At 35.8% G+C, this 72,089-nt stretch overlaps 2 protein-coding genes, 1 non-coding gene and 1 pseudogene across 3 annotated transcripts; 2 read left to right on the top strand and 2 right to left on the bottom strand.

The window, feature by feature from the left end:
• Positions 1 to 7,798: 7,798 nt before the first annotated feature.
• On the bottom strand, positions 7,799 to 10,046 carry LOC112782826 (U-box domain-containing protein 45). Its single transcript, XM_025825437.3, has 2 exons — positions 9,148 to 10,046; positions 7,799 to 8,910 (listed from the first exon to the last, which is right to left on the bottom strand). The coding sequence occupies exons 1-2, from the start codon at positions 9,723 to 9,725 to the stop codon at positions 7,965 to 7,967; spliced, it is 1,524 nt and encodes a 507-aa protein (XP_025681222.1). The 5' UTR covers positions 9,726 to 10,046; the 3' UTR covers positions 7,799 to 7,964.
• A 20,423-nt stretch (positions 10,047 to 30,469) lies between these two features.
• On the bottom strand, positions 30,470 to 36,232 carry LOC112782450 (chaperone protein ClpB4, mitochondrial). Its single transcript, XM_025824834.3, has 10 exons — positions 35,742 to 36,232; positions 35,177 to 35,395; positions 34,867 to 35,104; positions 34,504 to 34,699; positions 34,239 to 34,293; positions 33,571 to 33,721; positions 32,826 to 33,134; positions 32,303 to 32,568; positions 31,294 to 32,223; positions 30,470 to 31,152 (listed from the first exon to the last, which is right to left on the bottom strand). The coding sequence occupies exons 1-10, from the start codon at positions 36,000 to 36,002 to the stop codon at positions 30,841 to 30,843; spliced, it is 2,937 nt and encodes a 978-aa protein (XP_025680619.1). The 5' UTR covers positions 36,003 to 36,232; the 3' UTR covers positions 30,470 to 30,840.
• Positions 36,233 to 62,156: 25,924 nt separating this feature from the next.
• LOC112787207 (small nucleolar RNA R71) lies at positions 62,157 to 62,247 on the top strand (annotated as a pseudogene).
• A 4,191-nt stretch (positions 62,248 to 66,438) lies between these two features.
• Positions 66,439 to 66,545, top strand: LOC112788159 (small nucleolar RNA R71). Its single transcript, XR_003195536.1, has one exon. It is a non-coding gene; the product is annotated as a small nucleolar RNA R71 (small nucleolar RNA).
• Positions 66,546 to 72,089: the final 5,544 nt, after the last annotated feature.

The raw sequence follows: 72,089 nt of genomic DNA, 5'->3' as shown, positions 1-72,089 counted from the left end.
CCACCCCGCCCTGCCGGAAGCCCGCTCTCTGGCGAGCTGGCCCGCCCCGCCCCGCCTATTCAGGCGGTCCCAAAATCCTAGCACGCCCCGCCTAATGGTAGGCTGGCGGGCTGGCGGGCTAAGCCCGCCTAATTAATTGTTTTTTTATAAGGTCTTCATGTTCCAACTAGAGAGTTTGGCTTGCATCTTGTCAATGATATGTTGAAAATGCTGTTTACTACACTTCTCGTGGATTAGCGGAACACCTAAGTATTTTCCCAAATTGCTAGTGAGGGGAATCCCTAGTTCTTGGCTAAGCTCTTCTCTAATATTGTGGTTCACATTTTTAGAAAAGAAAACGCACGACTTATTGAGGCTGACTTTTTGTCCTGAAGATTCACAGAAGATTTTTAGTGCCTCCTTGACAACACCAACTTAGTCCCAATTAGCTTGCGCAAAAAGGACTATGTCGTCTGCAGAGCAAAGATGAGAAAGATTAGGGCCATTCCTAGACAACTTTATAGGTTTCCATTTTTTATTTTCAATAAAAGAAAGGATAAGATGTGATAGTCTTTCAACACAAAGTACAAAGAGATAGAGTGAGAGGGGATCTCCCTGTCTTATTCCTCTGGATGGTGTGAAGGCCTCAGAAGGAGATCCATTCTAAAGAAGGCTCATGCTAGTAGGCGAAATACAGAGATTAATGAGTGTGACGATTTTCTCCGGTATTCCAATATCCCTAAGCGTGTCAATAATAAACAGCTAGTTTAATCTATCATACACTTTCTCCAAATCTATCTTTATGGCCATAAGTAATGTGCCTCCATTCCTGGTCCTTATAGTATGAACAACTTTCTGCGCAACTAAAATATTATCCACACTAACTCTGCCTGGGACAAAGCTAGCTTGGGTATTAGCAATCAAACTGTTCAAGTGAGGTTTCAATCTGTCAGCAATAATTTTAGTAACAATTTTATAACACACATTATAAAAACTAATAGGCCTAAAATGAGTAAAATTTTCAGGGGAATGGGTCTTAGGAATAATAGAGATAAGAGTCCGGTTGACGTGAGCTATATTCTCTGGCTCTCTAAAAATCAACTTTATCCACTCAGTAAGGGACTCAGCCACAATGTTCCAAGAATGTTGAAAAAACTTGGCAGGTAGCCCATCGCTTCCTGGAGCTTTCCAACTTTCCATACTAAAAACTGTCATCTTTATTTCCTCTATTGTGATTTCTCTTAGGAGTTGTTGCTTTCCTTCCTCTGAGATAGTAGGGAACCAACCTGCAATAGAAAACATAGGCAAATCAGGATTATATTGATCAGGTGAATATAAAGATTTGAAAAAAAAGGCTCCCATAGTATTAAGAGTATTCACATCTTCAATCCAACTTCCCTCATCATTCTTTAGAGTAAGAATTTTGTTTTTTCGTCTTCTTCCGTTAGCTTTCTGATGGAAGTACTTAGAGTTCTTATCGCCAAAATTTATCACATTACATCTAGACATTTATTGCCAATAGCTTTTCTCCTGAATAGTAATAATCTCATACTCCTTCCAAAGATCCTTCTATAGCTTTTCTAAGAAAGGATTCGTATTGAAGGAGAGGCTGCAATTAATACCATCCAACCTTTTGAAAAGCCTACGCTTCTTTTAAAAAATATGGCCAAAAGTGTGAATATTCCAATATTTGGCATTTCTCACAAAAACTGAAATATTATCTAAAAGGTTTCCTTGTTTGTCCCAACTCTGTTTCACCAGATTGTTGTAATCTTCATGAATTAACCAAGGTGCCAGCAAGCGGAAAGGTCTCTCCCCTCCTTGGACAGTGGCGATGTTGAAATCGAGGATAAGTGGTAAGTGGTCAGACTTGAGCTTTGAAAGGTGTCTAACCCCCTGCTGTCGAAAACAAACTACAAAAATCATAATTACAAATGAATCTGTCCAATCTTCTCTTGACCTTTCCTCTCTGCCAAGTGTATGGTGGGCCAGAGAAGTCTAAAGAATTTAAATTGCAATTTCTCATGCAACTAATGAATCTATTGGTATCTTGTGAGAGGTTAGAGTTTCCCCCGGTATCATCCAAAGTGGCAACCGAGTTAAAATCCCCTCCAAGACACCAAGGGCCATTAATTCCCATAGCTAACTCTTCTAACTTATTCTAAAGGCTGCTTCTATTTCTTACATGAGGGCTACCATAAATAGCAGTAAACCACCATGGTTCTCCTTGTTCATATCTAACTTTCAAGTGCACAAACTGTTTCTCAGTGACCTCAGGTTCGATATTCCAAAGAGACTTGTTCCAAAGGCACCAAATGCCTCCTGCAAAATCATCAGCGTCACTAATACACCAGGAATCGAACCCTAGCTTCTTGATAGTAGCTTCCGCTTTATGCCCTGGAATATGAGTTTCCAGTAGAAAAATTAAGTTAGCATGATATCTATAAACAAGGTCTTTAATGATAAAAGAGAACCCCTTAGAGGCAGTTCCTCTGCAATTCCAAGAAATAATATTCATGATAACAAAGGGATAATGATAAGAAAAATCCTCCTAAAGAAACCAAGAATTTAAGCCTCCATAGGCCTGTGGTCAGGAGAAACAAGCTCCTTCTTTCTCTCGAGAGTTAAAGCAACTCTTTCTTGGGATTGGACATCCATCATGCTTTCATCCAGGTATAATTCTACCGGGTCTGGTGGCTCCTGTAGTTCACCAGCACTCTACTGTCCATAGGCTCCTCCGCCCATGAATTTTGATATAAGGGCAGTGGTGTGGGGGTCAGAGAGGTCAGTGATGTTCAGATGGGACTCTTGTTTGCTTCTAGCAATTTCTTTGCTTAATCTGAAAAACTGTCTCCAGTAATCTTGATGTTTGCCTTCCTTCTCTTTTGAAAAATTTTTATGCTCATTTTGAAGTTCTAACTTATTTGGTTTCAAACCTGGTTCAGCCTTCTGTTTCTCCTTTGTTTGATGATTTTGATTTGGTTTATTTTGTATTTTCTTGCTTATGTCAGCGCCCTTCTCCTTAATGATGGTGATGGCTTGTTTCTGTTTCTGTGCAGATCTTGCATTATTTGGTTGATTATTCTGTTTGATATGGACCTGCGTGTAATTTCTTTTCTTTTCCATATTTGGTTGGCTAGTTTTTCCTCCGTTGTGGGCCTGCTGACCCTCTTTTCCTTGATATTCCTCTGGCAAAATCTGAAATCTGGATGCACTTCCACCTTCCTTTTTTTTCTTTTGGAGTATCCTCCATTTTCGGCTTATTCCTTCTTTGACTTCTCTTAACTAACATCCATGGACCAAACAAATTTTCTGCTTGATTTTCCTCTCCAGCAGCAACGGTCTCATTATTTAAAGCAGATTCTTCTCCTTTTTTGGAAATGTTCTTTGGGATTTCAATGTCTGGATTCTGATTCAGTGTGACTAATTGCTCTTTCCTATTTTGTAGATTCTTGCTATTAATGGTTTCCTGATTTTGCTCCTTTTCCTTTTCAGCATTTTCCGCTAATCCTCTATCTCCACTAACCGCCACCGCTGCCACCGTGGGGCTGTCACCTGGTGATTCCTGACATTGATCAAGCTTGCGACCGTATCTCCCGCACTTGAAACAGATTTGATGAAGGCCGTCGTATTCGATGTGGAATTCTTTTCCTAAAGCTGAGAAAGAGGGAACTAACTTGTTCCTTAGATCAATCTCAATGCAAATACGAGCAAATTTTTCTCTAGAGTGGATGGAGGTTAATTCGTTAACTTTAAGCATTGTACCCAAAGATTTTTCAATCTTTCAGAGGAAATATTTGTTGTACAACTCTGCTGGTAAATTAGGAATTCGTACCCACACAACAATTTTCTGCACTTGTGTCTCCATTGACATAAAGAGGGGTCTCCATCTTTGCACAAGGTAGTGGTCCGCTATCATCCATGGCCCTTCAAACAAGGCATGTCCATAGTCTTCTTGACTTCCGAAGCTCACGAGAAAGAAGTTTTTCACTAGATCCATGACCCAGATAGAGCCTTTCTTAGCCCACCTTCGCTGCACCCGTTGGTCTATAGCCTGGAGATTAACCAGTTTTCCAAAAGGCTTGACAATTAAAGAGAACTTCCATGGTCGACACCATTCTTCATATTCTTCTAGAGACACCTCAATATTAGGCTTTGGATTGAAGGGAGCCTGATTCTCTATATTCATATCCATGGAGTCGGATTCAGCGATATAGTCCTCTGCCACAAGTTCAACAATTTCATCAGGATTTAGGTTTTCAAATCCATCGTTGACTACCACATCACGATATGATTTGATTGGCTGTTGATCAATTTCTGGGACAATGGTGTCCCTAATATGCTGATCGGTTGTAGGAGTTTCATCTGATTCCATCTCTATTTCTGTAGACTTGTCTTCAATGCCTTCTATGGGGTCGTCATACTGATTAGCCCCGTCCATTTTTACTTTTTTTGTGCTCCTGGTTCCTGGTGATGAGGTCTTCTTCTTTCGGCGATCTCTTGTCGACTTCAAAAGGTTGGTTTTCGGTGCTCATAGGAAGGTTTCTGATTAAATACTTATTAAACTATTCCGACGAGCGATTTTTAATACATTGATCGTTGATATGTGTAGTTAACTGTAAATATAGCAATGTAGGATTGAATATTTGAATGAATGCTTAAAACTTCAAAGCATGAAAATTAAATTCATTTTAATTTGGTTACTTCGGTTGTTGAAATCCCAAGACACAACGTTTCCCCTAATCAATGAAGAAACCACCATGATGAAATAGGTGCATAACATTTATATGATTTAGCTGTATAGTACAGGACTAACCAACCAAACCCCCTGGTAATATTAATTAGAAAAACAACTCAAAATTTGCAGAATTATTTTTAATATGGAAGTAGAGATAGTGTTTTATTTGAATATTGATATTTGAAGTGTATTATATTATTGTGAAAATATTTAACACGCTCTCTATGTGTTTCAACACGTTTTCTGCGTATTGACTGGAATGTTGCCACGTATTCAACACGCCTCCACATGTTCAACACGCCCTTCACGTGTTGTAACATGCTTCTTACATATTGATTTTTCACCTACAAAATTTATTCATATGTAATTACACCCAATAATCCAATTTTTAATAAAAACACTAATATTTTTTCTATATAAAAAGAATTAATCCAAAATTTGAGACCACTTAGCCCAATTAACAGTTTTCTCGGTGGTCCAAACTAAAAATATCATATACAATACATAAAAAATAACCAAACTCGTTGTTTCCTTTTAATGATATAAGTACATTTTCTAACTTCTTTGGGTTTGACGAAATGAAATTACAATAAAATAGAGGCAAAGCTTTTACCATCCAATCGATGGTTGTTGGAATTAGCTTCATTCTACATGCTAACATAGCATCTGAGTTCTGTTTATGCAGGATATGTTATGCAATGTTATGTACGACAATCATTAGGGTTTGTTTGGAAGAATTTTTAAAAAAATATTTTTTCGAGTTATTTTCTTTAATTTTATAAAAAAGTAAAAATAATTTTATGTTTGGATATTTTATCTAAAAAATTTTTTTATCTATTAATTATATTTAAATATAATAATATAAAAGTATTTTTTGTTTATTTATTATCTGAAAATATCTTTTTTTATAGAATTTTTTTTAAAAATATGTAAATTGTAATTTTTTAAAAAAGATATTTTTTTACATTTTTTTAAGTGCTTTTAATTTTACTATTAGAAATTTATCAAATACGCTAAAAATTAAAAAAAATATTTAAAAAATATCTTTTTTTATTAATTTAATGGCATTCAAACAAATACAATATTATATAAGATAAAATACTGTTTTAATTTTTAAACATTTTCGCTAAGTTCTAATTTTGCTTTTAATGTTTAAAACGTTTTATTTTTATTCTATTTCGTGCTATTTTTATTTTCTGAAAAAATTAAATGAATCATTGTATCCATTTACGTTCAATTCACCATCAAATGAAGCTTTAACCTAATCTAATTAAATGCATAACCTTAATTAGTAACTGAAATTGCATCAGCCACCACAATGTGATGACAATATGACATTGGTTTCAATGTCGCATGCTACAACAATACTAGATATATATTTAAAGGAAAAGTATGGTTGATAATGAAAATATTAAATAATGTGAATAATGAATATATTGAATATTCAATTTATTAGGTGTATGGATGGTTATTTTAATATTAAAATTTATATAGGTAATTTGGGATATATTGTATTTTTACTTTATTGGATCAATTTTAAAGTTCATTGTTCACATTGTTCACAAAAGTTATTGTCTACCTTGCAAAGTTTAAAACACACTAGCTAGAAATGGGTCCACAGTGAGCAATTCATCAGTGCTCATGAGGTTGTCATTAATAGTAATAATGCATAATCAATGAAGGACTTTTGTAATCATTATCAGTATAGGTCTGCAATAAAAATACCTGCCGTGCCCATACTGGTAGAGCCAACAAGAAGCCACGTTCCCAAAATGCATAAGCACAAACTGTACACAATTTAATACTAAGATGTGTTCAGTGTAAGAACATGCTTCAAACTGAAAGAAATCTAGTATATATGCAAATTTGGATGAAGGGTTAAGAATAGAGCATAAATTGTTATTCATGAAAAATTACCTTTCTCATTTGTCAATTGTTAACTTGTCAATTGTCGGTTTATACTTTAGCACATCCAAGTGTACGGTACGGAGCTTCTTGAAACTTGGCGTCTCTATGATTATAATAAGAGGGAAAAAACAGGAAGAAAACTCGAATGATTGTTTGACCTTTTCATGTTGAAAAACTTGTCTAAATATTAACACACAATTAGTTATTAGACACGGTTTTGTTTTGTATGAATTTTATAGCCAGAAAAGTTAATGGTAGCAATTAGTGGTCACATCATTGTCTGTGATGCAATTACAAATTCTCAACTTTACTCTGCCATCCAACTAGGAAAAACAATGTATCTCAAATAATTGAAGCCCGCTTTTGGAACCACGGGCACAGGGTATGTAACCAAATTCAAAGATAGTGAAAACCAACCCTGCATGTGATAGAAAAAGTAGCATAACAAATTCTTTTAAATCTAATAATCTACTAATATATTACGTTGATATTCACACCACAAGTCAACAAAATTTAAGCCCCCAGCAGAGGATAAAAATACAATACAAAGGACTATAGAGAATAGTGTACAGACCCCACAATAAACGTAATCTAACGTGTAATGTAGTGCGGAGAAAATGGCATTGATACATGTTTGAGACGAACAGCTCATTATTTCATTCAACCAGATCCAATATTAGATTATAGATCTATGGTCCGTCTGTGTAAAGGAAACGAGTTCGGCAACCTAGGTCATGTGGCTATAATAAAAAAAAAATCTAAGGTAATTAATGAATGAGTTCTTTATCTGACAAAATTAACAGGTAACAATCTCACTGCAAATACATAATTACATTCAACTATCTTAATACTAAGATTCCTGAAAAATCAAGTGTCAACACATGGGATAGATTCTCAAACGGCAGTGAACAGTTCCTGTTTATATGGAAGATGAAATATGACCGACACCTTTCCAATACCAACTACAATTTAGAAATAAATAATAAAACAAATAATCGAGCCAACAGGAAGACAAAAATGTGTTATGGTTGGAAAGTGATTCCTTGATCCTTCATTGTATGGATGCTTGTAGTTGTAGCAGTTGTATGAGTGAAGCAACCTCAAAAATTTCCAGTTTTCAAGCCAAAATAGAATCTATTGTTAGCGTTTAGCACATGCTCCTAAGAAACAAAAGAACAGAAAAGTATTTCAACTATTATTATTATTATTATTATTATTATTATTATTATTATTATTTATTATTATTATTATTTAGACAAACAATCTACAAAACCAAAAAGCTCAAAAAAAGACTACAATGAGAAGGCTATCTTTCATGGTTCTCAGCATCTATAGTTGGTTAAAATGGCAGGCTCTTAGAAGTTGAACTTGAAGTAAGTGAAGCCAAATGCTGGGATGGAACAAAATCTTGACGCAAGTTGGCCCTCTTGACAATTTTCCTCATGTTGTTTTGCAAACTCTGTTGGACTAATTGCTTCACTGCTTTCTTCTCCTCACTCATCGTATCTTCCTCCTCCTCCTCTTCCTCCAAATAGCCTTTACCTCCTCCACCCGAAGCCTTCGTAAAAGACGGCGACGCGCTGAAAATAGGCGCAGAGATATCGGCCCCCAAGCTTCCTCGACCATAGCTTCTAGAAACTTGTTTCCCTTTGTCCGTCCTCAAACATTCCAAGATCCTTGAGGCCCTTTTCTGTGCCAATGTAGAACCAAGAAGGGTCAATTCAAGCAGTGATGATCCAATCCCAGCCTCAATCATGACCTGCCTGTCGCTGTAGGATTTGTGTGCCATAATCATCAAAATGTATGACGCCTTCTCTTGGCACTCCGGCGAATCCGTCCAATTCAACACATCCACCAGAATGAAGATCGAATCCTTTACAGCACTGATAGCTTTCCTGCCCTCTGGAGTTGGAACCAGATTGCTTAGAATCACAAGCACTCTCTCACTCACTTCCATGTCTCCAATTGAACTAACCAAAAAGGGGACCAACTCAGTTTCCAAAATGAATGAACTGTTGGTTGGAAAGATTGATAGATTGTACAGAGCTCGAAGAGCATCTTGCTTGGCTTGGTGGCTACATTCGTAATCCAAATCTTGAAGGGTTCTAACTAGGAATGGAATTGCACCAGAGGATCCAATTATTGGTTTATTTGAATCCAAAGCACTCAATCCAAGGAAATTAGCAACAATTGCTTCAGAAACTGATGAATTAGTAGCATCCGGTGATTCAATTAACTTCAACATCTTGTGAACAGCACCAACTTTAACGATGGCTGCTTTGTTTCTGTTACAAGCCACCCAAACGAACATCAAATTTCACATTCATTGTCCATTAAAATCAAATCACATCAACTATTGACTAAGAATTGTTGTGTAAGCCAAAAAAATAAAATAAAACGAGTAATGTATGTTAACAGAAAATGACATTAAACAATTGAAAGAAAATGAATATACTCGTGATAGAAATAATTAGGGATTGAAAAAAAAAGATAATAAAATAGAACTTAAGGAGAAAACTCACGCATCGTTGCCGATCCCGAGATTGAGCAACGCATAGAGCGAAGCAATCTGAGAATGAACGTCTTCGGAATCGAGCATTCCGACGAGCGGAGGAATAGCTCCAAGCATAGCGAGCGTTCCCCTAACTTCCGATCGTTCCTTCGCAAGCGACCTCACCGTCGTCGCCGCCATGCGGCGCTTCGCCAAGTCCTCTCCCTGCTGCAGGTCCTTCACCACTTGCTTCAGCTCCACCAGCGCCTCTTCCTTCTTCTTCGCCTCCGCCTCATTCTCGCACCCCGTTAAGTTCAGCAGATCCGCGAGCTTCTCTGTTTTCTGATCTGGCCGGTTCTCCCTGCGGCTGCCGGAGGCCAGACTCGCTGTAGAAGTTGCGGCGGAGCTGGATCCTTCATCGTCGTCGTCGTGGCGCTGATGGTAACCGTAGCGTGAGGTGCCGCAGCTGACGGCGTCGAGAACGATCCGGCGGATGGAGGAGGCGGAGATGGAGTTCCAGCGGAAGTGGCCGGCGGTGGCAGCATTCTTGGCAGGGTGGCGGTGGTCGAGTACGACGGATCCGACGTTGTTCCGGTGACACTTTGCCATTCTCCGGCAGACCTACATTGCAGACAACAACACCGCAGAGATAAAAAAAAGGGTTTATTATTTAAGAAATAAATAAACTAATGTATTTTTTTATTTTTATTTTTTTGTTTCCAGTGTAGTGAAGCAGCTTCTCGTTATTGTTCTCTGCTCCTCCTTTTTCTTTCTTTTATTGAGAGTGCTGAATTAGTATTAGTGAGTGAGAGAATCGTTGAGTCCACGTTTGATTGTTACACTTTATATAGCTGTGACGTGTGTATCTGTGAGAGTGCATGCAGGGAGCGAAAATAGATTCTGCTACGAAAAATAATTTGACATCTTTGTAACGCAAAATAAATATAACAAGGGTTTTTTATATTAGACCAACTACGCATACAAACTTTTTTGCTAAATATATTTAAATAAATTAGTTTAAGTCTAACAAAAATCAACTTTAGATTAGAATGTATGTAAACATATCTTTTTTTTTTCTCTCTCTTAAATAGTGCTAATGTTATTATGAAAAACAATTCTTTTCTTAGAATCAAAATCGCAATATTTAAAATTCAAACTAAATTAAAAATCTCTTAAAATCGTTGCGAAAAGTTAAGAAATTTTCAAAGTTAAATTCGAGATCATCACCAAGAAACATAGAAAGAAAACACAAAAGATTCATCACCAAGATATTATTCACAAATAGTCCAATTTTCTCACTTTTTTTTGTTCTCATTTCGATCGCAAAACACTACATAGTCATAATTCTATTTATTTCGTACAATCATTTTTCATGTTCTTGCCTTGAAGTACGTATTACTGTTCTCATTATATGCTTCATTTGGTGATAACTATGTTAGATCGGTGTAAAAATATTACGTAGTGTTTGTCGTATAGTTTAACCTGTATTTACATGTGTTTGAGGGATTTGAATATGTTTTTGTGCATGTTTGAGTTTCGAACTGAGTTTGTCGATAGTAATTATTAACAACTTTCAGTTTGTATTTCGGTGTATTTCATTTGTGTTTCGGTGCATTTGGCTTGTTTTTCAGTATATTTTGTTTGTCTTTCAGTATATTTCATGAGAATTGAGCTTTGTGCTGTTATCCTCTTTATGCTGTAACTAGATAACAGAATATTGTTTTTGTACAAAATATGTACAAAATAACTCAAATATGTATAAAATAACATAAATGAACAATATTCTGTATATATTCATTTATGATCACATAAATGAACAATATGTACAAATATATACAAGATTCATTTATGATAATTTTTAAAACATGAGTGAGGTCAAAAAAATCATTGTTCAAGAGTTGGAATTTGGTGGTTTGATGCATATCTCTGCCATGAATGTGTCACATAAGCTATTGAACACAATTGACATATTCATTTGATCTGTCTCGTAACAGACTGGACACACAGTATGATGTAATCAACATCATCTAAGAAAATATAGCAGCTGTCCTTGACTTGAGTGCATATGGTAAAAATTTATTTTCTAATATATTCTGTAAATCCAATTTCAGTGTATTATCAAATTATTTCTGTGTTATTAAAATATTTTTGCTGCTTTTGCAGGGCCCCGCAAAAAAAAGATTGAAGAAAAAAAATTCATAAGGAGAATAAAGAAGTTGTTAGAAGCTTACAAGGCAAGACTTTATCGCAATTATCAATCTCTATAATGGTGATGAGTGTTGATGGGGAGGAGAATCAAATGAAATTAAAGAGGACATTCATCCTCTACATTCAGATGTCCTTCTTGTTGGTGACAATGGTAAACAAACTTTTTCCGATTTATATGCTGCCCATTCTTCACATGGAAGCAATATGTAAATGGAATTGGGGTGGTTGTGTGTTCAACTTCCTCATAAAAGGCATTAGAGAGCACACATTGAAAAAGAAATATGCTGTTAATGGCTACCTCTTTGCTCTAATGATGGTATATTTTCATGAATCAACACACAAAAATAGGCCGATGGATGCAATTTCTGGACAACCGTGAGTCCAACATTAGACCAGGTAATTACTGGTTGAAAGAATAAAAGCTGAGATCAAAGATGACATGGTAACTCAACTGAATTCCTTCCTTATTTTTGGTGTATTTGTTATAAATATATTGTGTAAACAAATATTTGTTCTGTTTTAAGAAATCGTAAAAACAGCACAGCTGAGAAAACAACTAAAAGAGAAAAAGAAGGAAAAAAGGAATGAAGAAAAGAAGGAAAAGAAGAAGAAGACAATTTCTTCTAAAAGTGAAAGTGTTGCTGAATCCGAGTCTGATTCTGAAAATGATTCAAAGGAGATACTTAAAAGAAGAAAACAACCTAAAAGAATGGCAAAGAAGTAAGTATTTTTTTTTGGTATATTTTTTACCATTTTATTGTATATTTGCCTGATGATTATTTACTTTTTCAGGATAGAATTCAAGAAAAGAAAGTACGTTACTAAGGATTCATCTTCCTAAAAGAAAGTGAATCTGATGATGAGTAAGATTCAAAAACTATCATTGAAATATTGTGTTTTGTTGTTTCGTCAAAATTTATTTATTAACAGGATTTTTTGAATGTATTGTCAGAAGTGAACAAAGTGAGGAAATAAGAAAAAAAAAAGATAGAAGAAAAAAAAATTCACAAGTCTATAAGGAGTAAATATTATTTTTCAGTGTATTTGGTTTGTCTTTCGGTATATTTCATGAGAATTAAGGTGCACTTAGTGCTCTTGTTACCTTTTTTATTTTATCAATTTTATTGTGTTTATTTACTGGATGATTATTATCTTTTCCAGAATAGAATCCAATAAAAGGAAGCATGTTATTGTGGATTCATCTTTCGAAAAAAAAAAAGTAAATCTGATGATGAGTAAGATTCAATAACTATCATTGTAATGCTATGTTTTTCATTTTCGTCAAAATTTTATTTATTGACAGAATTTTTTGCATGTATTGGCAGAAGTGAAGAAAGCGAGGAAATAAGAAAAAGAAGATTAAAGAAAAAATAAAAAACCTGCAAAAAAGTAATTATTTATTTTCGGTGTATTTTGTCAATTTTATCATGTTCATTTGTTTGAAGATTATTTACTTTTCTAGGATTGAATCCAAAAAAAGAAAACATGTTATTAAGGACTCATCCTCCCAAAAAGAAACTAAATCACATAATGAGTAAGATTCAGAAACTATCTTTGTATGTGATGTTTTTCAGTGTATTTTTCAAAATTTTTTTTGTCTGATGATTGTTTGCTTTTTTGGAATACAGGAAAAAACTACCGATGTTCCACAAACTGGGCTCCACTCCACGGAAGCTCACTATGATTCTTCACAAATGTAAGATTCAATGTCTGAAATTCTTTCTTTGCTAAAATTTTTTAAAAACTGATGTATTTACTCTAATTTTACTGAATAATATTTATTTTATCTTTAGAATGCCACATGTAAATTTGAAAAGTAAAAATGATGCTGTGTTTTAAACACAATCAAGCTATTAGAGCAGTGTAAATCAACCAAGTGATAACATGTAATTTTTGTGTTCTCTTACCATTTTTTTAATTTTGTGCTACCATATTCTGCTTCTGAATTCACACACACACACACACACATATATATATATATATATATATATATATATATATATATATATATATATATATATTTAAATTTCTTTAAGATTTTATGCAAGAAAAAAAAGTCAAGAAAAAAGAAAAAATTGCAACTATATAAGTTCTCACACAATAGAAGTTGTGTTTTTATTGAATGCTTGAGGTGTAGATGTGAGATAATTTTGGTGTATTTTAGGTTCAAGGAACAAGAAGAATTATTGAATGAACTAGCTCCTGTTTAGGAAGGAATAATAGAATCCTAAAGGACAAATGACTATTCTTTGAAAATAGACTCATTCTCAATCAAAATCACTGGACATGTGAGTTTTCCAATTCACTTTCAATGTTCTATTCATTGAGTTAATCATTTGCACTTGAATGTTTACTCCATATTAACTTTTTTATTTTTGTTTTCCTTAGAGTTCCACTTTAAGTATGTGCTCTTCCTTCGGAAACACCTGCCTCAAGAACTCCCCAAACTTAACAAATTACTGAAAAGTCTTTTGGAGAGAAAAATATAGAAGAAGAAACTATTAATGCATAAGTATTACTTAAATTCCTATTCTAATATTTTTGGTATATTTAGTTTCTCTTTTGGTGTATTGCTTCTGTTTTGAGGTGCACTTGGTGTTCTTATCCTCTTTTTGTTGTAACTAGGCAACAGAACATTGATTTTGTCTATTTTGAGGGACTTTGTTGATGTATTTATTGTAACTAGCCGATAAATATTTGTTGTAGTGCTTCTGTTGTCATTTTGTGAATGTTTTATTGAGTTTCATGTCTTTTTAAATAGCAGTGTATTTGGTTCATATTTCAGTGTATTTCATGTAATTGAGGTGCACTTGATTTGCTTGTATTAATTAAATTTCTTTTCTGTAATCCTGCAGTCCTCCATGACCTCAACAAGAATCTCATGAGAAATTAGCTCCTACTCATGTGCAAATTCTACTTAATAAAGTTCTTTTTCAATATTTTCTGTGTATTCTTAAACTATTTTATGTGTCACCATGCAGTCGTCCACCTACTCAAGCCGTGAATGATGGTATAATGTTGATTGCCAATGCTGCATTAAAGAATGACTTTTCTACACCATCAATCAAGTGAGAAAGCTACACTTACTCAAGAGGGTGAACCACCAGCAGACAAGGAAAAATCTCAAGACAACCCAATATTGGTGGAAGAGTTGAAAGAGTTAGTTAAGATTATGAATATTGGGGTTGCAACAACATTAAATTATGCTAAGCAAAAAAGTCCCTCACCAGAAAAGGTGAAGCCTACATTGAGTTTCCTTGACAAGTTCAAAACTCCCGTGAGGCAAAAGGAAATAACAGACGATCTTAAGGAGAAATGCTTTCATTGGGTCACAAATATCAAGACTAATGATGATGGATGCTCTAATGAGTGGGAGACGATTTTTAAGCTAAAGCATAAATCTCACCTGAAAATAACCAGAATGCACTTTAATTCTTTAAAAGTCAAATCAGATATAAAAAACCTGGTAATACTAGAATAACATTAATGATTTTGTTATGAGTTGTTTCATATATGTATTAAGTTTGGTTTTTTGTTTTCGTAGGTTGTCTCGGTAATGTGTTAAATTCTGAACAACAAAAAATTGAAAGATTTGGAAAACTTATATATTGTCTCCCCCTGATATTGTGGTAAGCTGTAGTACATTAAAATTTCGGTGTATTTTTAAAATATATTATTTGTTGTAACTGTTTCTTTCAGTGTATTATACAAATTTTATAGAATTCCGCATTGGTGAGTCATGAGGGCAAGTTCATTCATCCAAAGACTAACAAGTGCTTCCAGATTAAAGACTATCAAGACTACATTCCATTTCTAGACAAGAAAAAACTTGCATCTCCATCCATTTGTAAGCTTTCTTTTATAAAGCTTCTTGAATAATTCTTATATTAGGTACCAATTAAATTAAAAAAATTTTCTTTCAGACCAAACTTCAGATATTTCCCCAATTTGTTATGCGCAGCATTAGTGAATATGGAGGCGGATGCTGAAAAGAAAAAATTTCATGTTCTTGACACATTAAACAAAAACTCTCCTTCGAAAGACAGAATAGAAATTAATAAATTTGTTATAAATTTTTTATTTGATACAAATTTTTGGTTCTCTATAAATTCTCTTGTTTCTATCTGTTTGAAATAAGGTGCACTGGTAGTTCTTGGAAAAAGAAAAGTAAATTCTATAATACACCGAATTACTTCTGAAATACACCGAAATCTATTTAAATAAACATCAAATTCTATAGTTTGAAATTATTCATTTTGGTGTAATTTAGTGTTAAATATAGAATTTCTTATACTTGGCTTATTTTGGTTTTTAGAGCTTTATAATTTCACAAATGAGGGTGTTTGCCGGAGAAGAACCTTCGGTAGACAAGGATGTGAGTGTCGAAACACCATACATCAACATCAATGGGCAGCGAACACAGTATGTAATCTTTCTATTTAATAAAATTTACTGTATTTTTTGTTATTGTCCTATTTTAATGTGTTATTTTATTTTTTGTTGAGTTTAGCAAACAATAATAACATTTTGTGATGACAAAAATAGAATTAATTGGGTTAATAGTTCAAAGGTGTTTTGATGAAGTTGTTTAGTGTTACAGGTCCAAATTGTTAGTAAGCAGCCTAAACAATGAATCCAAGAATTTGAACCAAACTATAAGTCCAGCCCATTGTTTTCATGAAGGAAAAAGCAACCTCCAGCTGGTGTTGATGTAGTGCTTCGGGCAAAGTTCAAAAGGAAGAGAAGAGCTCACTTTTTCACCAAATATCAAAGAAGAAAAAGGTGCTTTACCTTTCATTAGGTATAAAATCAGAAGAAAGAAAACCTAATCTTGGAAGCCAATGTCTAATCGAAACACAATCAGAGGTTAAAGGTAATTTATTTTCATTTACATATAAGTCAATTTCTTGCTATTTTCTCCTTCCCTCTGCACCACCATTTCAAGCAATATAAGAAAAATAGTGGCTACTTTAATCTGATGTGGATCAATGGTCAAAATTATTGCTTGGAGCCAACGCACAAGATTAAGGGCTTTGATTTGGAAAATTCATTGAGAAATCCAAGATCTATGAAGCTGCCGTTACTCATCCTTCACTGCATTGCTTATTTCTGAATCCAAATCCCTAATTTTTGGGAATAATTGAAGAAAAAGGAGGTAAGATTTTAACTGGTTCAAGATTCAAGGAGTTGACTTGTGAAGCAAACCCTAGTTGAGAAAACAGAGCTAACACAAAAAGAAAAATCATCTTCATTTCTGCTCAACAAGAGAGAACCCGAGAAAAGAAAGGAGAGAAACCTCACAAATCTAAAGTTTGAAGTCTTGGAAGCATTAAACCTACACAAAAGGCAGCATTCCGCCACGATTGAAAGCCATATTTGAGAGTTCAGAATCTGGGTTCAGCATATAAAGTTTGAGCTGTTAAACATCATCTCTTTCATGGTTTATCATTAAGTATTTTGTTTGTATATTGTATCTTTCTTTGATTATATTCAGTGGTAAGAGGCATATAAGTGAGGCATTAAGAAAAAGTCATTGAGAGAAAAGGCATAGAGAGAAACTTGGAGAGAAAAGCCAAGATTTATTTCTTGTCTCTTTTGATTGTATTTCTATTTTACATCTTGTATCTGAAGTATCCCTTGCTAAGTTGGATAAGCACTTAGTCTGTTGAAAGTCTAGGAAGTCGCCTAGCCAAGTCAAGTTTAGGTTGAAGCTTGATTTGTCCTAGATAGGATTAGGTTGAATCCCAGTGAATTGGTGTATGTAATATTTGAAATGATAGTAAAAATTTCACCACTGTTGTGGTAGAGATTGGATGTAGGTTGCATTGCACGAGACAACTGAACTAGGATACATGGCTGTGTCATCTTCTTCATCTATGCTCTAATTCCGTTTCTCACGATTTATAAGACAAAATAAAATTATCTCATGTATAATCCATCTCACAGATTGAATAGAAGCTAAGTTTTATTTTCTAGTTCGAGGCAGAATTAATCAAGTTTAAAAGAAGGCTATAGATTCAACCCCCTTCTCTAGACCATCAAGAACTTTCAATTGGTATCAAGAGTTAGGTCTCAAGAATCAAGCTTCACACCTTGGAGGAAAGGTCTAATGGCTAACAACTTGGGTGAAAACGCTGTGGCCTAGACTTTAACAGAGAGTCAGTCAAACAACAAGACTCTGTTCTTTAATGGGAAGAACTATGCTTACTAGAAGGAAGGGATGATGATCTTTATTCAATCAATTGACTACAACATATGAAAAATCGTTATGAATGGTCCTAAAATTTCAACCAAGACAAGTGCTGATGGAGTGGTGACTCCAAAGGAAGAAGCCGAATAGAATGATGAACACAAGAAGAAAATCGAGTTAAATGCCAAAGTCATCAATTTGATGCTCTGTGCTATCCATTTTGAGGAATATAGGAATGTATCTAAATGCGAGACGACAAAGGAGATTTGGGATAAACTCCAAGTCACACATGAAGGTACCAAACAAGTCAAAGAAACAAGGATTGATTTGCTGCGAAAAGAGTGTGAAACGTTTTTTATGCAGGATAGAGAAAATATTGATGAGATGTTTAAGAAGTTCTCAATCATCATAAGCATCTTGGATGCTATAGGCATGACTCACACTGAACAAACTCTTGTGAAAAAAATCCTTAGAAGCCTTACAAAAGAATGAAAAACAAAAGCTACTGTCCTAGTTGAGAGCAACAGCCTAAGTCCTTTAACCTATGACGTGTTGAGAGGCAAGCTTCTAGCATATGAAACCACACACACCAGCCAAGACACAAAAAAGAAAGGAGTGTCCCTAAAATCAAAAGTTAAATCATTAGATGATGACTCCAATAATAGTTTCTAAGATGATGAAATTGTCTTTTTTGCTAGGAGATTGAGAAGGTTAATGAGGAGTAAAGTCAAGTACAAAGGATCAAGTTCAAAGGAGAAAAAGAAGGACCTAAGCAAAGTCATCTGTCACCAATGCAAGGAGGCAGCACACTTCAAGTACAACTGTCCAAAACTCAAGAAAGAAGACAAGTCGAAGAAAGAAAAGAAGAAAGTGCTCATGACTTCATGGGATAATCTAGAGAATGATTCAGATGAGGATGAAGACTCTGAATATGAAGCACAAATTTTTTTTATAGCTGGTCATAATCAATTAGATGAGGTAAATTACTTTGACTTGTCTATTGAAGATTTACATGTTATTATTGATGATCTCATCCACCATTCTAAAAAATTGTTGAATAAATATAATAAATGTAAGTCTAAAAATGAAACTTTGAAAGCAGAAAATGACTATTTGAAAGAAAAAGTGAAGGAAACTGAACGTACTATTGATTTTATTAAAGAAAACAAATTTTATCTGAAATTGAAAAATTTAAAGGAAAGCATGTGGTTAATCCTTTTCAAGAACTCATTGTTGAAAACAAAAGATTAAATGAAATGATTAAAGGGTTGAACAATAATTTAGCAAAATTTACACAAAGTTTCAGTAACTTGGACAAATTACTTACTAATCAAAGACCATTGTTTGAAAAATCTGATTTGGGTTATGTGACAAAAGATGATGCAGTTGTTTCAAAATCATTCATTAAAATCGAAGCATCAACCTCAAGAAATAAACCCTCATTTCTACTAAAAGACCTCTTGAATTGCTACATATTGACCTCTTTGGTCCAACTAGAACTCAAAGTCTAGGTGGTAAACACAATGGCTTAGTGATTGTGGATGAGTATACAAGATTTAGTTGGATTCTATTTCTTGCACATAAAAATGATGCATTTTCAGTCTTTGAAGTGTTTAGCAAAAGAATTTAAAATGAAAAGGATTTAAAAATAGCTTCTATTAGAAGTGATCATGGTAAAGAGTTTGAAAATTAATTTTTTGAATCTTTTTGTGATAAACTTGGAATTTCACATCATTTCTCTTGTCCAAGAATGCCCCAACAAAATGGTGTTGTGGAAAGAAGACATAGAAGTATTCAAGAAATGGCTAGGGCCATGTTATGTGAAAGTGAAGTCCCTAAGTTTCTTTGAGTTGAAGCCGTGAGTCCATGATGCTATTTCTACTCAAAGAGAGAGAACCCGAGAAAAGAAAGGAGAGAAACCTCACAAATCTAAAGTTTGAAGTCTTAGAAGTATTGCACCTACACAAAAAGGAGCATTCCGCCAAGATGAAAAGTCACATTTGAGAGTTCAGAATCTGGGTTCAGCATATAGAGTTTGAGCTGTTAAATATCATCTCTTTCATGGTTTATCATTGAGTATTCTGTTTGTATGTTGTATCTTTCTTTGTTTATATTCAGTGGTAAAAGGTATATAAGTGAGGCATTAAGAAAAAGCCATTGAGAGAAAATGCATAGAGAGAAACTTGGAGAGAAAAGCTAAGATTTATTTCTTGTCTCTTTTGATTGTATTTCTGTTTTGCATGTTGTATCTGAAGTATCCATTGCTAAGTTGGGTAAGTACTTTGTGTGTTGAGAGTCTAGAATGTTATCTAGCCAAGTCAAGTTTAGGTTGAAGCTTGATTTGTCCCAGATAGGACTAGGTTGAATCTTAGGAAATTGGTGTATGTAATATTTGAAATGATAGTAAAAATTCCACCGTTGTTGTGGTGGAGACTGGATATAGGTTGCATTGCACGAGGCAACTGAACCATGATACATGGCTATGTCATCTTCTTCATCCCTATTCTGATTCTGTTTCTCACTATTTATGAGACAAAATAAAGTTGTCTCCTGCATAATTCATCTCATAGACAAAATAGAAGCTAAGTTTTATTTTTTGGTTTGAGGCAGAATTAATCAAGTTTAAAAGAAGGTCATAGATTTAATCCCTCTTCTCTAAGCCATCAAAAACCTTCATTTTTGTTTTTAGATATGATTGTGTAATATATGTGATGAAATAGCTGGAGATTCATTGATCCGAAAAAGATCAAAAAGAGAAAATATTCATGGATGAATTGGAAATAGGTAACTATCTTTAAAAATAAAAAACTCTCAATTACTAAATTAACGGAGTTTAATAAAGAAATTTCTTTAAACTGCAGGAACAAGTTGGTCATTTCAGAGTCAAATATGATTCACTCATTCTATTTGACAAAATGAATTAACTCAGAGATAAAGCCATTCAAGAATGTGAAGCCATCAAACTATCCAAGCCATTTGTTGTATTATTAAGTCCTTACTTTATATTGAAATCAGGAGATATTGATAGTACTTAGTTTGAATATTGTAAATTGTTAAGAATTTCTATACTAGTTGTGTATTGAATTATTTATGCATTGTATAGTTCAATTTAAGCTTTTCATAAATTTTCTTTGTAAAATTAAACTTCTATGAGCCTGTCTGTACTGTATTGAAATGCTGTTAATCTGAATGAATCCAAGTTCAAAAAAATAGAGTAAAAGAAGAATAAATTCTATAATACACTGAATTGCTTCAAAAATACACCAAAAATTATTCAAATAAACACTGAATTCTGTGTAGTGTATATTTAAAACAAATAAATATCATCAAATAATTGAAGAAATTAATTTCAAAACATTGTGAAATATAACAAAACAAGAAAATATAAACACTAAACCTCATTTCCATAAAAGATAGAACATTACATATATTATACCGAAATTGTGTCAAATAACAATGAAATAGATTTGTAAACACCCCGAAAATCTATCTTATTCTCTTGAATCTCTGAACTGATAATTCATAATATGTCTATGATAATGGCTAAAATTTGACTACACCACTGAACCACCATAAAAAAGGTTCAACTGCAAAATGTAAATCATATATTAGCAAAACTATTAACATGCACAAACTCAATTTTTGCTGTTTAAAGAACATAAGTTTTACCTCATTTAGAGCTTTCTTTTTCTTTTTCTTTGCAGCATGTGCAATCTGTTTTTCAATTTTCGATCCCAATCTATTTTTCGGACGTCCTCTTGTTCTCACATGCAGAGGGCTTTGAAGCTCGTTAATATTTTCCAACAAAGCATCATCGTGAGATAACAAACATTTCTCTTTTCTTTTGGCTTTGTGTTCTTACATCTCAACCATAGCATGATCATAAGCGCGGTGCATAGTCTCAGTCAACTCCTCAGATTTTGATGGAAATTCATAAATATTTTGTGACCCAAACACCAAATCGTCAAATCTCCTACTTCTTGGCTCCAATAGAGGCTCGTCGTGGCTACTCTTGATATGTGTGTGCCTCCTTTTTACGTTCTTACTCTATCGTTCCAATATATATCTTGGTGATATTTTATTTACTCGTTCAAAGCTTAATGCGCTTAGAGAGTGATGGCACAATATCCCTTTTGACTTGAATAATAAGCATTGACATTTAACTTGAGATGATATCGCATCATATGTAACTGCAAACTTGTTGAATGTTGAGTTAGAAACCTGTTTTACAACTTCATATACCATATAGCCTAGAGCAGACTGCGTTGATCTTGTGATGCAATTCACCTTTTCTTTAAATTGTGCTTGGAATTTTCTGAACTTCTCATGGGTATATATATGCTGAAATTGAGCTTCTATTGAGGATTTTATTGCACAAGGGATGACAGTATAAAAATCTGCAACATTTGATTCTCTCTCTCTCTCTCTCTCTCTCTAGAAAATTATCGTAGTGTTTGATGAACTGGATAAGTGAGTTGTTGCGCGTAATAAACTTGTTAAAAAAAAGCATCATGCTCTCGCTCCTTTGTGTGCTTTTCATCCCGGTCCAGAAGTGGTGATCGAGATAAACTGTAATCCATAAATGACGATCTTCGAAAAGCTCTAAAAAAATCAGAAAAATACCTAAATCAAAACTAAAATACACCGAAAGACGTAAAGTTTGACACCTCTACTACACAAGCAAAATACATAAATATTCACACACTAAAAGTAATAACATCACTTAATCCTAATAAAGACGCCATTACCAAAAAGCCACTTGTTGTCCCCAACACCATATTTCTTTAGAAAATTATTCCAATTCCTATCAAATGATTCTTTTGTAAAAGAGTTCCAAACAACATGACTCATCTAATGTTTAATTTCTTTGTGTCGCTTGTAGCCATTTAGTTTACTTGGGATCTTCTTCATGATATGCTAAATATACCATCGATAAATTGTTGTGGACATACAAGCCTCAATAGCCCTTTGCATCGATGCGCATTGATCGGCAAGAATGCCTTTCGGAGCATTTCCTCCCATGCAACGAAGCCAACATTGAAATAACCATTTGAATGATTGAATATCCTCGTTTTTCATCAAAGCACATCCCAGAAGTGTTGACAGACTGTGGTTATTCACCCCAACAAAAGAACCAAAAATCAGATTATACCTGAATACAACAACACAGAAATAAAATCATATAAACACCAAAAAACTATCTAAATACACCAAAAGTAATACCAAAATACACATACACCAGAACATCATATTACCTGTTTGTATTGTAAGTGGTATCGAATGAAATAATATCTCCAAAATACTCACAGGCAGCCCTACTTCTTGCGTTGGCCCAAAAAGCAATCTTAATTGACTGATTAACCTCAAGTTCAAGTTCAAGAAAGAAATTCTAATTCTTCTTTTTCATTCTTAAATAAGTATTTTCCAAATTCTTTTACATTAGTTCCGAAACATTCTGCACTTCTCTTGTGATGTAATTTCTCACATCTTTTTCAATAAAATTTAATTCACGGTGACCCTCTTCTGTTGCGACAAATGATTGGTATGTTTTGCTTAGTCTGATTCTGGCTTTCTCGTTATTCTCTATTGTACCTCGTACAGACAGGCTTAATTGCCTGTGTTGTTTAAGCATCTCTACTTGATTTGGACAGCACGAATGTGAATGATGCAACACAACCTTCAAAATGATCCAAACACTAACATCCTTTAATATATGTATATAAATTCTTGCAGGATAATTTAATCCACCTGAGGGATTTGTCTTCTCAGTTGGAGATATATTTGATTTTTATTTTCCCTTTCTGATACATGTAATCAATTGGTTCTTAATTTTATTTTTTTTATTTGTGCTCCAAATTTTTGTAGAAAAATCTGCAAGTTTAGAATAATCAATGTAGAAATTTTCAACTTCTTCAAGCATGTTAAAAGTTATCCCAACCTTTGGAACAAGCTGCTCATCAACATCTCACAGAAACTAAAAAATATACCGAAATCATTCCAAAATAAACCATATTAGAACTAAAATACACCGAAACTGAGAATGAAACATATTCATCAAAATAATAAAATCACATTCAGAACTTGTACATTACATTCAAATTCAAACCATCAGCCATACACAACAATTTTCACAAACAAAAACAAATTGATTCAACTACAGAATCATAAACTACTAACAAACTACATTAACTAGATTCAAACCATAAGTCACCACTTGATTCGATTGAAAACAATAATACAATTTGTACTGATTCAATTGAAAGTCTGAACCTATAAATACACTAAAAAATGTCCAAAATACATAGAAAGAATTCTAAAATACACCAATTTATAATCAAAATATACCAAAACGTGACGGAACAAATTTATCACAATAATAATATAGATTTAGAACTCCTACATTACATTCAATTCAAATCTTCAACCATAAACAGCAATTTTCACAAACAAAAACAATATTATTCACGTACAGAATCATAAACTACTAACGAACAACATTAACTAGAATCAACCTATACATTGGCCACTTGATTGGATTCAAAATAATAATCCACTTCGCTCTGGTTCAATTGACAGTTTGAACTTGAATAATCCATTATCTTCGACAACGAAATAACTGTTCAAACCTGATTTCACAACTTGATTTCAAAAATTTTGATCCAAATCTTCATATCAGATAAAAGAGCATTGAACTTGAACGAAGAGAACGCAGAGAACATAGAGAAGAAAGAGAAATGCAGAAAACGTAGAGATAGAACATAACGTAGAGACGCAGAAAACGGTGAGAAAATTCGAAAAAAGAAACGAAAGTCGCATAAAAAAGGTAGTTATATATTCGCACGTTGAGTCAAAAGTTTGTTAGAGATAGCAGCACGTGAGGTGAATTAGGTCAAAGCTACTTGTTTGTTTGAATGACTTGTATATAGAGATTAATTTTTTTTATATACATTTTTCCAGAGTCGATTAAATCAGTAATAGAACTGTTTTTCACCAATTATTTAAATGGTTAAATATTGATTAAAAGTTTTTAAATTGTAAAAAAATATCTTGTACTTGGAGCAAATGATGAGAATCGAAAAAAATATTTATTTATTAAAAATTAATTTGCAAAAGATTTCTATGTTTTGTATACAGCATTTATAGAAACGATTTTAATCCGTACTATCATAAACAATTTAAATACTACTTATTGAATGAATTTCATCTATAAAAAAGTGATAATGCTACTCTCAAAATTACTAACTCCATTTTTTTCAATCAATTTTTTTAATTATTTTCAAAATATTCTTTTTAGTCTCATCAAGAACTTTTGTAACTGTCATGAGTTCTTGATGAAGAAAGCCCCTTCTAACCTTTATCTTGTAATTATTATGTAATTAATTCTTTTTTCTTTTAATTTTGCAATGAATTTGAATACTTTGATTTGCATTTTCTTTTTTTGAGCTTGTTATTCGATTTGTTGACTGGTTTATACTATTATTCCTTGATTTGCTCCACGGCCAGTAACAAAACCAAATTAAGATCACAATTTGTTTTTTAATATTCTACTCTTGAACCATGGACACCTAGCAGTTGTGCAAATGTAGAAGATGCATGATGGACACACTGAAGCAAAATTTGAGTTTAGAAGTGTACAAAAGGAAATTGAGGAAAAAGAGAAGGTATATTTTGGAAAAAATTATGAAAAAATGATTGAACAAAATTACGTTACTAAAATATATTCATATCAACGCATGAGATAATTCGGTGATGTCAGGAATAAAATATTTTACGACATAACTAAATTTAAAATATTAAAATCTAGGCGATTAGAATTATTTCAGACAAAGTCAATATGAAATCTAGAAATTGATTCTTATTTGCAGTTCAGAATACATAAAAGTGCAGAAAATAAAAAATGTACTACTATTACCTAATAAATGGACAAACTTCTCAATTGTCATGATTTTTTGTGTAGGGGTTGGACGACAGAGAAAACAGGTATAAAAGTTGAATGAAGTAATAATTTGGCCGTTGATTATTTTTTAAGAAGGATAACGCGATTTTTTAAAATAAAAATATTTTATTTTATTTTTTGTTTTTTATTTTCGTGACATAACGTAATTTTTATGAGTATTTTTACGTTAAGTTTTGACGGAAAATAATGACATGTCAGGTTACATAATTGAGCTGTTACATCATGTTTGTTGAGGTGGTTTTTATGTGTCAACGTTGGACAATTAAAAATAGACAGAGGCCTAATTATTTCTAAATTTAAATTAGTTGAAAGTTTATTTATCTTTATTCTTTAAACAATATCTTTTTCAAATTATTTTTATTTATTATATTAATATTTTTTAATAAATTATTGGCTATATAGTATAATAAATACAAATTAATTAATAAATAAATTATTCCAATTTAAAAATAGTATTTATTGTGAAACTAAATATTATTTTTAAATTTAAAAAATTCATTAATTAGTTTGTACTTATTATACTATATATTCATAATTTATTGAAAAAAGAATATTAATATAATAAATAAAAAATAATTTGACTTCTAACCAATTTGAATTTAGAGGCAATTAGGCTTTTGTCTATTTCTGATTGTCCACGTTAGCACATAAGGGCCACCTCAGCAAACATAACGTGACAGCTCAGCATGTAACCTAACACGTCATTATTTTCTGTCAGGATTTAACGGAAAAACACCCACAAGAACCACATTGTGTTACGGAAATAAGGGACAGGGGCCAAAGTGAAAACGCTTTTATTTTAAAGAATTGCGTTGTCATTCTGAGAAATAGACAGAGACTGAATTAGTAGTTCGCTTTATAAAAGTTCTATGTAAGTGAAGTATTTATCTTTTAAAGAATTATAAAATTATTGGACAATAATAAACTAGGGTAAAATATGCTTTTTTTTCTTAGCGTTTGTGATTTTTTTCAAAAATACTCTTAACGTTTAGTTTTATTCAATTTTGTCGTTAATGTTTTCGATTTATGTCAAAACTACCCCTAAACGTTAATTCCATATAAAATTTTAGGGACAAAATTAAAAACTTTTAAGAGTAAGTTTGACACAAATTGAAATAGTTAGGGACAAAATTGAATGAATAAAAAATGTTAGGGACAAAATTAAATGAAATTAGACGTTAGGGATATTTTTAAAAAATATCGCAAATGTTAAAGACAAAAAGTATACTTTATCCTAAAAACTAATTAATATATCATAGTGACATTGTTAGTTTTTTATTTACTAATTAATACTTATATTGGTCTTTAAGTTACACTTAGGTCTTAATCTAATTCTAAAAATTATGTTGGATTAGTGTATTTTAGATAAATATAAATATAGACACAAATATAGAAAGAGACATAAACATAAAGGTAGACAAAATTAAGAAAATATTCACATGATGATATTTTCATATGAAAATGGTATTATGAATCATTAAATGATTCAATGTTATTTTCATGTGAAGATATTATCTTAAAAATATTTACCAATTTTTTAATATGTTTAGTAATAATACACAAAATACACTAATATAAATTAAATTATCTTTTACCATCATTACCACCACTGATACTTCAACATCAGTCCAAATTACTAATAGCAAAAACTTTATTTCAATAATCAATTCAAACATTCTTATTTTTTACACAAAAACAAAATAATTGGAGCAAACATTGAAAAGGAAAAAAAAACAAAGGTGAGAGGGAAGGGAAAGATTGAGCCAACAGATGGGGAGGAGTGAAGTGGAGGCGGTGTAGAATAAGGAATGCGACGGCGGTGGGCAACACGACGATAGTTGGCTGTTGCTTCAATACCAGGGACCTCACCTAAATTGAGTTTGGCGACTGAATTTGTAGATCTAAACAAGGATGGAACCAAATTTAAATGGTGGTAGAGTTAAGGCGAAAAATTTAAATAAATAATAGAGTGAGATAGAAAAGATAAAAAGAAGAGGACGCATAGGCGTGACGGAGAAAGCAAGAAAGAAGAGCAATGACAGAGAAAAGAAGGAGGGAGAAACAAAAAATAATGAGAAAATGAGAATTAAATTGATAATTTTAAAATTAATTAAAAATAAAAAATCAAATTCGTTGTTTATAAATTGTATCTTAATGTCCTAGTTTTAAGGAAGGACATTGAAAATGTTTATTTTATATGTAATTATATATTATAGTGTTTGAAAATTTATATCTTAATTAATAAACAGTGAATATGTACCATCTTATAAATGGGAAATTATATTGTAAAGATTTAAGTTTACAATATTTTTTTTTATGGGATAAAAGAAAGATTGAAAAAGGTAAGATTCATATTTTAAACAATAATAAAATAATAAAAAATAACTATAAAAAAAATTATATTTTCTTTTTATACAACTTTAATCTACATAGTAGAGTGTCCCTTATAAATATAGACATTAATCAAATGTTGCTTAAAATTAATTCATTGAATTTAATTCTCTAATTTAACATTCATGACATTAATTCTTAACTTTGTGTAATTATAAAATCGTTAACGACATTTTAAAATAAATTGACAACCGTCACGATGAAATTCTAACTGTCACCAAATTAAGACTAAATTAATTAAATTAAAATTTTAAAAATCAAATTCCGACACGAGTAGTATCTCTTTTTAATCAAAGGATTTTTATGTTGTGAGAGAGATGAAGGCTTGGGAAGAAAGGAAGGCAGTTAGGAAGGGGAGGGCGTTGGGAAATGTGAGGACCGGGAATTGTGGTGGGGGCGGTGTAAGGTAAAATGGTGACACCGTCGCCATTCGTTAATAATGGCCGCCAGCTAAGATTCAGTGAAGATGGAAGTTTCTTTGTGGGGTCCTTTTCACCTTTTAATCAGTGCCCCATCAGTAAGCAGTAACCACACCTCATTTACTGCTACTACTAGTACTAGTACTCTATTTCTCATAAATGAACATAAAACATACTACTAACTGTACAGGTTTTAGATTTAGTTATTTACAAATACGTGCACCATTATAGTACTTTACTTAATGAGCCGGCAATTGCAGGATTAGCTCAATTTGTGTTTTGTATTCGACTTTCTTTACTCATTAGGTATGGATGGTGGTCAAAGGTTCAACATACAATAGCACCGACAACTAAACCATATCGTTAATTATGTGGGGTGGGATATTAGGATGAGCCATTTTCACCCAACTCATTCAACTTCAATAATGTTCTATGCTAGTACTAATACTTTAATACTTGTTCACTTCCATCAGTATTCAACAATAATTCTATGCTGAGGAATACTTCTTACAAATATACTAAGATACCATTCTCCAACAACTTTGCCTTTGAGTTACACTCGGTAAATCTTTCATATACAGTTGCATGTGCTTCTTTCATTGTGGTCGCACTATCAAAAAGTACACGCACTATTTGAATGATCATCATTCTAACTGAGCAATGCCTTCATTTTGTGCATGAGTAGTAATATGGCAATGGACCCTTATACCAACCAATGATTATTTCACTGCATCATCTTAGAGTTGCTGCTACTTTTTTCGGCTGATTCTTTTGAGACGGATAAACATTGGATCTAATACTTTGTAATGGTAATCTGGTGTGTTTTTCTCTAATATAGACGTTATTTTTTTAAAATTTTAATTGAGAAATAAAATTTGTTAAGAAATTTAAAGGTCAGGACAAATAAGAAGGAACAATTTGCGTTGATGTAATTTTTTTTATTTTATCGTAAATCAAATCAAAGGGTTGGATTAAGACATTTAAAAAAAAACCAATTTTATGATGCCTATGACTTGACACATAAATTTTGTCTAACTTTCTTTTTGTAATAAGTTTTGAATTTTTAAAAATTATTTATTTTTATATCTTTTAAATTAAATATTAATTTTTAACTCTTTTTAGTAAATAGATACTACATTTTAGACACCATAGCATTCACCTTTAAAAAATTTTAAAATACAAAATGCTAAGTCTAAGGGTCAACTTTTTGCATATTAAAAAAAAATAAATCCAAAATAACAAATTTGAGTGTCGAATTTATAAAACAATATAAAATGTGTTAAAGGAAAAACTCTCCCTCTAATTTCTTTAGCCGTTGGTCCACAAAGGTGTATTACACCCCTCAATACAATATTCTTGCACAACACAGTTACAATGTAAAAAATAAAAGCAACTTTTTTCAGGGGAAGCAAACAGATATTGAAATATTCACATTTGAAAAGAAATTACAACTAGTACTTTTATAGCGGTACTTTTTTTATTGTTAATTTTAACTGACAATGTTTGAAAGCTCATCCATATTCTATTAAGGATCCCGATGGGGATAGATATCGCATTCACTGCAGCCATGTTGCGCGCATCACGTTCTCTGTTTTCATTAATGTCACTCACATATGTTGTCTGCACTATAAATCTTGTGAAACCTTGCACCCTTTCTTTCCTTAACCAAGCTAATATAACTTTCAATCTATTCCAATAATGTGCACAACTATTATTACATCATAATAAAAAGAGAAGCCAAATTATAAAGCAACTTTGTCTTCTATCTTTATTATTTTGTTTTTGGTCCGGTGTCATTTACTCATTTTTATCTTCATGTACAGAGTAGAAGTAGTCCGTGTACTTGCTGGACTGCTTTTTATTTTTTGCTCCGGCTTCCTGGACTACCCAAAAGATACAAATTAGCTGAATAGGGACGTAACTTGGACCCTTACAATGGAGATATATAAATAAATGGATTTGAAAGCCCCGAAATCGAAAAAAAAAAAAAATAGACGGGCCGAAAGAAACCTTGAAGTTTAATTTCATAGACTTTACAATCTATAGAAAATCACGAATAACTGTACAAAAAAAAAAAAAAAAATCACAAATAAGACCTAAAGTAAACGGTACCGTATGTCCCTCTGTATCGAATTCGAACCAAACCATCATCAGTTCATCACTACACTAGGGGTCAAAAACTCATGTCTTCCATGTCCCAAAAAAAAGAAAACTTATATGATAAAAGATAATAACTTTATGGATTCGTCATTTCCTAAAAAAGATAATTACACATCGTGAATTTCGCATGCTTCCTTTTGCTTTTGCATCACGCTTTTTGAGAATATGATCATCACTACTCGTTTGTCTGTGTTGAGCATACAAAGACGAAAAGGGCGAAGAGCCTGGAGGAGCCGAAGGGGAAAAAAAAGATCCCATAATTCCAGGAACATTTAAGAGTAACCATATTACAAAAGTATACATCTAAAATAATAAAATTAATAAGAGTATGAACCGTGTGCACCTATACTACCATGTTATCGCGTGTGATTAAATGAAGCCTCCATTTGAATCCAATCACTAGTCATTGGCAACCATGGCAGCAGCAGCAACAGGACTGTCCAGCTTCCTAACAAGCAGTCTATCGAGGCCAGGACGGTCCTTGGCTGACGGAGACATGTCAGCATCAACAATGATCGAGTCCTCTTCTTTGAAGTCTCCCCTTAGAACTCCCATTGCAATTTCATTCTCAACCAGTTGTTGTATCACTCTTTTAACTGGTCTTGCCCCGAAATTTGGATCAAAACCCAATACCCCAAGAAGCTCCACAGCTTCTTTTGTGAAGTGAAGATCAATTTTCTTCTGCTTGAGTCTGCCCTTCACTCGTTCCATCTGCGGTAAGAAGATGAGTATTAACATTCATCTCAATTGGACAGTCTTCAACTAGGATTTATAACATAGATAATCATAAGAAACAACATTATATCCTAAAGGTTTGAAGGGATATAAAGGTAATATCAGCAGATAGTCTACCTGAAGCTCCACTATGTTGCTAATTTGTTGGGAATCCAGAGGTTGGAAAACAATATATTCATCAATGCGATTCATGAACTCTGGACGAAATGTTTGCCTGGCCAGCTCAACAACTTGTTTTTTCATCTGTTCATAAACTGCATGTTTGTCCTCTTGTGTACTACGGAGGGTCTCAAGTATGTAATGTGAGCCAATGTTTGAAGTCATAATCACTACACAGTTCGTGAAGCTAACGGTCCGTCCTTGAGAATCGGTAATCCTTCCATCATCCAACAACTGCAGCAAGATATTGAAAACATCATGGTGTGCCTTCTCTATTTCATCAAATAGGACCACGCAGTAGGGTCTTCTCCGGACCACTTCAGTTAGCTGGCCACCCTCTTCATAACCAACATAACCAGGTGGGGCCCCAACTAAACGTGAAACAGCATGCTTCTCCATGTACTCACTCATATCAATTCTAACAAGAGCATTTTCTGTGTTAAACAAGTAACCAGCCAAAGCCTTGGCAAGCTCGGTTTTGCCAACACCAGTTGGGCCCATGAACATGAAGCTCGCAATTGGCCGATTAGGGTCAGACAACCCAGCTCTTGAACGACGAATTGCATCAGCCACAGATTTTACAGCAATATCCTGACCAACTACCCTCTTATGAAGAACCTGCTCCAACATGACCAACTTTTCCCTCTCTGTCTGTTGGAGATTTGATAATGGTATACCAGTCCATTTGCTTACAATCTCAGTAATATCAAGGTCAGTGACCTCTTCCCTAAGTAATGATTGTCCAGACTTTCGAAAGTTAGTGAGGTTGTTTTCAGCTTCTTCTAGTTGACGTTGAAGAGACATCAGAGTTCCATACTTAAGCTCAGCAGCACGGTTCAGATCATAATCACGCTCAGCAGCTTCCATCTCTAGGTTAACCCGGTCAATCTACATATATGTTTGAAACATTAAGATAATCTTTAAGGTTAAAGAATCTACTGCAATGGCATAACAGATGAAACATTACCTCCTCTTTGATTGATCTTATCTTAGTCATTAAAACCTTTTCACTGTCCCACTGCTCTGTTAATTCTTTTTGTTTCTGTTTAAGCAAACTCAAATCATGTTCAAGCTTGCTCAATCTTTCTTTAGATGCTTTATCAGTGTCATTTTTCAGAGAGAGTTTTTCCATCTCCAATTTCAAGACTGCTCTATCTATCTCATCCAATTCTGTCGGCTTAGAGGTGATCTCCATCTTCAGCTTCGCAGCAGCTTCATCAACAAGATCAATGGCTGAAACCGAAAAACTAAGTTAGATATTCGAAACTACGGAGGTTTTCCAAGATGGTTGGGGAGACATGCATTCACTCATGCTTCTAGAAAAAATAAATAAAAAAAGAACACAATAATATGAAGGTTAAAGAAGAGAAATAAAGTTTTTCTTTCGGAAAGGGAAATTTATACTGTTCTTGTTAGGACTATCTGCTATATACTAAATTGTAAATTAATGGGTCATCCCCTATCATTTAAGTTCTGGCGTCGCAGCTTACCTTTGTCAGGTAGGAAGCGTTCAGTGATATATCGATCTGCAAGAACTGCTGCTGAAACAAGCGCACTATCTGATATTTTGACTCCATGATGCAACTCATACCGCTCACGCAACCCACGAAGAATGGATATTGTATCCTCAACAGAGGGTTGACTGCAAAACACTTGTTGAAATCTACGCTCAAGTGCAGGATCCTTCTCAATGTACTTTCTGTATTCATTCAACGTAGTTGCTCCTATACATCGAAGTTCACCTCGTCCAAGCATTGGTTTCAACAAGTTTCCAGCATCCATTGCACCACTAGTAGCCCCTATTGGTAAATGAATAAACCAAAAGCACCATATTAATTGGGTGAATTCCAGAACTTAAAAAGAAAAAAGGAGTAGAAGAAGGAGGAGGGTGGATGATGAATTGAAAGGTCAATACAAGCTGATGATGTACAAACTTGCACAATATTTTCTGTGTTCAATCAGTTTATCCAAAAAGGTTAAATGTCCAGCAAAGTCAAAATATTTTTCAAACTAGATTTGCTTTGACTGAAATAATCAATGAATTTGTTCATAAATTGTTCATAACCTATATATATATATATATATATATATATATATATATATATATATATATATATATATATATATAAGTAAAATAATCAGGGCTGATGAAGGGAAAGGGACAAAATGAATTCTTATAAATTAAATAGAAAGTACAAAATACACTCAAAGGCTTACTGAGAGCAAGGTACTAACCTGCACCAACAACTGTATGAATTTCATCAATAAACAAAATGATTTGTCCATTTGATGCAGTAACTTCCTTAAGGACAGCTTTCAGCCGTTCTTCAAAATCTCCACGAAACTTGGCACCAGCAACCAATGAACCCATATCAAGGGAGATCAACTACAAAACCCCCAAGAATAAAAGCAAGAATTTAATACCAAGTTAGCCAAGAATACTGCAATGATATATTTTGTGCTGTGTTTGTTTATAGGTACAGGACACAGAAACAAAATCATGTTTGGCAAATAAGATATGGACAGAGACATTATATCCAGAGATGAATTAGTGTATTTTGTGAGACACTAACAAAAGACACAACTTATTTTTCATTTTTCTTTCATTATTTCTATCAAATTTTCAGGATTATATTTTTTTTCCTGAACTTTTTGTATGGAAAAAAATAAGAATAAATTAGACTTTTATAATTTGTTCTAGTTTATCACCAAACAAAATATAAAAACATTAATTTTTGTGTTTCTCTCTTTAGTGTCTCGTTCTCAGTGTTGTGTCTCAGAACCAAATGCAGCCTAATGGACCAACGGCTCCCTGCCATGAACCCACTTGAATTGTCCAACCCTATAGTGGACCCTCACAGCACATAAGTTATTTATATAAGGAAGAGGTAGTAGGACCCAACCTTGCGGTTCATCAATGGTTCGGGAACATCTCCACGTACTATTCGTTGAGCTAATCTGCAAAAGAATAAGAATATTTCTGTAACAATCAAATGATCGAACAAGTCTGATGTTAAACAGTTGCACTCATATATTAACATACAGTTATAAAAGACCTAAATTATGCGAAGTGAAGAATAAGGATGCAGTATAACATACAGATATAATACTAAGAAATCATATTTAACAACACAACTGGGGAAAAATGACACATTATACTATACAAACCCTTCAGCAATTGCAGTTTTCCCCACTCCAGGTTCACCAATAATAACTGGATTGTTTTTTGTTCTCCTCGACAATATCTGTATACAGCGTCGAATTTCATCATCTCGACCTATGACAGGATCAAGCTTCCCACGCCTAGCAAGTTCAGTCAGGTCATTTCCATACTTCTCCAGTGCTTGATATTTTCCCTCGGGATCTATCCACAGTTATTTCCAATAAGTGAAAAAAATGTTAACAACAAATAGCAATCACAGAGGAACAATGGATTTACAGTGTAAAGATAAGTCAAGGTTTTAAAAAACAGAACAAATTTCTCCACCCAACATTGTCACAAATAAGAAATCTTTGAACATAAACTCATACTTTGATCAGTCACTCTTTGACTTCCACGAACAGCTTGTACAGCATCCTTCAAAGCCTTCTCGCTAAGATGAAGATTCTTAAATAATTGTTGCCCAAATCTCTTATCTGAAGAAAAGGCCAGCAAAAAATGCTCCACAGATACATATTCATCACCCATTTCTTTCTTGTGCTTTCGAGCATTGTCCAAGAGAGAACCAAAATGTGAACCCACAACAGGACCTGTCGTGTCACCCATAACCTACCGAACGAAAGCCACAATTGAGAATTTTCTAAATTACCAACCAAAAAACCATATCACCATAAATCACACCTTTGGCTGCTGAGCGATGAAATCATCAGTGGCCTGTAGAACAGATGTGTTGTCCAATCCGGCCTTGGTAAATATCCTTCGAGCCAAACCATCTTTTTGCTCCAATAGAGCTTTCATTAAGTGCTCAGTTTCCACCACTTGCTGTTTACTCTCTCGTGCAGCATCGACAGCACCAACAATTCCCTCCCATGCCATTTCAGTGAATTCTGTCTGTGTTATCTGATTCAATATTTAAAGAAATAAAATAAAACGGAATCAGCTAACTTAAGATTCAGAAAATTACTCTCTCGGTGAACACAACTGTTCAACTCTATCATTAGCTTATTTGTGTCAAGCAGTATGCAACGCAAACAAATTCTTTAATCCAAATCAACCAAAAAAGAGAAGAATGAACAATCCAATTATTTAACTTTCTGTTCATTATAACATCAAGAAAAATGCCTCCAATTCCAACGTCCTAAACTATCTACAGCTAACATTGAAAAGAAGTTGATTAAAGAATACATTGTGAACTGTGAATTGATGATTCAAATGAAACCGAGGAAAATGAAAATTGGTGAAAAACCTGAGAGCTTGCTGTGGAGCTGAAGGAGGGACGAGAGGCATGGAACCCGCGAGTGAAAGAGAGGGACAGGAACTTGGCGGAGGCCACATTGCCGGCGTCGAGAGTGTCGATGGTACGAGGCCAACAGATTGAAGGAGTGGTGGCATGAGCATGAGGGAAGGCTGAGGCGGAGCGACATCGAGATAGTAGGTTGCGGCTGCGAGAGGTTCTGGCGGCGGTTACGGCGGCGGCGAGAAGGGGCTTGGTTCTTCTTGTTGCCATCGACGACGAGAGCCAAGGAGATATTGAGCTGCTAGCTTCTTGGGACGATACTGAGAGAGGTTTTGGGTTTTGATTTGAAGATTTATGAGTTATGATGCCTAAAACATGATTCTAGAAGCTTGGGGAAGGGGCAAAGGAGCTCACTATAGAAAGAATGCTGGAATGTTCTTTCACTCGTCGAAGATCCTATTTTGTGTCAAAACATTAAACTGATCTATGAAATTGCAGTCGGATTTCTGAAATTAATAGGTATTTAAATATATTTTTAAAGTTATAATTCCTAACATAATATTTAGATTAAAAAAAAGGGTAAAAATTTAGTTAGATCTGTTAAATTATTTAATAATTTTTAATTATTAATTTTATATAAAATTATATATAAAATTAACTACACCTGAATTTTTATTTTAAAAAAATATAATAATAAAAAATATGAATAAAAATAGAATAAAAAAGTGAATTTTTTATTATTTAAGTTAAAAAATATGTAAATATTAATAAAATTATTAATTCATCTTTTGATTAATAAAAAATAACAAAAAATTTAAAGATATTAATATAATTTTATTTTATTATAAATTTTTTTCTTCTAAGACACTTTCTGTTCATTATTTGTCGTTGAAAAGTTGAGTTAGACGGATTCGTGCCACGCTGGCATTGTAACAACTAGCTAATGTGATAAAAAAAAATATATTTTTACAATTTAGTCTCTTTTCTCTTTTAAAATCCTAATTCCTAAATTACCTTCACTATCTGCAGATCTTCCTTTATCTTCTCTTGTGTTTTCTTAACTGCATGCACCGTCATGTTCTCCTACTGTCACTTCTCCAGCGCACGGGCGACTTTGCCTTCCGCCTCTCCCTCCTTCGGTAGCAGTTCAAGAAGTTTGCACTCCTCTTAGACACTGACACCAACACCTTTCCTCTCTTAGACGAAGCTCTCACGTGTCTTGCCAAGGCTTAACACATTCTCACCGACCCCAAAGACACTAAATGTGGGACACTTTCTGGACGGTGTGCCCGTATTGCTGGAAAATGATCTTAATTTAATGTTGATTAGTAACAAATTTGGATTTCTTTATGTTGTTGTGCATGATAAAAATCACATATACAAGGAAAAAAAATGTGTTAGAAAGGTATATATCAAATGAAAGTTTTGTTTCTGATAACTTCAACTTTGATATGGCTGATATATGGAGAATTGCTAATGATGCTAGGGGCAAATTGAATCTAGATGCTCGTTCTGATTCAAGTGACTCAGACAAATCTTAGCAAGTTGTTTCTGTTCACGAGTTTAAAAGTATTATTTCTAGCAATTATATTACCAATACTTGTCGAGACAATATTTTTGGAAAAACTCCCTTACTTGGTGTCAGTAAAATACTCTAGCAATTATGTATATCTTTTAATGGCACTAAATAATTTAGATTTGTTTGGAGAATTAGATTTATGCTCAATTGCTTTGCACTAAATTAAAAATGAGACTGTGTAAAGTAGCAATATCATTAATGTGATTAGCTTTTGTTCTTATATTTTATAATAACTCAACAATTTTCTAAAAGTATGACTTTTTGGGTTGTCCAGTGATATTCATGCACCTTTGCTATTATTATTATTATTATTATTATTATTATTATTATTATTATTATTATTATTATTATTATTAAACGTTTACTCAATCTTTTTCTCTAAAAAATACTACCCAATAAAAAAAAGACAAAAAAAAAAGGAAAAATTCAAGTTAAAGCAGCTATGAAGGAAAAATAAATGATTTAGTAAGTTGATTTTTATAGAATATTTTAGGAATATCTATTAAACTACATGACTTATAAGATAAAAGAAAAATATAAAGAATTTAAGTAGCTCATCAAACAGACTACTTTTTGAATTCAAAGGCAATGGAGCATTACAAATAGACCAACACATGGGAAGGGAACTACGAGAGTGAAGACTGTGGCAAAAAACATAGTTGAGAATAGGATGATGAGAAAGAAGCAAGGAGTGCTTCTTCATGCTAATAATGATTTAGGTTTGAATATAATTTAAAGATAATTTGGGGATTAGGGTTTTAAAAAGGGAAAAAGGGACTAAATTGTAAAAATAAAATTTTTTTTGCCACATTAGCTAGCCGTTACAGAGCCAACGTGATAGGAATCAGTCCAGCTCAACTTTCCGATGGTAAGTGATAGATAGAAAGTGTCTTAGGGACTACTTTGAGTCCTGGAGTGCAACTTCGAGGACAAATTTGAATAACTATTAACTTTAGGGATCACTTTGAGATTTAACTCTATTTTGTACACAAAAAAAAAAAAACTTACAAATTTATTATTTATTCTAAATCCTAACATTTTAATAATACTCTTAAATAATACACTCACTACAAGAGAAATATGTTTTAACGACAAACTTTTAGTGACAATAACATAATGGCTACTAATTCTTTAATTTAAGTTATGTTTTTGTGACAATTATATATTTACCATTATTACTATATATTATAATGACAATTGTCATTATTGTCACTAATAGATACAAAAAAATTATTTTTAGTAAATAAATTTTAGTGGCCAGAGTTATAGTCAGTATTATTCTCATTAAAATAATTTTTTATAACAATTGTCAAAAGCTTAGTAATCAAAAGCTTCGCAATCAAAAGCTTACTTATGGCAATTATCACTCACTTTTTATAATTTTCTAGCTGTTGTGAGATCAGAGAGAGTGTAGTTTTGATTCAGAGAGTAAGAGAAACAAAGAGATTATTCTGAGAGAAGATAGATCTCGTTGCCGAAATCCTAAGCTTGTTGTGGCTACTGCCATTACCGCCATAGTTCATCTGTCTCCTCCACCAATATATTTCCAGATCTGGTAGCAAGCGCCTCTTCCATTAGTACATCTCCGTTGCAAATGATGTTGTCGCACTCATCACACCTTCACAACACTGCACCTCTTCTCAAACACACTTACCGTCGATCTTTCACCTTCGCAACACCGCACCTCCGCCGCTTGCACCACCGTCGGTCTTGCGCGTAGACGCACAAGATCATCGCCGTCGGTAGATATTCTCTCTTTATTTTTTTATTTTTTATTTTTTATTTTATATTTTTGCTAATTTTGAAATTCAGTAGGATTTTGTTGTTGTTGCCATCGTCAACGGTTATTGTTGCTCCTCCATGGCTGCCATTTGAAGTAGGTAACGACCACTACTTCTCCCTCTCGGTATATTTTTCTTTTTATTTTGTACTGGTACTTGTAATTGCAATTAACTGTATTTTGTTTGTAATTTGTACATTGTCGATTTAAATAATTTTAATTGTAGTTGTTGAATTTTCCTTTTGTTCAATTAACTGTTTGATTTCAATATTCAGAAGCTTGAGTTTTTATTTTTAGTTTTATCTTTTTTTTAGCAAGTTATTGTGCTTTTCTAAAGGCCTTTATCCATTTTTGTTTGCTTTTCTGAATGCCTCCTAGCACGTGGATCTCAATCAAGCTCAGCCCAAACACTCACCAAGTGGGCCCCAAAAGTGAATTTTTGCACTAAAAAACTGTTTTACAGCTGTTATGTAATCCTTAGTCATTAGCCTAGTATTTATTTGAGAACTTTTACACTTTTAGGGAACAATTCGGAGGAGAGATCGAACACTTCTAGCATATTTTTTAATTCCACATTGTATTTTCTATCAGTATGAGTTTCTAAACCTCCTAGGTTGAGGGAAGGAGCTCTATTGAGTTTTATGGATTAATAAAGTACTACTGTTCTACTTCAATTCGTGTCTGATTCTCTATTCTAAGATGTATCTTCATTCTTCATCCTTATGAATGCGTTGAACTAGCATAAGGTTATCTCATTCTACATGGGTTCAGAGTGAGTCTTTCATCGGACAATGATGAACCACTAGCTTGATTATACATCTCTTAGACGGCTAGTGTGGAATTTATAACCCACAAACTAACCGGCAAGTGCATCGGGTCGTACTAAGTAGTACCTCAAGTGAATGAGAGTCGATCCCACAAGGATTGATGGACTAAGCAACAATGGTTAAGTGATTTACTTAGTTAGACAAACAGAAAAGAGTGTTTAGAGTTTAATTGTATCAAACAATAATTCAGAGAATCAGGAAAAAAGCAGTAAATTGAGGTGAAATATATATGGAGAAAACAGTTAAAGTTTTAGAGGTATCTATCTTCCGGATTGACTTTTCTTACTAACTATTTTAATCATGCAATATTCCATTCATGGCAAACTATATGTGACTAAACCCTAATTCCTTAGACATTTTTAGTCTCCTCTAACCTTCATCAACCGCCAATTCCTTGGTCACTTAATTCCAATTAGAGAGTGAAGTTTAATTCTAGTTTATATGCCATAGAAACCCTAATTACCCAAATATAAGAGGATTATATGTCACATATCCCATTAAGTCCAGATAATTAGAAATTAGGAGAAATTGTTTTCAAGTTGTTGTTCAAGTAAAGAGCTTTTCCAAGTTATACAAGAACTCAATTAGAATAAGGGTCATACTTCCGTTCCACCCAAATTCATAAGATAAAGAACGAAAACAATTCTTGAAATAGAAAACAGTACATGAATTAAAATAGAAAAATAATAGTATCAATCCATACAATAGACAGAGCTTCTAACCTTAACAATGGAGGTTTAGTTGCTCATGGTTCAGAGAGAAAACTAGGGTTCTGTAAAACTGTAAAGTGCGGAATGAGGTAGAAGAAAAGAGATGAGCCGGAGCCCGAAGGGCTGATTCTTTTTCCTTTTATATCTAATCCTAATTAATGTAAATTATAATTTCTAAAACTAAATAATATCTTTTCCTATTTTAAAACAAAAATTAAAGTTTAATCAGAATAAATGAAAGATCTCGTGTGGCTTGTGCATAGGCATGGGGACCACTTAAAAACCTGAATTTGGCGCCTAACTTGAGGAGAGACTGCGCCTTACTTGAAGTGGGCAGCAAGGAATGGCATGGAATGCTTGAGTGCTGCGCCTAACTTGAGGGGATGTTGCGCCTTACTTGAAGCCATCAAGACCAATGTTGCGTGTTGTTGTTGTGCCTTGCGCCTAACTTGGGAAATCTCAAGTTAGGCGCAGCTTTGGCAGAGCTCCTTCAATGCTTGTCTCTTGTCCTGGCGCCTAACTTGAGATTTCTCAAGTTAGGCGCCACCTTGGCAGCCTTGGAGTTATGCATACTGTTGATTTTGGTGCCTAACTTGAGAAACCTCAAGTTAGGCGCCACCCTTACTGACTTGGTGGAGAAGAAGTATGGACTATTATACATCGTTGGAAAGGTCTCTGGAAGTTAGCTTTCCAACGCCACTAAAATCACATCCATTGGACCTCCGTAGCTCGAGTTATCCAGGTTTGAGTGCAGAGAGGTCAGGGTTGACAACATCATTTGCCTTCTTCTCTTTTTCTGCAGAAACTCCATCAAATCTAGCCGAATGCTACCTTAAATAAACAGAATTGCACACGACTCGAAGTAGCATCCATAGTAGTTAAAAGATAATTAATTCTTGATTAAACTCAACAAATTGAATGCAAATTTACTAGGAAAAGATAGGAAATATGCTCATGTATCACAACACCAAACTTGAATTGTTGCTTGTCCTCAAGCAACCAAAACTAACATAGGCTTAGGATGTGAATTTGCATGAGAGTGAGAGTTCAATTAGCTCATGCCTCTTCTTGAAGTGGGGTTTACAACTGCAATACTGAATAGTTTTGGCATCTCACTCTCCTTTGAATCAAAAGGATGTCACTGTCATTCGAAGTTAGAATTCAGATAATATTATGAATTCTCTAGTCTTTTATACTTCAGTTTAATCCTTGAACACAGAAAATTTCCTTTAATTCTCTTTTATTTGGTGCTTTACACTTTGAGCCTAGCCGTGACTTTAACTGCTTTGTCTCAAGGATTACTTGACACAAAAACACCACAAGCACTTAACTGGGGAACTTTCTTTAAGTTCTGATTTTTCTTTCAGTTACTCCTAGACAGTACAGTGGTACTCAAAGCCTTTGGCATACTCTGTTAAATGCATTTGATCTCGACTCTTAGTGCTCTGTCTCAAGGATTACTTGACACATTCACACCACAAGCATATGACTATGAAACAACTCCTTCAGCTTTTAATCATGTCTGACCTCCTTAGTCATTGGTGCTCAGAGCCTTGGACCTTTTTTTATTTTTCTTTTGCTGTTTCTTTTGTTTCAAGGATTAAGCTTTCACTTACTTCAGAGAATTCATAATAGTTCTCTAAATTCTTGTTCCTTATACATCAACATCTTCTGATTCAAATTCAATTATGCACGGTTCATGTCATGCATTTAGAATCACAAAGAATACCACCATATTTAAGTAAATGAGACTACTCTTTGTTATAAACTCTATTTCTCATGCACTACATCTTTTTCTTTTTCTTTTGAATTCAAGCTCAGTGAGCAATACATGAGACACTTTTCGAAATTAAAAACAAATAACAGAATAAAAATATCAAATTAAACTAGAACCTAGAAATTGAAATAACAAAGGATCATGCAATAACTAAGACAAAACAGCAGAAAACAGGAACATAACATAGTAAGAACGGGAGGGAATATAGAATGAAAGGAACTCAACCACCTCAGTTATCCTAGTGGCCATTTTATTCTTCAGGCTGTGCTCCTTCGTGAAAATGATTTGCCTCCCTTTGGTGCCACTAAAATAAACCGAAAATCCACAAGCGAAGCGACAACACCAAACTTAAAAGTTTGCTTATCCTCAAGAAAGAAAGAACTGAAAACAGAGAGGGACATAAAAAGACGTACGAAGGAGTGAAAACAAATATTATTGCAAAAAGAGAACAAAATGATAAAAGGACAAGAGAGGTTAATATATATATATATATATATATATATATATATATATATATATATATATTTGTTCCTTTAACCCGTGCCTAACTTGAGTTTTCCTTGCGCCTAACTTGGTGCACAAGTTTGGCCTTGCGCCCAACTTGCTATGAACGGCGCCTAACTTGAGGATTTGTGTGCCCAACTTGCCTTGAGTCCTCACACCTTGCGCCTAACTTGAGAATTTTCAAGTTAGGCGTGAACCAGGCAGCAAGAAATTCCTTTGTGCGCGTCATGTGGTGCTGACGTAGCGGAAATTGACGAGTTAAGAAATTATTATAAGAGATACGTTTCAAGTACAGTTCTTAACCAACCGAAAATCTGTTTATAAATTTAAAAAGGGTTGTCACAAAATTAAAATTAAAATACTGGGAGTATGAATCCAGGTTGTCTTCCAACGAGTTGCAGAAAGGTGTGCTATTTTATTAATCAGATGTTTTCTAAAATGAGTTGAGTTGGTAAACAGGAAATTAAATTAGAGAATTTATGTAATTTAAATAAAGACCTTGACTGGGAGTAGATTAGTTGGAAGCCCTATTCTTGTTGTAGTACTCTCAAGATTAATTGGTAATTGAAGGTTCTGCTTAGTTATCCTTTACTAGGTAGAGGAAAGTCAAGCAAGTTAGAAAGCTATTTCTGGTCACAAGTCCTAATCCTCTCCCTTGGGAAGGACTAGTGTCAATGACTAGAGGGCGATCCAACAATAAACCTAATTACAATTTTTCTTTTAAGTAATCCAACTCAAGGTTTCCTTTCAATCATCTCCCAATCAAGTTATGGAACTACTCGCTCATTATGAATGTAAGTTTCACAAAATAAGGAAGAGAAATACTGAAAGACATAATAAATAACAATCAAAAGGATCAATTAAAAATAAAAGTAATTCTTGTATAAATAAATTCTAGAAATAATCCAAGAGCAACTCTGAGTAAATAAAGAACATGAAAGAGTAAGTGACAAGTAAGGAAACAAACTAGAATGACGAAGTCTTGACGGAGGTAATAACTCTTCTCAATGTTCCAATCCAAAAGCAATAAAGTCAAAATCCTAAGAACTATGAATGTGTAGAGAGAAAACCTAGAGGAGAGGTAAAATCAGATCTAAAAACTAAAACTATGCGGAATGAATGTTCTCTTTGGTCTTTGCATGTTTCCTGGCTCTAATCTGCTTTTCTGGGCCGAAAACTGGGTCAAAACAGGGCCCAAAATCGCCCCTAGCGAATTCTACAGATTCTGCAGATCGCGCATGTCACGCGATCACGTCATCCAGGCGTTCGCGTCATCCAGCGTTTTGCCTTGCCACGCGTGCGCATCGTCCACGCCTTCGCGTCACTGGTGCAGTTTCCAATCCGCGCGGTCGCGTGGGCCATGCGTCTGTGTCACTGCAATTTCCTCTATATCGCGTGGCCGCGTGAGCCATGCGCCCGCGTCACTTCTCGCTGGTCATCTCCTTAATTCCTTGTGTTCCTTCCATTTTTGCAAGCTTCCTTTCCAATCTCCAAGTCATTCATGCCCTATAAAGCCTGAAACACTTAACACACAGATCACGGCATCGAATGGAATAAAGGAGAATTAAAATACAAAATTAAAAGTCTCTAGGAAGCAAGTTTTCAACCATGAAGTATTTTTAGGAAGGAATTATAAATGCATGCTCATTTAATGAATACGTGGGTAAAGATTTGATAAAACCACACAATTAAACACAATATAAACCATAAAATAGTGGTTTATCAACCTCCCCACACTTAGATATTAGCATGTCCTCATGCTTAGTTGAAGGAGATAAAATAAATGAGTGGGAACATGTAAAACTCATGCAATGCAATGCAACCTATATATGTGAATGCAACTATATGATTTTTGTCTACCTGGTTAAAAGTAAATAAGCTCTTCAAGACAATCACAAATGAAATTCCACTAATTCAATTCTTATACAGTAAGAACAGATAAAAATGCAAGAAGGTAGCTCATGAAAGCATGGAACATATAATTTAAGCATTGAACCCTTCACTGATGATGTATGTATGCTCTAATCTCTCTAGTGTATAGGGTAATCACTCTATCCTTCTCCAATCATGCTTTCTAATTTTTGTTCTTCACCTAACCAATCAACATTTAATATACCAATACAAACATCATGAGGTCTTTTCAAGGTTGTAATGGGGCCAAGGTAAGGGTAAGGATACATATATGGTTAAGTAATCTTTATAAATTGAATCTTTAATTATCCTAAGCTTTAACCCACACATATGTACATTTTATATAACTTAAATCTCATACCTAGCTACCCAAAATTTCTCTTTCACATTCCTTACTCATGTATCAACTTTTATTTTAATTTTATCATACATGCATTGATCTTTGAATTCTTAACTTAACATTGGGGTAATTTTGTCCCCTTAATTAATTATTGAATTTTTTTTAACATAAATATAAAAATAAACATAGCTTATCAATGCACATAGATGTTTAATTCTTATAGTTTCACATGAGCAGGTACCCAAATTCTTATAGTTTCATCATGACACATTTCCTTATTATCTTTTGTTCCCACAATTTTCCCATACTTAATTAACATACAATTCTATCCTAAGCTAACCAAAGATTCAATTGGGATATATAATTATTTTTTTGCTTAAGGCTAGTAATGTGGTAAAATAAAGAACAAATGGGATTTAAAGGCTCAAAGTGGCTAACAAAGGTAATTGGAAGGGTAGGCTTAATTTGGATAAGTGAGCTAAACAAATAATGGCCTCAATCATATGCAAGCATATAAATATATTAAACATTGGACGTATAGGATGAAACAAAATATAAATTACAATCATAGAGAAGTAAACACACAAGAATAAAATAATTATGGTTAAATAATGTAACCATGTATAAAGGCTCAAAGTCTCACAGGTTGTGTGTTCTTTAGCTAAAAAACCATGTTCCAAATACAACTTCAAGCAAATTTAACACAAAAGTTTAAATTAAAATTAGTGAAATTTTGTTCTAAAAATAGGGTCTTAGAAGAAACTTATTGTCTTTTCAATCAAGTAGAACATGCATGCAACTATGTAATTTATCCTATTCTACAAAAGAAAAACTAACTAAATATCCTATTTTATTAGTGTTAGGGAAGAGAAATTACCTCCGGAAGTCAGGTACTGACCGACCTCCCCACACTTAAGGCTTTGCACCGTCCTCGGTGCCATTTGTCAGGAACAAAGGTGGGCTGGTAGCAGTATCTCCACAGTTGGGACCGTCATGGCTCCCAGTGCTGGTAAAGAAAGTGGAGTCCGAGGTGTCTGAGTCTCTGTATTTTCCCTTAAGTAGCTCCTTGAGGTATGTGAATCGGCGCTTGTTCCGGCGCTCTCTTAGCTTTGCTTTGTGTTCCTGCCGATCCAACCTTTCAAGTATCTGATGGAGCAGTTGAGTGGTTGTAGGTGCTTGTGGTGTTGAAGGGGGAATCTCTTCAGCCAGTTCAGTAGGCTGGCTTGTAGTGGCTGCTGAAGGTCTGATATATTTTTTGTTAAGGACATACTGATCTTCCTGTGGAAGCATGGCTTTGGTGTCCCCAGCTCTGTAGGAGACTCCGGTTGCTGAGACAAGATCTGAGACCAGGGCGGGAAAAGGTAAGTTGCCCGCGATTTGTACGTGTCCAATAGCACTCCGGATGTGTCTTGGTAGGTTTAGAGGCTGGTTTGTAAGGATGCACCATAGTAGAACGGCCATGTCTGCAGTGAAGAAGGACTCGTGGGTGCTCGGAAAGACGTAATGGGACATAATCTGTGCCCATACTCGAGCCTCCAAGGTAAGTGCGGAAGCCGATATTCCCTTAGGACGGGAACGATGGTACCCGTAGATCCATCTGCTGCCAGGTAGGGCGATAACTCTGAGAACAGCGTCCCAGTCAAATTGGTACATCTGGCGCTTGAGTGCGGCTTTTTGAAATGCGTCCAGTTCTTCTGGAGTAGGGGGAAGATCTAGAGCTCGTTGAATGGCCTCTTCTGTAATGGGGACTTACTTCTATCGGACATAGACAGACTGCAGGGTTGGCAGGTGAAAATTGGAGTAGAACTCTACTACCCAAGAAAGATTAACCTGCCGTGGCTGTCTCTGGAGGAAACCCGATTGTTTTCGTGCAATTTATGGCTCAACAAATTCAGCAATATGGTTTGGGAGGATAAGAAGGTGTTCGTTGTTGTAACTCCTTTCTGCCAGGATGGGGAACATCTGCTCACAGTAGCGATTGATAAATCGCGCAATGTCCTTTACCGGGAAGGCTTTCTCTTTATCATCAATCTTTATAATCCTCTTAATTCTTTTTGTTGAGGGTTTAACTGCAGTTGAAGAAGGCTCCGTCACTAGTGCTCATTTTGTTCCTCTTCTTGTTGTTGATTTGGGAGTAGCTTTCTCCTTGCCTTTCTTGGTGGCCATCCTGAAAGGGAGAAAAGAGAAAGTATGTCAAAATGTCAAGGGGTAGAGCAAGGAAGAGGATGGTATGGGTGGTAATCAATGCATATTAAAGATGAATGAAGTTAACACATGGTCATGACTGCATGTGAAAAACTGTCATGAGGAATATAGTAAGTGCATAGGGTGACAATTAAATGCAAGGTGTTTATTGGCATGCAGGCAAAGGCATGAGTAGCATAGATCAAGCATTCAATGTCCATGTTAAATTACCACAGAATTCAAACTAACAACCTGTTTCGAATAACAATTATATTAAATTAATAAAATATAAAAAGGATTTTGTGAAAAGCAGGCATTTAGAGTAAAAAGAAATAAAAAAATAGTGCACAATGCCATACATGCGTTTTTACAAACACATAGCATGCAAGGTAGGCAAGCGATTGAAAATAATAAGTGGAACATGCAAGCAACCCTTTAAAAATTAACATAAAATTGCCAAACAAGTTCTTAATAATCCACAAGCAAACCATAGGGAATAATAATGACCCTACTAAATATCTAACACCAATTAAAAGAAAAAGAAAGAAAAAGAAAAACATAGATAATACAAGTAAAAAGAAAAAGAAAAGAAGAAGAGAACATAAATTAAGAAGAAGGATAGAAAAGTAAAGAGGGAAGAAGAAAAGAAAAACCTTGTTAATGGTGATGAGAGAGAGAATAGAAAGTGAGAAAGAAGGAAGGAGGAAGAGAGGGAAAGAAAATAATGAGGGGGAAAAGAAAAAGTAGGATTTGGGGAAGAGAAAGATAAGATATTTGGCAAATTAGGATAAGCTGTGCGGCACAGGCGACGTAGACGCGTGGGGGACGCGTTCGCGCGACTTGCACTTAAATGAATTGACGCGGTCGCGTCAGTCACGCGGACGCGTGACTCGTTTTGTGCTACTGGCGCGAGGGAAGCCTCGCGCTCGCACAACTCTCTGTTTAAAACTTATTTTTGCCAAAATCCAGGGTGACGCGGTCGCGTGATCGACGCGATCACGTGAGTGGCCACTATAGGGATATGACGCGGACGCGTGAGCCATGCGTCCGTGTGGTATGGCTTGTGCGTGCAGCACCCGTCTAGCACCACTCTAGCACAACTTTCGGTCATGCACCCTTTCTTACGTCGATTTTCAGGTCACGCGTTCGCGTGGGTGACGCGGACGCGTGGGAGGCATGTTTCCCATGTGACGCGGTTGCGTCAGCGACGCAGTCGCGTGGGGTGATTTGTGCCAAAGGCACGCCTCCAGCCACGCTCCCGCATGACTTTCTATTCGATTTCGTATTCTCTCTGAGCCACCTGCGACGCGGACGTGTCGGCGACGCTGTCGCGTCGCGGCTCTCCCTCTTTTTTTTTTTTTTTTAAATAAAAGTAAAAATGTGCAAATGCAGATGCAAACTAAATGTGCTAATAAAGAGAAGAGTTATTGGAAAAAGAAAACTAAGAATAAAGAAAGGAACGATCATACCAGGGTGGGTTTTCTCCCACCTAGCACTTTGCTTTAACGTCCGTAAGTTGGACGCTCTACTAGCTCAGTCTTCTGTTGTGAATGGATCCTCCAAGAGGAGGATATCTAACTCCTTGTTTTTTGTCACCTTCTCACCATGATATAGCTTCAAACGATGTCCATTAACTTTGATGAGTTCAGAGCTTGAAGGATGACTTAGGTGAAAAACTCCGCACATCTCAGCCTTCTTTACTCTGTATGGACCTTCCCATCTTGATCTCAACTTTCCTGGCATGAGCCTCAGTCTAGATTTGTAAAGGAGGACTAAGTCCTCAGGTTGGAACTCTTTCCTCTTGATGTGCTGATCATGTACAGCCTTCATCTTTTCCTTGTACAGCCTTGAGTTCTCATAAGCTTCTAGGCGAAGGCTTTCCAATTCTTGCAGCTGCAACTTCCTTTCAGCTTCGGCTTTCTCAAATCCCATGTTGCACTCTTTTACTGCCCAAAAGGCTTTGTGCTTTATTTCAACTGGGAGATGACAGGCTTTTTCATAAACTAAGCGAAAGGGGCTCATCCCAATGGGTGTCTTATATGCTGTTCTGTATGCCCAAAGTGCATCTTGTAGCTTGGTGCTCCAGTCTCTTCTATGAGATTTGACTATCTTCTGCAATATACGCTTTATCTCTCTGTTTGACACCTCGGCTTGCCCATTAGTCTGAGGATGGTAGGCTGTTGCTACTTTATGAATTATTCCATGCTTCTTCAGTAATCCTGTTAGTCTCCTATTACAAAAATGGGTGCCTTGATCACTCACGATTGCTCGCGGTGATCCAAAGCGACAAATAATGTGGTTTCTAACAAAGGAAACAACAGTGTTAGCATCATCAGTGCGAGTAGGAATTGCTTCCACCCATTTAGAAACGTAATCTACAGCTAACAATATATAAAAATAACCATTAGAATTTGGAAATGGACCCATGAAGTCAATGCCCCAAACATAAAAAATTTCACAGAAAAGCATAATTTGTTGAGGCATCTCATCCCTCCTGGATATATTACTAAATTTTTGGCATGGGAAACAGGATTTACAAAATTTAGTAGCGTCTTTAAAAAGAGTAGGCCACCAGAATCCACAGTCCAAGATTTTTCTAGCTGTCCGTTGAGGGCCAAAATGTCCTCCACTCTCAGATGAGTGATAGGCCTCTAAGATGGACTGGAATTCTGATTGAGGCACACACCTTCTAATTACCTGGTCAGCGCCACATCTCTATAAATATGGGTCATCCCATATATAATATTTGGACTCGCTTTTCAGCTTGTCTCTTTGATTCTTAGTAAAGTTTGGAGGAAAGGTGCGGCTAACTAGATAATTAGCTACAGGTGCATACCAAGGAACTACCTCAGATACTACTTGCAGGTTATCAAAAGGGAAATTATCAGCTATAGGAGTGGAGTCATCCTTAATGTGCTCAAGGCGACTCAAGTGGTCTGCCACTAGATTTTAGTTTCCACTCCTATCCTTTATTTCTAAATCAAATTCTTGTAGTAGCAGTATCCAACGCATAAGCCTTGGTTTGGATTCCTTTTTAGCTAATAAATACTTTAGAGCTGCGTGGTCTGAATATACTACTACTTTAGTACCAAGTAAATAGGCTCGAAATTTATCCAGAGCAAAAACAATAGCAAGAAGCTCTTTCTCAGTAGTAGTGTAATTAGACTGAGCAGTGTTTAAAGTTTTAGACGCATAAGCAATTACAAAGGGGTCCTTACCTTCACGCTGAGCCAACGCTGCTCCTACTGCATGGTTGGAGGCATCGCACATGATTTCGAATGGCTGGCTCCAGTCAGGTCCTTTCACAATTGGAGCTTGAGTCAGGGCAGTCTTCAGTTTATGAAACACTTGTTTGCAATCCTCACTGAACTCGAACTCAATATCTTTCTGCAGTAATCTGGATAAGGGAAGTGCTACCTTACTAAAGTCCTTAATGAACCTCCGGTAAAAACCTGCATGGCCAAGGAACGAACGGACTTCCCTCACAGAGGAGGGGTAAGGTAAACTAGAAATAACATCCGCTTTTGCTGGATCTACAGAAATGCCAGTATTAGATACAACATGTCCTAGTATAATCCCTTGTTTAACCATAAAGTGACACTTTTCAAAATTCAATACAAGAAAAGTAGCTGGTGCATTGCACAAGCCAAAGGGCATTCTCTTATAAGCATAAGTCCCAAAAGGACAGGTGAAAGTAGTATTTTCCTGATCTTCAAGAGCTATATGAATCTGGAAATAACCTGTATAACCATCTAAAAAGCAATAATACGATTTACCTGACAGGCGATCCAGCATTTGATCAATGAATGGAAGAGGATAATGATCCTTACGAGTGGCCTGGTTTAGGCGCCTATAATCAATGCAGACCCTCCAGGCGTTCTGTACTCTGGTTGCAATGAGCTCTCCATGCTCATTCTTCACTGTAGTGACTCCCGACTTCTTGGGTACCACTTGTACTGGGCTTACCCATTCACTATCTGAGATGGGGTAGATGATATCTGCCTCTAGTAGTCTAGTCACTTCCTTTTTGACAACCTCCAAGATAGTGGGATTCAGTCTTCTCTGGGGTTGACGAACAGGCCTAACTCCCTTTTCTAAAAATATTCTGTGCTCACAAACTTGAGGGTTGATGCCTACTATGTCTGCCAGACTCCACCCAATTGCCTTCTTGTGCCTCCTCAGCACACTAAGTAACTGCTCTTCTTGTTGAGAAGTGAGTTCCCGTGCAATGATAACTGAAAACTTCTACTTGTCCTCAAGGTAAGCATATTTGAGGTGTGGAGGGAGGGGTTTTAATTCTAGCTTCTGCTCATGGTCAGGCTCTGGATTGTCTGGAGTTGGTGACAATGGTAAAGTACTTTCATTGTCCTCAGAAAGTGTCCCCACACTCGGACTTTGTCTTATGTACTTCTCTGCTAACTCCTCCTGGTGAATTTTAGCTACGGTTTCATCTATGATGTCACACTGGAGGATAGAATGATCTTCTGGAGGGCGCTTCATGACTCCATTCAGATTGAAGCTTATTACTCGGCCGTCTATTTCAAAAGAGTATGTTCCTGAAAAAGCATCCAATTTGAACTTCGAGGTCTTCAGGAAAGGTCTTCCGAGTAGGATTGATGATGGCTTCTCTGAGTCATTTTGGGGCATCTCCAGGATATAAAAATCAATGGGAAAGGTGAGCCCTTTAATGCCCACTAATACATCTTCAGCAACTCCAGCCACTGTAATAATGCTTTTATCTGCTAACACAAAACGAGCTGCTAACTTTTTTAAGGGAGGGAGCCTCAAAATATCATATATAGACAAATGCATTATACTCACACATGCTCCTAAATCACACATGCAGTCAGAAAATACCACACCACCAATAGTGCAATTAACCATACATGGACCTGGATCACTACACTTTTCAGGTATACCTCCCATTAAAGCAGATATAGAACTACCTAAAGGAATAGTCTCTAATTCATTAATTTTGTCTTTATGTATACATACATCTTTTAGAAACTTTGCGTATTTAGGTACTTGTTGAATAACATCAAAAAGGGGAACAATTACCTCAACCTTTTTGAATATTTCTACCATTTTAGGATCAGGTTCCAACTGCTTCTTGGGCTTCCTTGCAAGTAGTGGAAATGGAATAGGAATGGCATTTTCTACATTGTCTGTGCCCTTTGGTGCTTCTTCCTGTGATTGAGCTTTTTCTTCTTCAGCCGTGTCCTGTATTTCCTCTTCTTCCTCAATATCTTCTATTTCCACTACCTCTTCAGCTGAGGTGTGTTCTGGTGGGCTTGGCTCCTCCTGATTCCTCTCTTGCAATGTGGTTCCGGACCTTAGGGTAATGGCATTGATGCCACCCTTTGGATTGGGTAATGGTTGAGAGGAAATTCCACTGGAGCTTGCCTGTTGAGTGTTTGAAGTATTGGGTGGTACCAGCTGAGAGATGAGAGCTTGTATAGAGGACGCTGGGCCATTAAGTGAACTTTTCATGTTCCTTTGTCCTTGTGCAATGGATTGAAGAGTATCGTCACTCGGAGAAGAATTAGATTGAATGATCTGTGAAACTTGTTATTGGTTGTGTTGTGGTCCTTGGGACTGCCTTAGGTGAGGTGCTCTGTAAGGCTGGTTCTGGTTCTGCTGCCTGTTGTTGTTATTATTCCACCTCTGATATCCTTGATTATCTCTGCCTCCTCTGTTATTGTTGTCCCTCCAATTCTGGTTAGAATTGTCCCTCCAATTCTAGTTAGAGTTGTCCTGCCATCCATGGTTGTAACTGCCACCTTGATTGTACCCTTGGTTGGGGCGGTCATAGAAGTTATGAGTGGCTGCCTGATGAGCGGAAAATTTATACGCTTTTTGGCATTGCTTTTAGTATGTTTTTAGTAGGATCTAGTTACTTTTAGGGATGTTTTCATTAGTTTTTATGTTAAATTCACATTTCTAGACTTTACTATGAGTTTGTGTGTTTTTCTGTGATTTCAGGTATTTTCTGGCTGAAATTGAGGGACTTGAGCAAAAATCTGATTCAGAGGTTGAAGAAGGACTGCTGATGCTGTTGGATTCTAACCTCCCTGCACTCAAAGTGGATTTTCTGGAGCTACAGAACTCGAAATGGCGCGCTTCCATTGCGTTGGAAAGTAGACATCCAGGGCTTTCCAGTAATGTATAATAGTCCATACTTTGGCCAAGAATAGACGACGTAAACTGGCGTTTAACGCCAGCTTTCTACCCAAATCTGGCGTCCAGCGCCAGAAAAGGAGCCAAAACCAGAGTTGAACGCCCAAACTGGCACTAAAACTGGCGTTCAACCCCAAGGAGGACCTCTACACGTGCAACACTTAAGCTCAGCCCAAACACACACCAAGTGGGCCCCGGAAGTGGATTTATACATCAATTACTTACTCATGTAAACCTTAGTAGCTAGTTTATTATAAATAGGACCTTTTACTATTGTATTAGGTATCTTTGGTCTCAGTTTTAATCCATTGTTCATCTTAGGAGACTACTGATCACGTTTAGGGGGCTGGCCATCTCGGCCATGCCTGGACCTTCACTTATGTATTTTCATACGGTAGAGTTTCTACACTCCATAGATTAAGGTGTGGAGCTCTGCTGTTCCTCAAAGATTAATGCAAAGTACTACTGTTTTCTATTCAACTCATCTTATTTCGCTTCTAAGATATCCATTCGCACCCAAGAACGTGATGAAGGTGATGATTATGTGTGACGCTCATCACCATTCTCCCTTATGAACACGTGCCTGACAAACACTTCCGTTCTACATGAAATAAGCTAGAATGAATATCTCTTAGATCTCTTAACCAGAATCTTCGTGGCGTAAGCTAGAATGATGGTGGCATTCAAGAGAATCCGGAAAGTCTAAACCTTGTCTGTGGTATTCCGAGTAGGATTCAATGATTGAATGACTGCGACGAGCTCCTAACTCGCGATTGCAGGGCGTTAGTGACAGACGCAAAAGGATAGTAAATCCTATTCCAGCATGATCGAGAACCGACAGATGAATAGCCGTGCCGTGACGGGGTGTGTGAGCATATTATTCACTGAGAGGATAAGATGAAGCCATTGACAATGGTGATGCCTCCAGACGATTAGCCGTGCCGTGACAGGGCATTGGATCATTTTCCCGAGAGATGACCGAAAGTAGCCATTGACAGTGGTGATGTATCACATAAAGCCAGCCATGGAAAGGAGTAAGACTGATTGGATGAAGATAGCAGGAAAGCAGAGGTTCAGAGGAACGAAAAGCATCTCCATTCGCTTATCTGAAATTCCTACCAATGAATTACATAAGTATCTCTATCCCTATTCTATTATTTATTATTCGAAAACTCCATAATTATTTTATATCCGCCTGACTGAGATTTACAAGGTGACCGTAGCTTGCTTCATACCAACAATCTCCGTGGGATTCGACCCTTACTCACGTAAGGTATTACTTGGACGACCCAGTGCACTTGCTGGTTAGTTGTATCGAAATTGTGACAAATTATGAATGTGTAATTACGATTACGCGTACCAAGTTGCTCACGTGCCAGGAATATTTTGAGCCTGGACATCACAATTTCGTGCACCACTGCCACAGTGTTGTCTTCCTGCTGGAGCTGCGGATATTCATCAGTATAATGGCTGTAATCGGCACAGATCCTACACACTCTCTGTGGGACTAACTGTTGGCTTTGTTGTGCTTGTTGTTGACTCAACTACATCTGTTTCAGTAAGTTGGTCATTTCACATATACTCTGAGCCAGAGCAGTAGTTTCTTTGCTAGAAGATACCTCTGCAATAGCCTTTGAGCGGCTTTGTTTCTGCCTGTGATTCCTTGTAGACTCAGCCAAGTCGCTGATCAATTGCCATGCCTCATCAGTGGTCTTGTACCTTTTCATAGACCCATTGCTAGCACTTTCCAATGTGGTCTTATCTTGGGGCCTCATGCCCTGTGTGATGTAGCTGAGCAACACTATCTTGTCAATCATATGGTGGGGGCATGCTTCCAGAAGGTTGTTGAAGCGCTCCCAGTATTCATAGAGAGTCTCAGATTCGTCCTGAACAATCATGGAAATGTCTTTCCTCAGTTTATCAGTAACTTCAGCTGGGAAGAATTTTTCCAAAAATTCTCTTCTAAGCGTATCCCAGTCAGAAACGGTTGCTGCGGGTTGAGTATAGTACCACTCTCTTGCTTTTCCCTCAAGAGAGAACGGAAAAGCTTTCAACAGAATAGAAGTTTCATCTGCACCATCGCGCCTGACAGTAGAACATAGGGGTGTTCGCGGTGCGGTTTGGTTCGGTTTTAAGAGAAATGTCATCCGATCCGATCGTTTAATTAAACTGCGGTTCGGTTTAGTTTGGTTTTTTTGTCGAGGCCATCCGAACCAAACCAAACAAATTGGTTTGGTTTGGTTCGGCTTATTCGGTTTTTTCAATCAATTCAAAAAAAATATCAATACTATTACAAATTACCAAAGTTGCAAGAACAAATTAGAAAGAACATAACCAAACTAATTCATTGAATGGCATTACTGTAACAACACAAATACACAATCCACATCATTGACGAAACTTAACTTTCTTTTCAAGTTAATCATTCTCTAAGTACATAAAGATGTGGTACACAAGTATCCATATTTGCTCAACACACTTTCTATTTTTGAATTATTGCACATCACCACAAACAGTAAAATGTTTGCCATCGGGAACATTTATATCAACAAGAGAAGGCAAAGCTTTCAACATTTCTCTGGTTTGCAATACAATCTGGAATGCATAACTAATACAAGAACCAAGACAAAACAAGCAAAGTTAGTAAGTGATAACACTTAAAGAAATTCAAAGTTATTAATGAACTCCTATGCTTAAGTACCATTTGTGTAAGCACTTTTGATTCTTGAAATCATCCATCATTTTCTTCACAAAATCCAAAGTAACAACATCCCCCTCTATTCTTGCTCCTGAATATTGTGGCTCCACATCTAGCATAAAAACAAACTCCAAGTTCTCTTCTCATATCCTGCCAAAGACCAATACCAGATAATGAACAACAAATACTAGAAATCAACAACAATGAACAAATAATTAAAAAAACAGATGCAGAAACACAACAAAATAAAATTACCAGCATTCAGCAACAATGAACAATGAACAACAATCAACAACAATGAACAAATAATGAACAACAATCAACAACAATGAACAAATAGATTGAGCAGAAATTGAATACAAATAAATCACAAAATCAACTCAAAACAAGCAAAAAAAAATTAAACCCAGTAGCTCAAAATCACAGAATCAGAATTATTAATAAATTAAATCATAAAATCAACTCAAAACAAACAACTAAAATTAACAAAATCAGTAAACAAGCACAGTAACTCATTAGTATTATTAACAAAATTGCAAAACAAGCAAAATAAGTGCAGAAAATCAAAAATCAATTCAGAATCACATAATCACAGAATCAGAGAATCACAGAATTTGAACTAAGCAAAACAAGCAAATTTGAACCCAGCAACTCAGAAGTACAGAATCAGAGTTATTAAGAAGAAAATAACAAAATCCTAAACAAATCCAGCAACTCAGAATCACAGAAACTATAATTAACAAAATCAAACCTTAACTATTTCATAATTATAAACCTAATATGTCTAATTAGCTTCAGATACATAGAAGGAGAGAAAATCAAACCTGAAGTCAAGTGGATGGGAAGGAGGAAGAGCACTGGAAGAGGGCCAACCGGTGCCTGCTGTGTTGTGGGTGGGAGATTGAGCAGTGCTGTGTTGTGGGTGCCTGGGTGGCCAGAAACACTGCTACGCCTGGGTCAGTGGGTGCTCTGCCGGGTCAGTGGGTGCTCTGCTAGACTGCTACGCCTGGGTGCGAGGGTGGTGCTGGTGCTGGGTCTTCGTGGTGCTCTGTCCGCGAAGAGGTTCGACGGCGTTGGGAGGAAGGGTCTCTTGCGGCGCTGGAAGGTGCTGCAACGTGAGTTCGCTGCCGGCCTCGAGACTCAAGAATGGGGTTTCACTTTCGAGGGGGAACGGTGCAGACTGTGAGGGCCTGAGGGGAGAACGCAATGAGGAGATCGGCAGGTTTCACTTCCGATTGGGGTAAAGGGGAACGGTCACTCTGAATGGGGTTAGGTCACGCTGGGAGACTGGGAGTGGGAGGCGTGGGGTTAGGTCACGGAGCTGAATGGGGAATTGGGGGTGGGGGGTGGGGGTGTGGTTATTTTAGGGTTTTTAACTTCACCGGTTTGGTTGAGGTTTTCATGGTTAGAACCGAAAACCGAACCGAACCGCAAAAAAAAACTGCCAAACATGTTTTTTTTTGGTTTTTTTTTATTTTTGATTTGTTCGGTTTTCGATTTTTTCGATTCGATTGGTCGGTTTAGTTCGGTCCGGATCGGTTTTGAACACCCTTAGTAGAATAGGCTGCTTGAAAATCCCTCAGGTGCTTGATAGGCTCTTGAGCAGGTAAGCCATGAAACTTAGGCATCAAGTTGAGCAGTGCAGTCTTTATTTCAAAGTCTATAGCCACTGCTGGATGATGCGCTTGAAACGGTTGCATTGTAAAATCAGGGGCTCCAGCCTCCTGGATAGTAATTCTCCTAGGTGCTGCCATGTCACCTACACGTAAATCAACCGAATCAGCAGAAAGGGAGCTTGTTTCTTCCTCAAGTGACGTTTCAGATTTGCCCTCAGAGAGGACTAACTGACGCCGAGCTTACCTTAGTCGTGAGATAGTTCTTTCAATCTCAGGATCAAATACTGGCAAGCTTGGATCAGGAAGATAACGCGTCATTTAACGAAAGAAACATGTAGCTCATAGTAGCAAAAATAAAATAAAATACAAATAAATAAATTCCAATCAATAACTTAGCACTCTATTGCAACTCCCCGGCAACGGCGCCAAAAATTGATGTGGCAGAAATTGACGAGTTAAGAAATTGTTATAAGAGATACGTTGCAAGTACAGTTCTTAACCAACCGAAAATCCGTTTATCAATTTAAAAAGAGTTGTCACAAAATTAAAATTAAAATACTGGGAGTATGAATCCCAGGTCGTCTCCCAACGAGTTGCAGAAAGGTGTGCTATTTTATTAATCAGATGTTTTCTAAAATGAGTTGAGTTGGTAAACAAGAAATTAAATTAGAGAATTTATGTAATTTAAATAAAGACCTTGACTGGGAGTAGATTAGTTGGAAGCCCTATTCTTGTTGGAGTACTCTCAAGATTATTTGGTAATTGAAGGTTGTTCTGCTTAGTTATCCTTTACTAGGTAGAAGAAAGTCAAGCAAGTTGGAAAGCTATTTCTGGTCATAGGTCCTAATCCTTTCCCTTGGAAAGGACTAGTGTCAATGACTAGAGGGCGATCCAACAATAAACCTAATTACAATTTTTCTTTTAAGTAATCCAACTCAAGGTTTCCTTTCAATCATCTCCCAATCAAGTTATGGAACTACTCGCTCATTATGAATGTAAGTTTCACAAAATAAGGAAGAGAAATACTGAAAGACATAATAAATAACAATCAAAAGGATCAATTAAAAATAAAAGTAATTCTTGTATAAATAAATTCTAGAAATAATCCAAGAGTAACTCTGAGTAAATAAAGAACATGAAAGAGTAAGTGACAAGTAAGGAAACAAACTAGAATGACGAAGTCTTGACGGAGGTAATAACTCTTCTCAATGTTCCAATCCAAAAGCAATAAAGTCAAAATCCTAAGAACTATGAATATGTAGAAAGAAAACCTAGAGGAGAGGTAAAATCATATCTAAAAACTAAAACTATGCGGAATGAATGTTCTCTTTGGTCTTTGCATGTTTCCTGGCTCTAATATGCTTTTCTGGGCCGAAAACTGGGTCAAAACAGGGCCCAAAATTGCCCCCAGCAAATTCTGCAGATTCTGCAGATCGCGCATGTCACGCGATCGCGTCATCCAGGCATTCGCGTCATCCAGCGTTTTGCCTTGCCACGTGTGCGCGTCGTCCACGCCTTCGCGTCACTGGTGCAGTTTCCAATCCGCGCGGTCACGTGGGCCATGCGTCTGCGTCACTGCAATTTCCTCTATATCGCGGCCGCGTGAGCCATGCGCCCGCGTCACTTCTCGCCGGTCATCTCCTTAATTCCTTGTGTTTCTTCCATTTTTGCAAGCTTCCTTTCCAATCTCCAAGTCATTCATGCCCTATAAAGCCTGAAACACTTAACACACAGATCACGGCATCGAATGGAATAAAGGAGAATTAAAATACAAAATTAAAAGTCTCTAGGAAGCAAGTTTTCAACCATGAAGTATTTTTAGGAAGGAATTATAAATGCATGCTCATTTAATGAATAAGTGGGTAAAGATTTGATAAAACCACACAATTAAACACAATATAAACCATAAAATAGTGGTTTATCAGGTGCCTAACTTGAGAAACTTCAAGTTAGGCACCAACCCACCCGAGAGTGATGCCTCCTGGTACGCAGCATATGGCACCTGACTTGAGATTTTCAAGTTAGGCATCACCCAAATCTGAATCAATATCCTCCCGGGTGTCCGAAACTCTGTATTCAGGAACCTATTTCTGTTTCAATGACTCTACATGATCCAAACACATGTAAAGCAAAGGAAAAACAGTAAAAACTCAACTAAAACTAAATAAATAACAAAATCAAACCAACAGAAATCAAACTAAAGGATGCGAAAACATTAGGTTGCCTCCCGACAAGCGCTTCTTTACCGTCACTATCTTGACGATCAGCTCCTCTAAGGAGAAGGATCCTAGGGGCTCAGCTCTTCACCCCTCAATGTGAACTTCTTTCCTGTGCTCCCATTGATCAACTCTATATGCTCAAGAGACAGGATCCTATTCACTGTATGAGGCAGGATTGGACATGCAGTGAATACCACGTTCATTCCTGGGGAGAAGTCTTCAGTGGGGATCTTTTTGTTTCTCCATCCCCTGGGTACTTTCTTCTTTTTGGGAACCTCCTCCTTGGTGGATGATGCATTCCCGACACCAAACTTAGGTTTGATGTCAGGAGGAATTTTATTGATTGTCACCAAAGGAGGTTTGAGCTGCAGATTCTGCTGTGCATCATCAGGGAGTTCTTGAAGGTTTGGATCAATAAGCTCAGTCTGCATGCATCTCTCTTCTTCACCTGCTGAATGTATATCTTTGAAGACATGAAAGACTAGTTGCTCATTATGCACTCTAAGCACTAATTCACCTTCTTTCACATCAATTAGAGCTCTTCCAATGGCTAGGAATGGTCTTCCTAGGATGATAGAGGCATTCTCGTCCTCCCCCATGTCAAGAATCACAAAATCTGCTGGGAGGAAGAACTTACCCACTTTGACCAAGACATTCTCCACTAATCCATATGCAGGCTTTAGAGATTTATCTGCCATATGTAATGCTATCCTTGTGTGTTGTACCTCTTGGATTTGCAACTTCTTCATCATAGACAAAGGCATTAAATTGATGCTTGCTCCTAGATCACATAACGCTTTCTCAAAGGTTGTGCTCCTAATGGTGCATGGAATTTGAAAGCTCCCTGGATCTGACATCTGACATCTTCCTTAGCAAGTTATTCTGAATTATGGTACTGCATTCCTTAGTCAGGACCACTATCTCATCTTCTTTTAAAGGATTTTTCTTTGACAATAGCTCCTTCATGAACTTGACATAGAGAGGCATTTGCTCCAAAACCTCAGCAAAAGGAATATTGATTTGCAACTTTCTGAAGACTTCCAAGAACTTTGAAAACTGCTTGTCCTTGGTCTCCTTTTGAAGTCTCTGAGGATATGGCTTTTTAGGCTTGTACTCAGACGCCTTAGGCAATGTAGGATGAGTGTTAAGAGAGACTGGGAATGGATTATCTGCACGCCTAGGAGGGGTGTGTTCCACCTCCTCTTTCTTCCCCTCTGGAGCTTCTTTTTCAACTGGCTCCTCATTAACTTGTGCTTCCGTACTTGCCACTTGTCCACTTATCATGGTAATAGCCTTACATTCCTCTCTTGGATTCTCTTGGATTTGAAATTGTGTTACCAGGAAGGCTATTAGTGGTCCTCTGATCAGTTTTATTAACTTTTGTGGCTAATTGACTCACCTGAACCCGCAAGCTCTTGATTGATGCTTTGGTTTCCTGTATAAAGCTTGCCAATATTGCTTCCAAATCAATGTTCTTCTGGAACTGAGAAGTTGCTTGTTGAGATGACTGAAACTGGTGGTTATTAAAATTATACTGTTGAAAACCACCCTGAGAATCATTATTAAAATTCTGTAGTCTCTGAGGTTGCTCTCTCCATCCAAAATTTGGATGATTTCTCCATCCCTGATTAAATGTCTTGGAATACGGATCATTATTTGGATTTCTAGGAGCATTCCCTATGTAGTTGACCTGTTTAGAAGGAAATTGAGCATAATTATAATTCTCACCTTGCATAAAGCTACCAGTCATGTCATAAGGAGCCTCTTGAGGTGCAATCTGAGTATTAACAGCTGAAACCTACATCCCACTCAATTGTTGAGTAATCAGATTCATCTGCTGAGTCAAACTTTTATTCTGAGCAAGAAGAGCATCAAAAACCTCTACTTCCAAAATGCCTTTCTTTTGAGGGGTCCTAGAGTTCATAGGATTCCTGTTAGATGAGTAGAGATATTGGTTGTTAGCAACCAACTCAATAAGCTCAGTAGTCTCCTCTGGTGTCTTCTTCATGTGCAATGAACCACCTGCAAAATTATCTAAACACATTTTGGACATTTTACATAAGCCCTCATAAAAGATATCCAACTGAGTCCAATTAGAAAAAATGTCTGGAGGGCATTGCCTAGTCAGTAGCTTGAATCTCTCCTAGGCTTCATAAAGGGTCTCACCATCTTTCTGTCTGAAATTCTGAACCTCCACGCTCAGCTTAGTCAGCTTTTGTGGTGGGAAAAATTTAGTCAAAAATCTAGTGACCACCTTGTCCGAAGTGTCCAGGCTCTCCTTGGGTTGAGAATATAACCACAGCTTTGCTCTATCCCTCACAACAAATGGGAAGAGCATGAGTTTGTATACCTCAGGATTCACTCCGTTAGTTTTCACAATATCACAAATCTGCAGAAAATTAGAAATAAACTGATTTGGGTCTTCATGAGGAAGTCCATGATACTGGCAATTTTGTTACACAAGAGTGACTAGCTGTGGCTTAAGCTCAAAATTGTTTGCAGCTATAGGAGGCACCACAATGCTTTTTCCATAAAGATCTGCATTGGGAGCAGTGTATGAGCCAAGCACTCTTCTAGGTTGCTCATTCTCAATTGGATTTGCCATATTGGCATTAGCAGCATGATTATGATCCATAGTGGACTCTGCAGCCTTATAAAGTCTTGCTTGTTGCAAACGCTGCCTCAAAGTCCTTTCAGGTTCAGAATCAAAGTCTAAAAGAGGTTCCTTGTCTCTGTTCCTGCTCATAAACAGACAGAAGACAAGAAAAGATGGGACTCTCTATGTCAGAGTGTAGAGAATTCCCAGTGAGGTAGCCTGTGTAAAATAATGAAATAAAAACACTTACTACTTAATGCTAAAAATTTTCAAAAATAATGATAAAAAAGAAAGCTAAAAATTTTTAAATTTTCAAAGAAAATTAACCAGAAAAATTAAAATAAAATTAACTAGGTAACACCAAACTTAATTTCAGAAATTAAGGAAAAATACTAGTACTAACCCCTTTTCAATTAAATGGTAAATATTCCCTATACCCAAAATTCTGAGTTTCATGTTACTCACTTCCAGAGACACGTCAGATCTGGGACATCCCAAATCATTATTTGCGTCCAATAGGATTTGAACCTATACCAAAGGTTTAGAAGACCTCTGTCCCTTCAAAATTATAAGACAAAATAAAAAAAATTATTACTAAAATGCCTAATCTAAGCAATCAAACAACCAACAGTTGTTAATCACAGTAAACTCCGGCAACGGTGCTAAAAACTTAGTGTGGAATTTATAACCCACAAACTAACCAGAAAGTGCACCGGGTCGTACCAAGTAGTACCTCAAGTGAATGAGGATCAATCCCACGAGGATTGATGGACTAAGCAATAATGGTTAAGTGATTTACTTAGTTAGACAAATAGAAAAGAGCGTTTAGAGGTCAATTGTATCAAACAGTAATTCAGAGAATCAGAAAACAAGCAGTAAATTGAGGTGAAATATATATAGAGAAAATAGTTAAAGTTTCAGAGGTATCTATCTTTCGGATTGACTTTTCTTACTAACTATTTTATTCATGCAAGATTCCATTCATGGCAAACTATATGTGACTATACCCTAATTCCTTAGACCTTTTTAGTCTCCTCTAATCTTCATCAACTGCCAATTCCTTGGTCACTTAATTCCAATTAGAGGGTGAAGTTCAATTCTAGTTTATATGCCACAGAAACCCTAATTACCCAAATATAAGAGGATTATATGTCACGTATCTCGTTAAGTCCAGATAATTAGAAATTTAGGAGAAATTGTTTTCAAGCTGTTTTTCAAGTAAAGAGCTTTTCCAAGTTATACAAGAACTCAATTAGAATAAGGGTCATATTTTCGTTCTTCCCAAATTCATAAGATAAAGAACAAAAATAATTCTTAAAATAGAAATCAGTACATGAATTAAAATAGAAAAATAATAGTATCAATTCATACAATAGACAGAGCTCCTAACCTTAACAGTAGAGGTTTAGTTGCTCATGGTTTAGAGAGAAAACTAAGATTCTGTAAAACTGTAAAATGCGAAATGAGATAGAAGAAAAGAGATGAGCCGGAGCCCGAAGGGCTGATTCTTTTTCCTTTTATATCTAATCCTAATTAATGTAAATTATAATTTCTAAAACTAAATAATATCTTTTCCTATTTTAAAATAAAAATTAAAGTTTAATCAGAATAAATGAAAGATCTCGCGTGGCTTGTGTATAGTGTAACAGCCCAAACCGCCCGCTAGCACGATATTGTCCGCTTTGGCACACAAGGCCTCACGGTTTTGCCTTTGACAATAGGGATGATAGCCAAAGCCCCCCACACTTACTCGTCAAAACACGTCATGCTAGGGAGAGGTTTCCACACCCTCATAAGGCATGCTTCGTTTCCCTCCCCAACCGATGTGGGACCTTACACATAGGCGTGGGGACCACTTCAAAACCTGAACTTGGCGCCTAACTTGAGGAGAGGCTGCGCCTTACTTGAAGTGGGCAGCAAGGAATGGCATGGAATGCTTGAGTGCTGCGCCTAACTTGAGGGGAGGCTGCGCCTTACTTGAAGCCATCAAGACCAATGTTGCGTGTTGTTGTTGTGCCTTGCACCTAACTTGAGAAATCTCAATTTAGGTGCAGCCTTGGCAGAGCTCCTTTGATGCATGTCTCTTGTCCTGGCGCCTAACTTGAGATTTCTCAAGTTAGGCACCACCTTGGCTGCCTTGGAGTTATGCATACTGTTGATTTTGGCACCTAACTTGAGAAACCTCAAGTTAGGCGCCACCCTTGCTGACTTGGTGGAGAAGAAGTATAAACTATTATACATCGTTAGAAAGCTCTAGAAGTTAGCTTTCCAACGCCACTAGAATTACGTCCATTGGACCACTGTAGCTCGAGGTATTCAGGTTTGACTGCAGAGAGGTCAGGGTTGACAGCATCATTCACCTTCTTCTCTTTTTCTGCAGAAACTCCATCAAATCCAGCCGAATGCTACCTAAAATAAACAAAATTACAAACGACTCAAAGTAGCATCCATAGTGGCTAAAATATAATTAATTCTTGATTAAACTCAACAAATTGAATGCAAATTTACTAGGAAAAGATAGGAAAGATGCTCACGCATCAACGGCTAATCCACGACTTCATTGGGGACTTCTCAAGACACCAGTTCAGCCGAGGTATAGGGAGATTAGGGTCTTTGTGGTAAAGGCTAAAACCAAAGGCGCAAAATTCTCTGATCTGGAAGATTCGACCTTGTCTGTGGCGTTTTGAGTAGGATCATCAAGGAAAATAGACTGCAGGAGCTTCACCCTCAATCAGACTGGATCCACACTAACCCTGGGGTTCAGATCTGGAGGAGCATTGGCGACCTCTCAAGAAAGGCATTGATCACATACAGCCTGTCATAGAAAAAATCATTCACAGTTGGAGGAGACAGTAAAACCGAATTGATCCAGAAGAATAAAGCATCTTCGAAGCCTTAACCATCTTCTTATAATTGCTTTCACCATTAATTGAATAACGTTTTCTTTATTTTAATTTTATGCACTTTAAACAACCAACCAACTTTTCTATCCGCCTGACTAAGATCTACAAGATAACCAAAGCTTACTTCAAGTCACAATCCACGTGGGATCGTCCCTGACTCACTCAGGTCTTACTTGGACGACCCAGTGCACTTGCTGGTTCAGTTGTGCGAAGTTTAATTCCGTGCCCCAAGTTTTTGGCGCCGTTGCCGGGGATTGTTCGAGTTTGGACAACTAAAGGATTGTCTTGTTGCTTAGATTAGGTATTGTTTTTAATTTTGTTTGAGTCTTTTAATTTTCTTTGTCGAAAAAATAAAAAAAATTTAAAATTTTTCAAAAGAACCTCTGTTTTCTTTATTAATCTTTATCTTTTGTTTGAGTCTTTTGTTCTTGTTCTTGTTAAGTTTGAATTTCTTGAGTCTTTTTTCTAAAAAGTTTCAAAAATAGTGTCTTTTGTTTGAATCTTGTGTCAATATTTAAGTTTGGTGTCTTCTTGTGTCTTTTCTTTTAAAGTTTTCGAAATTGGTATCTTTAATTGATGATGTATGCATGCAAAAGAATGTAACTAAGGATGCAATGTAAGTGAAAAGAAAAGAAAAACTAAAATTAACCATGGTTGGGTTGTCTTCCAAAAAGCGCTTCTTTAATGTCACTAGCTTGACGTTGAGACTTTTAGGTCAGGAGTCGGATTGTTTCATGGCACCTTTCGCTAGAGCCATCCTCTATCACTGCCAATGCCTCTTTGGCTGTTCTTTTTTGTAATGAACCTCTAGCTAATGAATCAATAGTAGTTCTTGAGGTTTGAGAAATTCCATCATAAAAGAATTGGATCAGAAGCCATTCGTGTAGGTCATAATGTGGACATCCTCCGAGCAGTTTTTTATACCTCTCTCATGCTTCAAGGAATGATTCACTTTCTTTTTGGGAGAAGGAAGTGATGTCCTTCCTTAATCGGACCAAACTTTTGTTATCTGCTGCCATTCTCTCTTCCTCTTCTCCTTGCATGCAAAAACACACAAAAAATTAAATGTAACTTGCGAAATACAAGAATAAGGAAAGAAGGAAGAAAAAATCTGAACAAAATAACAAAAATACAAGAAAAGAAAGGAACAAAAAATAAAATAAGATCTAAGTTAGGATTTAACCAGACATATGTTATCAATCTCAATTAATCCCTGGCAACGGTGCAAAAAATCTTGATGAGCAAAAATTAAAGCTCACGGATACCGACAAGTGTACCAGATCATTTAAGTAATACCACGGTGAGTGGATATTATTCTCACAAGGATTAACGGATTGATGCAAGCAACGTCTAATTAAATATCTAATTAGATCGATCAAACCTTAGAATTAGAGCTAGATAAATGAAGATTGTGAGTTGAGTTTTAGGCTAATTCTGAAATTCATTTTCCCAAATATAAAATCAGAATCCAAGACAAATTAAAATATTTTCCAATAGTTTTAACCCTTATTGATGAAGAAAAAAACTCAATCTTAAAAAAGTAAAGAAGCATGAATTAAAATAAAGAAAACACTTACATTATTAAACCTTAAACCAAATAGAGCTCCTAATCTCCAACAGAGAGGTTTAGTGATGACTCATGATAAAGAAACTAATCCTAATTATGAGAGTGTGATCTTTCCGTCGATGATTCTCCTCTCTGTGAACAAGATTCACTTATTTATGTCTTAAGTTTTAAATTCAAAACTAACCCTAATCTTTATCTTTCAGAAAGATAAGATAGTTAGCTTCCTACTTTCAAATTCAAATCAAAACCATAATTCAAATCCAATCTAGAAACAAATACTAACAACCAAATCTTTATCTTTCTAGAAGGAATTAATGATAACCAATCTCTTAAATCGTCAATCTTCGGATGTGATTTAAGGCTTCTAATGATTTGATAATTGAATTTGGGCCTTGTTAAGTGGTGAAGAATTGAATCCTAGGAGTTGAGCTTGAGGCACGCCGGGCTTGCATCCTTGAATATAGGCGTAGGCCCAATTGCACCTTCCAGAGAGCTTGGATGCCGGGCTTGTGTTGAGAGAAGTCGGGCGTGGGTGTTAAGAAGGAAGGCATGCCGGGTGTGCATGATCACATGAAGGGGACGCCGGGCTTGCATGTGCAGCCGCCGGGCGTCCATGTTAGGCTGAGGAGGACTATCGGGCGTCCTTGTTTGAATACTTGGGTGTCTAGTTTGGACTCGGTTAAACCGTCCTTGAACTGTATGTGTGTTTTCTTGTCAAAAAGCTTTTAATCCTTGATTATTTTTGGCCAAAAACCTTGAAAACACAATAATACTAACACAACTCCAAATATTTTATTAGTTATGAGAATCCAGTAAAAAACATAAGAAATTTGCTTTAAAATCTAAGAAAACTTAAGAAAACAAATGAAAAAGAACCCTAAAAATAACTTAAGATGACATGTCATCAACTCTTTCTGTTGTGCATCCCCAAGAGGAACAATGATGAGCGGATATTTTATACATTTTTTGCCATCATTTTCATATAGTTTTTAGTATGTTTGTTTAAGTTTTATTAAGTTTTCATAGGTTTTAGTGAAAAATTCACATTTTTCGATTCTACTTTGAGTTTGTGTGTTTTTATGCAATTTCAGGTATTTTCTGGCTGAAATTGAGGAGTTGGAGCAAAAGTCTGATTCAGAGGCAGAGAAAGCACTGCAGATTCTGTCAGGATCTGACCTCCTTGCGCTCGAAAGAGCTTCTCTAGAGTTACAGAAGTCCAAATGGAGCGTTCTCAACGGCTATGTAAAGCTAACATCCAGGGCTTTCCAGAAATGGTTAATAGTTTATGCTTTGTGATGAGTGGATAATTTATACGCTTTTTGGCATTGTTTTTAGTATGTTTTTAGTAGGATCTAGTTACTTTTAGGGATGTTTTCATTAGTTTTTATCTTAAATTTACATTTCTGGACTTTACTATGAGTTTGTGTGTTTTTCTATGATTTCAGGTATTTTCTGGCTGAAATTGAGGGACTTGAGCAGAAATCAGATTCAGAGGTTGAAAAAGGACTGCTGATGCTGTTGGATTCTGACCTCCCTACACTCAAAGTGGATTTTCTGGAGCTAAAGAACTCAAAATGGCGCGCTTTCAATTGCGTTGAAAAGTAGACATCCAGGGCTTTCCAGAAATATATAATAGTCCATACTTTGGCCAAGAATTGATGACGTAAACTGGCGTTCAACGCCAGCCTTTTGCCCAAATCTGGCGTCCAGCGCCAGAAAAGGATCCAAAACCAGATTTGAACGCCCAAACTGGTACAAATACTGGCGTTCAACTCCACAAATGGCCTCTGCACGTGCAACACTTAGGCTCAGCCCAAACACACACCAAGTGGGCCCCGGAAGTGGATTTATTCATCAATTACTTACTCATGTAAACCCTAGTGACTAGTTTATTATAAATAGGACCTCTTACTATTGTATTAGACGTCTTTTTGACCATCTTTGGTCTCAGTTTTAATCCATTGTTCATCTTAGGAGACTATTGATCTCGTTTAGGGGGCTGGCCATCTCGGCCATGCCTGGACCTTCACTTATGTATTTTCAACGGTAGAGTTTCTACACTCCATAGATTAAGGTGTGGAGCTCTGCTGTTCCTCAAAGATTAATGCAAAGTACTACTGTTTTCTATTCAATTCATCTTATTTCGCTTCTAAGATATCCATTCGCACCCAAGAACGTGATGATTATGTGTGACGCTCATCATCCTTCCCCCTTATGAACGCGTGCCTGACAAACACTTCTGTTCTACATGAATTAAGCTAGAATGAGTATCTCTTAGATCTCCTAACCAGAATCTTCGTGGCGTAAGCTAGAATGATGGCGGCATTCAAGAGAATCCGGAAGGTCTAAACCTTGTCTGTGGTATTCTGAGTAGGATTCAATGATTGAATGACTGTGACGAGCTTCAAACTCGCGAGTGCTGGGCGTTAGTGACAGACGCAAAAGGAGGGTGAATCCTATTCCAGCATGATCGTGAACCGACAGATGAATAGCTGTGCCGTGACAGGGTGCGTGAGCATATTATTCACTGAGAGGAGGGGATGTAGCCACTGACAACGGTGATGCCCTTGCATAAAGCCAGCCATGGAAAGGAGTAAGACTGATTGGATGAAGATAGCAGGAAAGCAGAGGTTCAGAGGAACGAAAAGCATCTCCATTCGCTTATCTGAAATTCCTACCAATGATTTACATAAGTATCTCTATCCCTATTTTACTATATAATATTCGAAAACACCATTATCACTTTCTATCTGCCTGACTGAGATTTACAAGGTGACCATAGCTTGCTTCATACCAACAATATCCGTGGGATTCGACCCTTACTCACGTAAGGTATTACTTGGACGACCCAGTGGACTTGCTGGTTAGTTGTATCGAAGTTGTGACAATTATATATTGAGATCAGAGCACCAAGTTGCTCACGTTGCCGGGGATTGTTTGAGCCTGGACATCACAATTTCGTGCACCAAGTTTTTGGCGCCGTTGCCGGGGATTGTTTGAGTTTGGACAACTGACGGTTCATCCTGTTGCTCAGATTAGGTAATTTTCTTTTTGTTTTCTTTTCAAAAATTTTTCAAAAATATTTCAAAAATTTTCTCATCTGTTTTTGAAAAAAAAAATAAATAAAAATGTTTTCAAAAAAAATTTTATTCAAAATTTTTAAGAATGGATTCTAGTGTTTCATGAAGCATGTGAAGCCTGGCTGGCTGTAAAGCCATGTCTAAATTCTTTTGGACTGAGGCTTCCAAACCATCAGAGGTGAGTTACATACTTGATAAATGATGAGCAGCAATTTGTTATCAAGATCAATATACTCTGATGTTAAAATGCTGAAGCTTGGCTGGCCATTGGCCATGTCTAGTGTTTTGGACTGGAGCTTTCATTGAAAGCTTGGCTGGCTAGTGAGCCATGTCTAATTCCTGGACTGAAGCTTTAGACTAAGAATGCAAGATTCCTGGAATTCATATTAAAAATTTTGGAATCCTTATTTTTCTTTTTCATATAATTTTCGAAAAATATAAAATAAAAATCCAAAAAAATTAGAAAATCATAAAAATCAAAAATATTTTCTGTTTCTTGTTTGAATCTTGAGTCACATTATAAGTTTGGTGTCACTTGCATATGCATCTTGCATTTTTCGAAAATATCATGCATTCATAGTGTTCTTCATGATCTTCAAGTTGTTCTTGGTAAGTCTTCTTGTATGATCTTGATGATTTTTTGTTATGTGTCTTTTCATGTTTATCATATGCATTCTTGAATTCTTAGTGCCTAAGCATTAAAGAATTCTAAGTTTAGTGTCTTGCATGTTTTCTTTGCATTAAAATTTTTTTCAAAATTGTGTCTATGATGTTCATCTTGACATTCATAGTGTTCTTGGTGTTCATCTTGACATTCATAGCATTCTTGCATGCATTCATTGTTTTGATCTAAAAAATTTCATGCATTGCATAATTTTCATGTTTTTCATAAAAATTTCAAAAATAAAAAAAAATATCTTTCCCTTTTTCTCTCATCAAATTCGAAAATTTGAGTTGACTTTTTCAAAAATTTTTAAAATCAAATTGTTTCTTATGAGTCAAATCAAATTTTCAATTTGAAAATCTTATCTTTTTCAAAATCTTTTTCAAAAATCAAATCTTTTTCAAAATTCTTAGTTATTTTCGAAAATTCCAAAAATATTTTTCAAAAAATCTTTTTCTTATTTTTATACCAAATTTTCGAAAATAACATAATCAATTAATGTTTTGATTCAAAAATTTGAAGTTTGTTACTTGCTTGTTAAGAAAGATTCAAACTTTAAGTTCTAAAATCATATCTTGTGATTTCTTATGAATCAAGTCATTAATTGTGATTTTAAAAATCAAATCTTTTTCAAAACTAATTTCAATCATATCTTTTCAAAAATATCTTCTTATCTTATCTTTTTCAAAAATATCTTTTCAAAATATCTTTTCTAACTTCCTAACTTCTTATCTTTTCAAAAATTGTTTCAACTAACTAACTAACTTTTTGTTTGTTTCTTAACTTTTTCAAAACCACCTAACTAACTCTCTCTCTCTCATTTTCGAAAATATCTTCCCTCTTTTTCAAAAATTTCTTTTTAATTAACTAATTATTTTTATTTTTTATTTTTGATTTCAAAAATTTTCGAAAATTACTAACATTTTTCAAAAAAAACCATTTTTCAAAAATCACTAACTCTTTTTCAAAATAATTTTCGAAAATTATACCTCCCCCATCCTATTCTAATTATTCATTCATATCCTAACATCTCATCTCACATCTCTTCCATCCGTACAGTTGTGCTTCTTCCTTTACATCACATTCTTTGTCTCCCCCTCTTTTCTTCCACTCACAAAGGGATCCCTATACTGTGGTATAAAGGATCTCTATTATTATTATTATTTTTCTGTGCCTTCTTCTTTGTCATATAAGCAGGAGTAAGGATAAGAACATTCTTGTGGAA

Source organism: Arachis hypogaea, chromosome 20, assembly GCF_003086295.3.
Source record: "Arachis hypogaea cultivar Tifrunner chromosome 20, arahy.Tifrunner.gnm2.J5K5, whole genome shotgun sequence".
NCBI lineage: Eukaryota > Viridiplantae > Streptophyta > Magnoliopsida > Fabales > Fabaceae > Arachis > Arachis hypogaea.
This window is presented reverse-complemented; position numbering and strand designations above follow the sequence as displayed.

Excerpts from the sequence above, each read along its gene's own strand:
- LOC112782826 (XM_025825437.3), bottom strand. The coding sequence starts at position 9,725 with ATGGCAAAGTGTCACCGGAACAACGTCGGATCCGTCGTACTCGACCAC. Across the intron at positions 8,911-9,147 it reads CTCGGGATCGGCAACGATGC|AAACAAAGCAGCCATCGTTA; the intron begins GTGAGTTTTCTC and ends GGCTTGTAACAG.
- LOC112782450 (XM_025824834.3), bottom strand. The coding sequence starts at position 36,002 with ATGGCAACAAGAAGAACCAAGCCCCTTCTCGCCGCCGCCGTAACCGCC. Across the intron at positions 32,569-32,825 it reads ACGCTTCCTACCTGACAAAG|CCATTGATCTTGTTGATGAA; the intron begins GTAAGCTGCGAC and ends TTTCGGTTTCAG. Across the intron at positions 31,153-31,293 it reads GCAACATAGTGGAGCTTCAG|ATGGAACGAGTGAAGGGCAG; the intron begins GTAGACTATCTG and ends TTCTTACCGCAG.